Below are 70,367 nucleotides of genomic sequence, written 5' to 3' on the forward strand. Positions count from 1 at the left end.
TCACCTGTATTTAATTCTATCCTCTCTTACGTTTTACTAATCTTCTTTTATTTTTGGACTTTCATGTTTATTCTCTATCGATAAAATAGATCCCATATCATATAATCTCCGGTTTGTTCCTTCTCTTTGATTTGCAAGTGTTAGCCTGTTCATTTCTGCACATTCTAATATTTTTCTGATCACATTCTCACCCGTTGGAATTTCTTTACTTTTCCAATTTTGTGCCAGTGCCGGTGGCACCTTCTTTTGTATCCATTTCTTTTTTCTGGTCCATGTTTTCACCATCTAATATCTGAATCTTGCTAGGAGCACAGGTAGTCCTCAACATATGACCACAGTTGAGCCCAACATTTCTGTTACTAAATGAGGAATTTGTTACGTGCGTTTTGCCCCATTTTTACGTTTTTTCTTGCCACATTTCTAAAGTGAATCACTGCAGCTAGTAACCCAGTTGTTAAGCGAATCTGGTTTTCCCGCTGACTTTGCTTGTTGGGAGTTTGAAAAAGGGGATCACATGACCCCGTCATAAATGTGAGTCACTTGTCAAGCATCCAAATGTAAATCACCTAAGTGCAGTAAGTCACAGCAATGGTCGTAAGTGTGAAAAATCGTCACGATTTGTTTTTTCCCAGTCCCGTTGTAACTTTGAACAGTCGCTAAATGAACAGTTGAAAGTCGAGGACGATCTGTATAGAAAATAGATGGAACAAACTACATTTCTTCTGTTTTCACATGTGATCCTGCTTCATCAGTATCGATGTAATACATATTTTGTCTGCATAATCTCTTAACATTCCTTTGGATTGCAGTTGGAGTGATTATTATTATGGTTGGCTGCATGGTCATCCTGATGATTAGACTGGTTTGGGTTTTGGTTTTGTTTTTAATCCACCTATCACGTTCCTCCCAAGGATCTAGGATAGGCACACATTGTTGTGGAATATTAAATTTATCATCCACAGAATGTAAGCTCTTCCAAGTAAAGCTGCCTTTTGCAATTGACCGATAGCGATTTTTGTCAATGCCAATGGTGTTCAACATTGCTGAAGATTGTTATTATTATATCACACACATTGGTCAATACAAGAGAGAGGACCAATCTAATACTCCTGCTTTTTATATTCCCCATATAACCACAACCCTTTGAGGAGGGTTAGGTCGAGAGAGAGTGACTGGCCCAAAATCACCTTTCGCGCCTAAGACAGGATTAGAACTCAGAGTTTCTTGGCTTCCAGGCCAGCATCTTAACCACTACACCAAACTGCCTCTAACCCTGAGTACCTAAGAAACCCCAAATTGTATCTCTCTCGGTGTCTAAAGCCATGCAAGCTGCTATGTAAAGAGAGGTTTGAGCTGTCAGGAATTTTTACTGTGGACAATAAGATTATTTAGCTAGTTTAGTAGATGGTGTCATATATTCTGTGAAAGCATAATACCTATTGTTTCATTTGCTTTTCTTGTTCAGTATGTATGAACCCAGTCCCTTGTTTGCAAATCAAAGTGTACGGCAAAATATATCGATTTAACCCATTAAAATAAACCTTGGTTTTGCGTGATTGTGATCCCCTTATATAGAGCTCTGGTGAGACCCCATTTGGAATACTGTGTTCAGTTCTGGAGACCTCACCTACAAAAAGATATTGACAAAATTGAACGGGTCCAAAGACGGGCTACAAGAATGGTGGAAGGTCTTAAGCATAAAACGTATCAGGAAAGACTTCATGAACTCAATCTGTATAGTCTGGAGGACAGAAGGAAAAGGGGGGACATGATCGAAACATTTAAATATGTTAAAGGGTTAAATAAGGTCCAGGAGGGAAGTGTTTTTAATAGGAAAGTGAACACAAGAACAAGGGGACACAATCTGAAGTTAGTTGGGGGAAAGATCAAAAGCAACATGAGAAAATATTATTTTACTGAAAGAGTAGTAGATCCTTGGAACAAACTTCCAGCAGACGTGGTTGGTAAATCCACAGTACTGTAACTGAATTTAAACATGCCTGGGATTGAACATATATCCATTGTAAGATAAAATACAGGAAATAGTATAAGGGCAGACTAGATGGACCATGAGGTCTTTTCTATCTGTAAATGCTGCTGGGCTTGGCACAAGGGCAATGTTTAATCTCAGCAACTTCAAGATGGGGGGGACTTCAACCCACCCAGCATAGCTGGAATAAGGCAGCCTTCTATGGGTGACCCATCTAGCCAAAGATGACTCCCATTTAGTACAGTGGTGTCAAACTCAATGTCAGGCTGAAGTCATCATGTGGATTCAGAGACTTTGGCCTGCCACAGAAGTTTAGCATTAGGGGCATTGGGAAGGGCAGTGAGTGAGAGGGAAAGTTACTGGACACAACAAATTCCTTTCTTCGAGCCAAGGTCATCTTTTGTTCTGCGTCAACGAAAATAAAAGAGGAAGTTGGTGTGTAATCCCTGCCACGGATTGGTTCGATTTATTAACAGAGCTATGCTGGCCATGCCATCTTCATTCCTGGCTCCAATCCTCCCCCGCAGGGAGGCGGAACCGATTAGGAGGTTCCGCCCCAGACGCCTGATGGACCCTGAGGGCTTTCAGAAGGCGCTTGGGGTTTTACCAGACTCGCTCGTCTACAGCTCGGCAGAGTCTCTTGCTGAGGCCTGGAACAAGGCTGCAGCGGAGGCTCTTGACCGAATTGCGCCACTGCGACCTCTCTGGCACTAGACCCCGTAGAGCTCCATGGTTCAACGAGGAGCTCCGGGAGTTGAAACGCCAGAAGAGACGTCTAGAGAAGCGATGGAGGAAGAGTAAGTCCCAATCCGACCGAACACTTGTAAGAGCTTTTATTAAGACTTACAAAGTGGCGCTCAAGGCGGCAAGATGCGCGTACCATGCCGCCTTTATTGCATCAGCGGAATCCCGCCCGGCTGCCCTGTTTAGGGTGACCCGCTCCCTTCTAAATCAGGGGGGAGTTGGGGAACCCTTGCAGGGCAGTGCTGAGGAATTTAACTTGTTTTTTGCTGATAAAGTCGCTCGGATCCGAGCGGAACTCGACTCCAATTGCATAGCAGTATCGGCTGACAATGAGTCAGTTGAGGTGACTGGGGCTAAACGTCTTTGTCCATCTGTCTGGGAGGAGTTTGACTTGGTGACACCTGATGAAGTGGACAAGGTCATTGGAGCTGTGAGTTCTGCCACCTGCTTACTGGATCCGTGTCCCTCTTGGTTGGTTTCGGCCAGTCGAGAGGTGACACGGAGCTGGGTCCAGGAGATTGTCACCGCCTCCTTGGGGAGGGGGTCCTTCCCGGCTCCTTATAAGGAGGCACTTGTGCGCCCCCTCCTCAAGAAGCCCTCCCTGGACCCAGCCGTGCTTAATAACTACCGTCCAGTCTCCAACCTTCCCTTTATGGGGAAGGTTGTTGAGAAGGTGGTGGCGCTCCAACTCCAGTGGTCCTTGGAAGAAGCCGATTATCTAGGGCCTCAACAGTCGGGTTTCAGGCCCGGTTACAGCACGGAAACTGCTTTGGTCGCGTTGATGGATGATCTCTGGCGGGCCCGGGACAGGGGCTTGTCCTCTGTCCTGGTGCTTGTGGGGTGCCTCGGGTCGGTCCTCTCCCCCCTGCTATTTAATATCTACATGAAACCACTGGGTGAGATCATCCAAGGGCATGGGGTGAGGTATCATCAATATGCGGATGATACCCAGTTGTACATCTCCACCCCATGTCCAGTCAGCGAAGCAGTGGAAGTGATGTGCCGGTGCCTGGAGGCTGTTGGGGACTGGATGGGTGTCAACAAACTCAAACTCAATCCAGACAAGACGGAGTGGCTGTGGGTGTTGCCTCCCAAGGACAATTCCATCTGTCCATCCATTACCCTGGGGGGGGGGAACTACTGACCCCCTCAGAGAGGGTGCGCAACTTGGGCGTCCTCCTCGACCCACAGCTGACATTGGAACATCATCTTTCGGCTGTGGCGAGGAGGGCGTTTGCCCAGGTTCGCCTGGTGCACCAGTTGCGGCCCTATTTGGACAGGGAGTCATTACTCACAGTCACTCATGCCCTTATCACCTCGAGGTTCGATTACTGCAACGCTCTCTACATGGGGCTACCTTTGAAAAGTGTTCGGAAACTTCAGATCGTGCAGAACGCAGCCGCGAGAGCCATCGTGGGGCTTCCCAGATTCGCCCACGTTTCTACAACACTCCGTGGCCTGCATTGGCTGCCGATCAGTTTCCGGTCACAATTCAAAGTGTTGGTCATGACCTTTAAAGCCCTACATGGCATTGGACCAGAATACCTCCGGAACCGCCTACTACCGCACGAATCCCAGCGGCCAATAAGGTCCCACAGAGTCGGCCTTCTCCAGGTCCCGTTGACTAAACAATGTCATCTGGCGGGCCCCAGGGGAAGAGCCTTCTCTGTGGTGGCCCCGGCCCTCTGGAATCAACTCCCCCCGGAGATTAGAACTGCTCCCACCCTCCTTGTCTTCCGTAAACTACTTAAGACCCATCTATATCGCCAGGCATGGGGGATTTGAGACACCTTTCCCCCAGGCTTATTATAATTTATGTTTGGTATGTATGTGTTGTTTGGTTTTTTAAATTGATAGGGTTTTTAGTTTTTTCTTAATATTAGATTTGTGCCTGTACAATATTGTTTTATCGCTTGTTGTGAGCCGCCCCGAGTCTTCGGAGAGGGGCGGCATACAAATCTAATAAATTATTATTATTATTATTATTATTATTATTATTATTATTATTATTCCGATACGAATGTTTTCCCAGCAGCCACCCAAGTTAACATTCACCCTACACCCCCACACCCACAAGTCCATTATGAGACCAAATCCGTGGCAGGGATTACAGCAACTTCCACTGGAGGTTTTTAAGAAGAGATCGGATGACCATTTGAAATGGTATCGCATTTCCTGCTTTTTACTTCCTTTTTTTAATAAGTTTTTTTAAAAAACAACAACATATACACAGACAATATATACAGACATTTTATCAAAAGCCACAGGTAATTTGGGACAGATCTATTAGCCTTTCAAAGCTAGGTTCCATCCTTCTCTGGCTTATAAATTACAGATATATCTCAGTTAGAATATACACTGCTCAAAAAAAAAAAAAGAAGGAAACACTTAAACAACACAATATAACTCCAAATAAATCAAACTTCTGTGAAATCAAACTGCCCACTTAGGAAGCAACACTGATTGACAATCGACTTCACGTGCTGTTGTGCAAATGGAATAGTTATGCAAATGAAATATTCAATGAGAATATTTCATTCATTCAGATCTAGGATGTGTTAGTTGAGTGTTCCCTTTATTTTTTTGAGCAGTATATATCTTTTATGGAGAAAGTGTTGTCCAGATCCTTTCTCTTATATCATTTTTATACATAATCAGCAATACATCTCATTTCCAATTTCAGGCACATACTTTTTCCACAATATTTTATCTTTATTAATTTTTATCCTTATTAATTTTTTTCTTAAACATGCCCATTTAAGAAAATGGGCATTTTCTTAAATGCCCATTTATCACTATATTCCCTATGGTGGTATATCACTATACAGTGTATGCCTATTTATTTATTTTATTTATTACTTAGATTTGTATGCCGCCCCTCTCCGAAGACTTTCTTCTTCTTCAGTAAACACCTTTTAAGTTTCCCTTCTAGTTCTTTAACCCTCCCCATTTACATCTTAAATTATAAAGCCCTTCATGGCACCGGGCCACAATGTCTTTGAGACCGCCTTCTGCCGCACAAATCCCAGCGACCAGTTAGGGCCCACAGAGTTGGCTTGCCGAACCCAGGGGAAGAGCCTTCTCTGTGGCGGCCCCGACCCTCTGGAACCAGCTCCCCCCGGAGAGTAGGATTGCCCCCACCCTCCTTGCCTTTCGTAAACTCCTTAAAACCGACCTCTGCCGTCAGGCATGGGGGAACTGAGATATCTCCCCTTGCCTATGTAGTTTTATGTATGGTATGTTTGTGTGTATGCTTTTTAAATAATGGGTTTTTAGACTTTTAATATTAGATTTGTTACTGTATATTGTTTTATTGCTGCTGTGAGCCACCCCGAGTCTGCGGAGAGGGGCAGCATACAAATCTAAATAATAATAATAATAATAATAATAATAATAATAATAATAATAATAAATTAATTTTAGAATCAAACATCAATATTAATTTCAGTTCCAGTTTCATCTACTGAAGTTTTCCATAATCTACAGCCATGATGGTGTGCCACATATGCCATGCGGAGCCATATATGAGGGCACGAGAGGCGTGCTTTATGTCAGCTCCAGGGCACATGTGTATTCCGGCCACCTGATTTTTGACATTCCAGAAGGTGGGGGGGAGGCCATTTTCGCTGTCCCCAGGCTTCAGGAAAGCCTCTGGAGCCTTTGGATGGCAAAATATTGGCCCAATGGGCCTACCGGAAGTTCAGAAACAAACTTCCGGTAGGCCCGTTGGGATGTTTATCATTCTTCCTAGGCTTCATGAAGGCCTTCTGAAGCCTGGGGAGGGTATAAAATGGTCCAAAGGGCCTACAGGAAGTTCCTGTTGGGCCTGTTTTTCGCCATCCACAGGCCCCGGAGGCTTTCCTGAAGCCTCGGGAGGGCAATAAAAAGCCCAACGGGCCTACCAGAAGTCCGGAGGCATCAGTGAAGTCTGCGCGCATGCACAGCACAGGGAGCAGTGTGGGGGTTGCTGTGCACACATCTGCAGGGGGTGGGCATTGTATCATGAGTGTGGGCACACTATGGCAGTGTTTCCCAACCTTGGCAACTTGAAGATACTTGGACTTCAATTCCCAGAATTCCCCAGCCAGCGAATACAATCTCTCCTCTCTGTCAGCACTTATGGCGAATGCTGGCTGGGGAATTCTGGGAGTTGAAGTCCAGATATCTTCAAGTTGCCAAGGTTGGGAAACACTGCACTATGGCACACGTGTATGCCCTTTTGGCATCTGAGCAAAAAAAGGTTCGCCATCACTAATCTATGTTGTGGTTAGCTCTGGCCCTGCTCCTGCCCCAAGGACTGTGGATGTGGGGGAGACATCCACATGCCGCAGGCCTGTTTTGCCCCTGGCGGAATCTGCTGATGAAGGCTCCTCTGACCAAGAAGACATGAGTGACAGGGAGGAGGAGAGTGTGGCAGACAGCTCAGAAGGAGATCAATTATCTAGCTCCTCCTTGGATTCAGAACAAGAGTTAATGATACATCCACGCATGCGGATAGCGATGCATAGGCAGCAACAACTGAGAGATTATTATCAAAGAAAATGAGGCCACCTGTGGTTGGGTGGGGCTGTGGTAATTAGTGAGGCTGCTATAAATAGCAGCCTGTGGGTTTGGCCATTGTGGAGGATTATCTGATCGTTGTGTTTCGTGACTGCTTTACTAACTTTGACTTTTTGTGTGCTGATTTTTCCCTACTTTGAAACTAAACCAGAGCAAAGTGTGTGTCACTTTGTGAAAGAAGAAGGACTGTGAATTGCCTCACAGCTGCAAGCTAAGTATCACAGAACTGATAAGGGACTTGTACAAATTACCAGTTTGTTTGGAGATGAGTGCTCTTTGCTATACCAAAAGAGGGCTTAGGTTAAGTGAATTTTCATTATAAAGAACATTGTTTTGAATTTTCAAACGTGTGTGTGTCTGAAATTGTATCTGTGCATTTCTGGGAGGATTCTACCAGAGAGCCCGACAGAACAATCTATAGCATAATTCATCTTATTCCAATTTTGCGTATACAGTGTTCCCTCGATTTTTGCGGGTTCGAACTTCGCGAAAAGTCTATACCACGGTTTTTCAAAAATATTAATTAAAAAATACTTCGCGTTTTTTCCCCTATACCACGGTTTTTCCCGCCCGATGATGTCATATGTCATTGCCAAACTTTCGTCCGCCTTTAATAAATATTTTTTTTAATAAACTTTAATAAAGAAAGATGGTGAGTAATAATCTAAATGGTTGCTAAGGGAATGGGAAATTGTAATTTAGGGGTTTAAAGTGTTAAGGGAAGGCTTGTGATACTGTCCATAGCCAAAAATAATGTATTTACTTCCGCATCTCTACTTCGCGGAAATTCGACTTTCGCGGGCGGTTTCGGAACACATCCCCCGCGAAAATTGAGGGAACACTGTATTTAAAAAAAGCATTTTTCTACCGTTTTTAGTACTCGCACAATTCTTTTTCTTCTCAAATATATTCAAAACATTTCCTGCTTGAGCAGAGGGCTGGATTAGAAGATCCCTTCCAACTCTGCTATTCTGTTCGTGACTCATTCTGGGTAGGATTATGTCTTGGCTTTGATTCCTTCCTTCCTCATTCTTTAACACGCTGCAGCTGAAACTGACTTCTCGCTTAATTCAGCAGCTTTTCAACCCCACAGTATTTTCACACGGCTTCTCGGATTCCGATACTGATCAGTATTTGAACGCCCATCCCCGTGTTTGATACAGTGGGGAAATGAAGTGAGTTGATCCAAGGCTGGGTGTGAGCACAATTCAACACCGAGAACGCTCATCTGTTTGGAACCCGTATCGCATCTCAGACATTAACACCCTTGAAAATGTCCAAAGACACTTCACCAGAAGAGCCCTTCACTCCTCCATTCAAAATAGAATACCCTACGAGACTAGACTTTCAATCCTGGGCCTAGAAAGCTTAGAACTAAGACGCCTTAAACAAGATCTAAGTATTGCCCACAAGATCATATACTGCAACGTCTTGCCTGTCAGCGACTACTTTAGCTTCAACCACAACAACAGAAGAGCACACAACAGATTTAAACTTAATATTAACCGCTCCAAACTTGACTGTAAAAAATATGACTTCAGTAACCGAGTTGTCGAAGCGTGGAGCTCATTACCGGACTCCATAGTGTCATCTCCAAACCCCCAACACTTTACCCTTAGATTATCTACGATTGACCTATCCAGATTCCTAAGAGATCAGTAAGGGGCGAGTACAAGTGCACTAGAGTGCCTTCCGTCCCCTGTCCTATTGCTCTCCTATATCTCCTATACCTTTCTTCTATTCCTATATCTCTTCTTCTATTCTTTCATTGATATGTTCTATTCCTATATCTTCTCTTCTATTCTTTCTTAGATATACAGTGGTCCCTCAATTTTCGTGGGTTCGAACTTCGCCAAACAGCTATACCACGGTTTTTCAAAAATATTAATTAAAAAATACTTTGCAGTTTTTTTCCCTATTCAGTGTTCCCTCGATTTTTGCGGGGGTTACATTCCAAGACCTCCCGCGAAAGTCGATTTTCCGCGAAGTAGCGGTGCGGAAGTAAAAACACCATTTTTGGCTATGGACAGCCAAAAACTACCCCCACGCACCCTTTTTCAAGGCAGCGCAAGGAGCCGGGCTTGAAATTAGGGCAGGGAGCGACGAAAGTGTGGAGGCCGGCAAAGATTGCTTTGAATGTCGGCTGCCCCCGCCCCCCCCCAGCGCCTCCGGCCCCCTCACCGCTACCACCCGCCCGCCCAATCCACCCCTCTCACCGGCTTTCTTCGGACACGGGTCCTCCTGCAGCAGCGCTGGCGGCTACGGCTTCTCATCCTCCTCATTCGGCCGGTAGCCGCTCTGAGCACTTTCAGAATGCCTGCCTCGCCCCTCTCACAGTCCCGTAGCTGAGAGCACTTTCGTCCCAGCTATCAGCGAGGGGGCTGCAGGAGAGGTGGGGGCAGGCGTTCTCACAGAGAGGGAGAGGGAGAAAGAGAGAGAGAGCAAGAGGGGGGAGAGTGGAAGGTAGAGAGAGAGAGAAAAATTGCAGTTTAGGGGTTTAAAGTGTTAAGGGATGACTTGTGATACTGTTCATAGCCAAAAATAGTGTATTTACTTCTGCATCTCTACTTCGTGGAAATTCGACTTTCGCGGGCGGTCTCAGAACACATCCCCCACGGAAATTGAGGGAACACTGTATTTTACTATGAGTATATCCTCTATAACCTTCATCATGTATTTTACTATGTGTATACCCACTAAAACCCTCATTGTGTATTGGACAAAATCAATCAATCAATCAATCAATAAACGCCAGTTACAAGAGGTCGAGGATTTCACAGCAGCCCTGAAAGACACAACGTGACAGATGTGGGTTTGCGAAAGAATGACAGAGAACAAAAGGAACATCTGCTGGGCCCCTTTCCTATGGCTCAAGGCTGTTTCCCCGCCTGGATGACGTAAAGCTCACACATCCTGCCTGAAAAGGGATGAAAACCCATCAGGCTAAGTGCAGAGTTGGCTGCTTGCCATTAGCTATTTAGCCACCATGAAAAAAAAATTCTAGTCTTTGAGGGAAACAGGGAAAAAAAACCCAGATTAAAAAGCAATGTGCTTCCGTTTAATCATTATTGAAAATAAACTTTCTAAATTCCCGCCCGTCTAGGATCGTCAGAATTCCGGTGAGTTCCCATTAGTTCCTTATGCTGTTTTCTGGCATTTGGCCCAGTTTGGGTCTAAACTACATTTTCCATAAGCCACGGCGCCTCTGAAGTTGCACCTGCGTAGAACTCACTCCAGGCTATTTCAAGGAATGCGAAATCAGCTCCTATTATACGATTGGCATCAGCAGATATTTTATGAAGAGCTAGAGAGAGAAAGAGTGAGCAAGAACAGGCAGCTTTCCTTCGATAGCTCAGCTGGTAGAGCGGAGGACTGTAGAAGGCTGCTTGAGTCATCCTTAGGTCGCTGGTTCGATTCCGGCTCGAAGGAAATTGTTTTTGCAGCCATTTTGATCTAGTGCAGCAATGACGTACCTAGGACAGGTGGCACATGGAGCCATATCAGATGAGCAGCCGAAAAGGTCGTTTCGCCCGCCGGAGACTTTAGGAAAACTTCCCTGAAGCCCGGAAGTTTGGAAAAACAGACTTCCGGTTTGCCCTTTGTGCTGTTTTTTGGACTCCGAACCTTCAGGAAACTTCCCTGAAGCCTCCAGAATGTGAAAAACAACACGATGGGCAAACCGGAAGTCCATTTTTAGAACTTCCGGTTTGCCCATTTTGCTGTTTTTCACCATCCCAGGCTTCAATGAGGCCTGTGCGCATGTGTGTGTGTGGTTATGCGCATGCACAGGGGCAGCACGAGAGTTGGGGAGCAGTATCGGGTTGCTACCAAATACGTGCCACACTGCGCACCAGTAGCATAGCTCTGTGTCATAGAAACATAGAAGACTGACGGCAGAAAAAGACCTCATGGTCCATCTAGTCTGCCCTAATACTATTTCCTGTATTTCATCTTACGATGGATATATGTTTATCCCAGGCATGTTTAAATTCAGTTACTGTGGATTTACCAACCACGTCTGCTGGAAGTTTGTTCCAAGGATCTACTACTCTTTCAGTAAAATAATATTTTCTCATGTTGCTTTTGATCTTTCCCCCAACTAACTTCAGATTGTGTCCCCTTGTTCTTGTGTTCACTTTCCTATTAAAAACACTTCCCTCCTGAACCTTATTTAACCCTTTAACATATTTAAATGTTTCAATCACAGTAAGCGCCCGCGTACATCACAGTAAAATTTTGTTTCTGCGCCTGCACAGAAGCAAAAAATATCACCAAAATTTCATAGGCACATCCTCATGCAACATTTTTATTTCTGCACATGCCCATGCGCAAAATCTCTGGGATGTGCGCTCCTGCATGTTGCATGCGCATCGCATTGGTAGTGGCAGTGAGTAGCAACCCCCGCTTGGTGAGGAGGAAGAGGGAATGAGTGAGGGCACGCACGCACGCGAACCAAAGAAGGTTCGTCATCACTGCCCTAGAGCCATCGTGGGGCTTCCAAGATCTGCCCACGTTTCGTCAACACTCCGCGGCCTGCACTGGCTGCCAATCAGTTTCCGTTCACAATTCAAAGTGTTGGTTATGACCTATAAAGCCCTACATGGCATCAGACCAGAATATCTCCGGGACCGCCTTCTGCCGCACGAATCCCAGCGGCCGGTTAGGTCCCACAGAGTGGTCCTTCTCCAGGTCCCGTCGACAAAACAATGTCACCTGGCGGGACCCAGGGGAAGAGCCTTCTCTGTGGCGGCCCCAGCCCTCTGGAATCAACTCCCTTCAGGGATTCAAACAGCCCCCACCCTCCTTGCCTTCCGTAAAATGCTGAAGACCCACCTTTGTCGCCAGGCGTGAGGATAATTATCACCTTCTCCCCCCTGGCCATACTGTATGATGGATTAGGTTGAATGTGTATGATTGTATAGTTAGGGATTTTACTATGTTATTAATGTTTTTTAAATTGATTTAATTTTTCTACTATTGGATTTGTAATGTATTGTATTACTGTTATGTTGTGAGCCGCCCCGAGTGCCTTCCGTCCCCTGTCCTATTGCTCTCCTATATCTCCTATACCTTTCTTCTATTCCTATATCTCTTCTTCTATTCTTTCATTGATATGTTTTATTCCTATATCTTCTATTCTTTCTTAGATATATTTTACTATGAGTATATCCTCTATAACCTTCATTGTGTATTTTACTATGTGTATACCCACTAAAACCTTCATTGTATATTGGACAAAATCAATCAATCAATCAATCAATTAAAAAGCACGTAGAAAGTATGATAGCTCCCCACAGCGTGATCCACACCGGAGCCTGGCTGCTACCATGTATGGAAAGGCAGAACCCAAACCCACACCCTGCCCCCTTCCTTCTCCGGTAGCCTTTTTCCCATCTGCAACATGGAGCAGCGGCCCGCTTACCACTTCCTCCCATCTGGTTTTTTGCAGCCTTTGTTTACAAGAGGGAGAAGAAAGTGCACCCCAGAAGGAAATACACTGCTCAAAAAAAAATAAAGGGAACACTCAAACAACAGAATATAACTCCAAGTAAATCAAACTTCTGTGAAATCAAACTGTCCACTTAGGAAAAAACACTGATTGACCATCAATTTCACATGCTGTTGTGCACATTCAACTTTCCGGTCATAATTCAAAAGGTTGGTTATGACCTATAAAGCCCTACATGGCATCGGACCAGAATACCTCCGGGATCACCTTCTGCCGCACGAATCCCAGTGCCCGATTAGGTCCCACAGAGTTGGCCTTCTCCGGGTCCCGTCGACTAAACAATATCATCTGGCGGGGCCCAGGGGAAGAGCCTTCTCTGTGGTGGCCCCGGCCCTCTGGAATCAATTCCCCCCAGAGATTCGAACAGCCCCCACCCTCCTCGCCTTCCCTAAAATGCTGAAGACTCACCTTTGTCGCCAGGGTTGGGGATAATTACCTCCCCCCCTTCGTTGTGTTTTCCGACCTCTGTTGTATGATGGACTGGGTTGAATGTGTACGATTGCGTAGTTGGCGATTTTATAATACTGGTTATGTTTATTAATGTTTTTAAATTGATTTTTAAATTTTATTATTAGATTTGTAATGTATTGTGTTATTGTTGTGTTGTGAGCTGCCCCGAGTCTTCGGAGAAGGGCGGCATACAAATGTAATAAATTATTATTATTATTAAATTATTATTATTATTATTATTATTATTATTATTATTATTATTAAATAGAACAAAGCATTCAATCAGAGTATTTCGTTCATTCAGGTCTAGGATGTGGTATTTGAGTGTTCCCTTTATTTATTTATTTTTGAGCAGTATATATAGAGCATTCCCCCAAAACACACACACACACACACACACACATACAGTGCAATCTTGTCGCACTTCATTGACACCTTAACTGATGACCTCCATATGTGCTAGGTTCTCATTTTCATGGTTTGGGTATAAATAGAATTGCAACCCGAGAGACATTTGGAGGGCACTACAAGAGAGAAAATTGTGTTGACCAATTTGGTGTAGTCGTTAGAAACCAGGAGGCTATGAGTTCAAGTCCTCCCTTAGGCATGAAAGAAAGCCCATTGGGTGATTTTGGGCAAGTTACTCTCCACCATTGGGTTGGGGTTTTTTGGGGGAAAATATGAGAAATGTGTGTTAGGTATGTTTGCTGCTTTTGAGTTACTTATGGGATAAAAATGAATAAACCTTGGCTGATCCTCCCCTCAATTTAAGCAGATTCTGTTCTCTTTAGGACATAGGTCCCCAAACGTGACAACTTTATGACTTGTGGACTTCAACTCCCAGAATTCTCCAGCCTGGCTGGACAATTCTGGGAGTTGAAGTCCACAAGTCATTAAAAGTTGCCAAGTTTGAGGACCCCTGCTTTAGAATATGGCAATAGTGGGGAAACAACAGTAAATCTTGAGGTGGTACACCAGACTGGGAATTTGAACTCCTTGCAGGAGTCAACCTATTCTCCAAAGCACCTGAGGGTAGAACAAGAAGTAATGGGCGGAAACTAAACAAGGAGAGAAGTAACTTGAAACTGAAGAGAAAATTCCTGATAGTTAGAACAATTAATCTTGGCTCCAAAAGTTGTGAATGCTCCAACATTGGAAATTTTTAAGATGTTGGACAGCCATCTGTCTGAAGTAGTGTAGTTTCCTCCCTAAGCAGGAGGTTGGACTAGAAGACCTCTGAGGTCCCTTCCAACTCTGTTGTAGTTGTTGTTGTTATATTGCTATTATTATATTATTGTTGTTGATTATTATTCAATTCAATTCAATTCAATTTATTAGATTTGTATGCCGCCCCTCTCCGAAGACTCGGGGCAGCTCACAACAATGATAAAAACAATATTATAATGGCACAAATCTAATATTAAAAATAACTAAAACCCCCATCATAATTAAAAACTAAACAGCACATACATACCAAACATAAATTATAATGAGCCTGGGGGAAAGATGTCTCAAATCCCCCTTGCCTGGTGGTATAGGTGGGTCTTAAGTAGTTTACGGAAGACAAGGAGGGTGGGAGCAGTTCTAATCTCCGGGGGGAGTTGATTCCAGAGGGCCGGTGCCACCCCAGAGAAGGCTCTTCCCCTGGGGCCCGCCAGACGGCATTGTTTAGTCGACGGGACCCAGAGAAGGCCAACTCTGTGGGACCTTATTGGCTGCTGGGATTCGTGCGGTAGCACGCGGTTCCGGAGGTACTCTGGTCCAATGCCATGTAGGGCTTTAAAGGTCATAACCAACACTTTGAATTGTGACCGGAAATTGATCGGCAGTCAATGCAGGCCACGGAGTGTTGTATATACGTGGGCGAATCTGGGAAGCCCCACGATGGCTCTCATGGCCGCGTTCTGCACGATCTAGAGTTTCCGAACACTTTTCAAAGGTAGCCCCATGTAGAGAGGGTTGCAGTAATCGAACCTCGAGGTGATATTATTATATAATAATTATATTATTATTATTATTATTATTATTATTATTATTATTATTATTATTATTATTATATCTTTAACATGCCCATTTAAGTTATCTGGAGGAAACTTCACTTGAAGCAAACTTGTCTTTGGACAGCAGATGTTTTTGACATCTGAGGTTTGATATAACTGAGCCATAGTTCAGCCTTTTCTGGATAGGAGGCCAGGATCGGCGCCCACCTACTTACCCAGTGCTTTAAAAAAAAAAAAATTCTCTCTCTCTCTCCCAAAATCTAGATTTCTGCCAGCAGAGGCAGCAGAAAGTGACTCAATAAGAATGTGTGAATATGATCTAAAAATACCAATGAAGTTATTAATATTAATTAAAATGCCAGTGGAGTTTATCAGGATAGAGGCCCATTAAGCCAACCAGCTTCTGATAAATGCAAAAGTCTCACCACTCTTGATGGGTCACCTGGCCAACCAACAAACTTGATCTAACAAGGCAAGGAATAAGGAACAAGGCTCCTGAGTTAAATGAGATTTAAGTTGTGGTGTATTGTTCAATGCATCAATATGGTCTCCCCAGTGGTGGGTGACAAAAAACTGTTGATCTGATGGTACACCATTGGGATCTGGCCATTAATGACATATATGGTTTTTAACTGCTTCGTTTTTTAATTCTTGGTGTTTTAAACCGTGTTAGATTGTTTTAAGGGGTTTTAATGTTATATTGTATGTTTTATTCTTTGGTTATGAGCCACCCAGAGTCCCTTGTGAGTTGGGTGCCATACAAATCTGAATAATAAAAAAATCTGACAGCAGTGATCTTTTCTGTAAAAAAAAATCTTCTTTTCCAGCATTTTTCCCCCATGCAATAATTTACACCTCTGTAACTGGTAACAGGGAAGTGGTGGCTAAGATGGCTGAGCTTGTCAATGAGGTGGCCAGGTCAGCGGTTCAAATCCCCAGTGCCTCATAACGGAGTGAGCTCCTGCTACTTGTCCCAGCCTAGCAGTTCAGAAGCACATAAAAAATGTAAAAAAATACTTTGGTGGGAAGGCAACAGCACTCCATGCGCCTTTGATGTTTAGTCATGTCGGCCACATGATCTTTGGACAGCACTGGGCTGTTCGGCTTAGAAACGGAGATGAGCACCTCTCCTAGAGGTGGCAACTACTAGCACACATATGCGTGGGAACCTTTACCTGATAACATGTTTTCCAATCAATCTTAGCTGATCAAGGACCTCGCAGAGCAGATATTGAGGAAAAGGAAAAATTAATTGCACTGGTTTAGCTGCAAGCCCAAGAAGCTAAAGTCTTGAAAGAAGTAATAACTCTCCCGAGTCGAAAGGATGGTCGTATTTTCCCAGCCTCTCCAAATCTTTTCCAGAGATATGAGATTATTGATTAAACAATATCCTATTATTGCTTTGTTGTTGTTGTTGTTGTTTTTAAATAAAAATTAGTCTCATTTCATGTATATAACCAGTTAAGTGCTCTCGAGTGGTCACCCGTTTATTTTAATTCTGCAAGAAATGCCCTGCCTTGAAGTTATTGTTTAGGTTGAACTTTAAGATTATAACTTCTTTGGAGATACAGCAATTGAGAAAACCTGTACCATTTGAAAGACAGTTATTAAAGATATAGATATCTGATTGTGGTCAGTGTTCCCTCTAATTTTTTGGGGGGTGGGCGGAAAAGTATAGTGTCTGAGCGGCAGTCCCTTTGGGACTGGGCGGCACAGAAATAATTTTTTTTTTTAAAAAACCCACCGTTTTGCATCAGAGAATTTCAAAATAAAATACTGTACTGTGTCTATAACAGTGAGCTCATAATAGGGCAACTCTTATCAATATCAAAATGCCACTTAAATAGTTGAGCTAGTTTCAAACTAGATTTTGATTTTCTTTCTCTCTTCCTTACTCCCATTCTTTTTCTTCCTCTTTTTTCTATCTGTTTCTCTCTCTTCCTCTCTCTCCCCTTCCCTCTCGGCTTCTGGGCAGGTTTGGAAAATGAGTTGATGATTTTTAAGTGAGCGATTGCTCACTGCTCAGCTTAGAAGGAACTATGATTGTAGTTCTGTATTATTCTACCTGTGTGCGGTTTGTAATCTCTTGTTAATATTGTTGTATATTTTTAAATATTGTTAATACTAAGTCTGAGTCTTTAACTGGCTAGCCCACATTATCTACACCACTGCAACAACTCTGCTGAGTGTATGTCGAAGGTACATACTAACATGTTCATTCTTCCTAAACTGGCTAGCCAGCCTTCCCATTGCTTTCTCTAGAGTTCAGTCAAATTTTACCCAACGTGACAGACGGATGACTCTTACCAGTTAGGAAATTCCACTTTTTTAAAAAGAAATGGAGGATTGAGGCTCTTCTCACACAAGGTGAATGATCCGATTCACTCCAGGCAAAGAAAGCATTTAAAAAAACAACTTTTATTTGTTCACAGGACTTTTCAAATACAAACAGGGATTTTTTTTTCTAAAGAAGAAAAAGCCAAGAAGGCAAATGAGGAAAAAAGTTGGATCAACAAGCAAGAGAAAGGCAGGACAGAGCTCACGCATCTTGGAAGTTGCTGAGTTGAGAAATACTGATATACAAGGCAGTCTTCTAGGGATGACCCATCTAGCCAAAAATATTCCATCTAGGGGGGGGAAAAGTGAATGTGTCTTATGCCATTCCACTAACAAAATGCCTTCCCTATATTTGATGCTTGCTACCACTTAAACACAATAGCAGTCTACCTCTGCAAACAAGATGGCAAGTCATGTATTAAGTAAACCTGGAGCAAATAACTGAATGGATAAAGATCCATTCCATCGTGCATTGCCCATTTGCACATCCGGGAACATTTGAGCTTCCTTCGTATTTCCTTTGCAGCAGACATACCCTTACAACCCACCTCTCTACGCCTCTCCCTAAAACAATTCTAAATAATTAGAACTTACATGCCACCTTTCCTTCCTTCAGATTGAATAGAATTCCTTCTTTGAGCAGCAAATTAAGAGGTGTACCTTTATAAGCACCAAATCTGAATGAGGTTGAAATGAGCTTCCTTTTTAGCACATCTTATGCTCTGTATTAAAATTCGTTCTTAAAACAAAACAAAACATGGATATGCCTTTATGGTCCAAAACTAACCACCGTCCCTTAGAAAAGTCTTTAGCTTTTCTGCTTTCATTGCTAAGACAAGTCTCAAATGTTATTTAGGACATTTGCAAAGGAGACACTTCTTTGGACCATGGGTGGAATTGTAATCAAAAGAACAGAGTTTAGCAATGTTCAATTGATGATTCAGCTAAGATTAGGAATGAAGTTTAAAGCTGAAGTCTCAATAAATGCTCATGTTAGGGAGCAAAATACTTTTGAGGTTTGTTTGTTTTTTTAGTTTTGTCCAGACATGAATCTGTGATATACTCTATTTTTGGAGTATTTTTTGGAGTATAAGACGCACCTCCGCCCCCCAAAAGGTTAAAAATTTGGGTCTGAATGTAGCTTTTTGTTTCAGCCCTAACAAGGTACTAATGATCTTTCCAGGCTTGTTTTCATTGGTACTCCCTCCTAAAATGATTTTTTTCCCAGCCCTAAGCTGATCAGACTATAAGGACGCTACCAAATGAATACCCGGTAGGTAAATTTCCCCCCCTATTTTCCTCTGCACAAAACTAAGGTGCCTCTTTGAAAGACACCATCCTTGAGTGGCATAAACCGGGTGGGGTGTGGATATATGACACAAAACCGATGAAAGAAAAAAAAAAAAGCCAAATCCAGCCCATGCAAGGATTTCTCCATTGCAGATAGAGAGGACAAATGCCTTTAAGGCAAAAGCCAGGAAGTTGAAAGGAGCTTTTGGCAAAACAAGGAAGTGTTTCCGTCTTAAAAGAAATCTAAACAAGTCTGCTCCAAACTGTCTACTTCCTTGTCTTAGCTGGAGGCCCTTGAAGCTGCAGTGTTGCACTAAAGTTGGCGACAGGGATATTGAAAGTTGGGGAATAATAAATACAGCAAGAATTACAGGCAAGGAAGGATCTGCAACCTTTTTCCCAGTGTCTCCACACGGCTTCCCCTGAAACTGATTTTACTGGGTACCTGCCACGACTAAAAAAAAAAGTACTATATGTAACAAAAGCCCAAGATAAGTTTAAACCATCGCTGGAGGCTGCCTGGTGAGGAAAAGTCTGAAAAAAAGAGAGCAGACAGGTTAGGTTTTGAGAAGAAAAGAGAAGGAAACAGAAGGTGGAGATGCAAAAAACAAAATTTTATTTTTTTTATTTTGTGAGGACTTGTTGATCAGGAGTCGAAAGGGCGCGAGGTTTAGCCTCAGGCTTCTTCCTCTGCCTCTTCTCCAAAATCCTCCTCTTCCTCGGCCGTGGCGTCCTGGTACTGCTGATATTCGGAGACGAGGTCGTTCATATTGCTCTCCGCTTCAGTGAACTCCATCTCGTCCATGCCCTCGCCCGTGTACCAGTGCAGGAAAGCCTTGCGGCGGAACATGGCTGTGAACTGCTCGGAGATGCGCTTGAAGAGCTCCTGGATGGCCGTGCTGTTGCCGATGAAGGTGACCGCCATTTTCAAGCCGCGGGGTGGGATGTCGCACACGGCCGTCTTGACGTTGTTGGGGATCCACTCGACGAAGTAGCTGCTGTTCTTGTTCTGCACGTTCAGCATCTGCTCGTCCACCTCCTTCATGGACATGCGGCCTCGGAAGACGGCGGCCACCGTTAGATAGCGTCCGTGGCGGGGGTCGCAGGCTGCCATCATGTTCTTGGCGTCGAAAACTTGCTGCGTTAACTCGGGGACTGTGAGGGCCCGGTATTGTTGGCTGCCGCGGCTGGTCAAAGGAGCGAAGCCGGGCATGAAAAAGTGGAGCCGAGGGAAGGGGACCATGTTTACTGCAAGCTTGCGGAGATCGGCATTCAGCTGTCCGGGAAAGCGGAGACAGGTGGTTACCCCGCTCATGGTGGCGGAGACCAGGTGGTTCAGATCCCCGTAGGTTGGGGTGGTCAGCTTGAGGGTGCGGAAACAGATGTCGTAAAGGGCTTCATTGTCGATACAGTAGGTCTCGTCTGTGTTCTCCACCAGCTGGTGGACTGAGAGGGTAGCGTTATAAGGCTCCACCACTGTATCGGAGACCTTGGGAGAGGGCACCACACTGAAGGTATTCATGATACGGTCAGGGTATTCTTCGCGGATCTTGCTGATCAGTAGGGTGCCCATTCCGGAACCGGTCCCACCCCCTAGAGAGTGGGTCAGCTGGAATCCCTGTAGGCAGTCACAACTCTCGGCTTCCTTCCTCACAACATCTAGGACTGAATCCACCAGCTCGGCACCTTCGGTATAATGACCTTTAGCCCAGTTGTTACCAGCACCACTCTGGCCTGAAAGGTGCAAAAGAAGACGGGGAATAAATCATTAAATTAGGTTAGGTCAGGGGTAGGCAAAGTTGGCTCTTCTATAACATGTGGACTTCGATTCCCAGAATCCCTGAGCTAGCATGTTTGGCTCAGGAATTCTGGGAGTTGAAGTCCACATGTCATAGAAGAGCCAACTTTGCCTATCCTTGGGTTAGGTAGCCATCTTTCCCTTTGACTACTTAGCTACCTAGCTACTTCTACTTTCTTGGCCTTTTCCCATATAGATTATCTATTTGAACGTGCAACACCTATTCTTCAAACCCACCATAGAAGGGGACCTTAAAACTCTTCACAGTCATGCATCTTGTATGAATCCCAAGTTCTGAGATCCTGGTGATATATCCAATTTAAAATAGGGGGAAATCCACCCACCCATCCATATCTAATCAATCTTCTGTCCATCTTTCCTTTAAGAAGGGGTCTGGCTGGTGACAATACACCATCTGTTTGGTTTATCACACCACTTATTCACTGCAGACCGTAAGCCATGGTTTGATGGCTTAGCTTGATGTGCAGTTGGTTGAGTCAATTAGGGTTAAGCAACTATGGCTTAGTGTGATCTATGAATCTTATGGATTGATTGGATTTATATGCCCCATTTTGCTTTCAGAAAGAGTCTATCATCACTCTTCCAATCCTTGCTTCAAGCAAAGACATTTTTGCTAGGCCAGCTTTCAAGATGGATTTAGAACCTGGGAAAGTATTGACATAGATCTAAATCTTTTAAAGACACCCCCGGTAACTCAAGCCAGTTGCTCCAAGGCTGAGAGATCTCCAGCTGCAGCACTGAACTAACCCATCAGGTCCAACACAATATATGACGGCCTTAGTTATGTAATGTCAGGTCCACCCTTCTGGTCAGGCAGGGGCTCCTCTTCTCTGGCCCTCATGGTGACCAGGGTGAGCGGGCGCATGCATCAGAAGACAAATCTAGTGCTGAGGACATGTACATGAGCAAATTCTGTGCACGCACGGAAGCAACAAAAAAAAGAAGAAGCAAAAACCGCCGAAAATCTCCCTCGTGCATGTGTCCTCACATAGGTTTTATCTACTGGGACATTATGTTAGATCATACCGGCTGCAACTGCTACCGATTGTGCTTCACGGTGTCCTTCCATTATGCATGGGGGGAGAAGGGGAGTGACATGCTTGGGATTTTTTCACTTGTACCTTTTGCCTGGGAATTAGGGAAGGGGGCCCATCTTCTGAGATGGACCTCTTCCCTGCCAGTCTTTGCCAGGTCCCAAGGCCTTTGTGTCTGGCGTGTCAACTGTTTATCTGCCTAGCATCCCAGTGTTCTCAAAACATCTTCTCAGCATCTCATTGGGGGTTGGGTCAGGGCAACTGACGGAATTGCTTTAGGTTTTGTATGGGAACCTCAGATTCCGCCTGACTTTACTGCATCCAGTTTTCTCTCAGTAAAAAAATCCCTTTGATTCAACTCAATGGATTCTAGAGAGTTGCTATTTGGAAAGGCCACTGGCAGAACCTGACGACTAACTTCTATGGTGAATTAAAAACATGTCCTCCATACTCCTCCAAATCCAATATTCAGACCTCTCTAATCTCCAGAGGCTTTGAAGCAGAAGCGAAATAATCTGTTTTGCTAGCCTTCTCTTATACAAGGGACGAGGGAATACAGAAGAAACAAATAAAAGAGGAGCTGTTTCTACTCCTCATCTAAAAATGCATTTAGCAGATTATTGGTCTTTCAGGAAATCTTAATTGCATTGTTGATTGCCTCTATCTGTCCACGGAACAAAAACATTTATAATTCTTTTTCTATTGGGAATATGACTCAACTCTGCATCTTCCATTAGTTCACAACAATGGAGGCATGTCAGGGTGGACAGATAGAGGCTCATTTTGATTGAGCCTTGACCCTTATCTTTCTCTCTAAGGGACTCAATTATATAATGGGAAAATAAAAATCACTTATTTTTATTTATGTCCTCCCCTTTATTCACCTTTAAAGCCCTAAATGGCTCAGGGCCAGATTATTTATGGGACCGCCTCCTTCCTCATACCTCGCTGTGGCCTGTAAAGGCCTAGAGTCGGCCTTCTCCAAATAATGTCAGTTGGCGGTGCCTTCTCTGTGGTGGCTCCAACCCTGTGGAATCAACTTCCCCCAGAGATCCACACCATCTCCATACTACCTAGCTTTTTCCCGTCAGTCCTGGAATTAGGATTGACAATCCTGTATGGCTTTTTTAAAATGATATTATTTTATTTACTGCATTGTTGATTTTTATGTTGTATTTTTATTGTTTTTTATTTCTGTTGTATTTATGATTGTTGTTAACGGCTCTGAATCCATTTTGGAGTGAGCAATATATAAATACAATCAATCAATCAATCTTATTTTTATAAATAACTTCAGGCAGCAAACATGTCTAATATTTCTCCCTTCTATTTTCCCCATAACAATAACCCCTGACATTAGGTGAACCACCCAGTTTTTCATGCCTAAGGCAGGACTAGAACTCATAATCCCTTGGTTTCTAGTCCAGTACCTTAAACCAGTAGAACAATCTGGTTCTCTATTCCAATGTTTTTTAACCAGTGTGCCGTGAGACATGGTCAGGTGTGCCGTGAAGCTCAGAGAGAAAGAAAGAGAGAGAGAGAAAGAAAGAAAGAGGGAGAAAGAAAGAGAGAAAGAGATAGAACAAGAGAGAGAGAAAGCAAGCAAGCGAGAGAGAGAAAACAAGAGAAAGAGAGAAAGAGAGAGCAAGAGAGAGAGAGAAAGCAAGAGAGAGAGAGAAAGAGAGGGAGGGAAGGAGAGGGAGAGAAAGACATAGAGGGAGGGAGGAAGAGAGAAAGAGAGCAAAAAAGACAGGAAGGAAGGAAGAGAAAGAAAGAGGGATAGAGAGAGAAAGAGGAAGGAAGGGAGAGAAAGAGGGAGGGAGAAAGAAATAGTGAAGGAGAGGAAGAGAGAGAGATTTTTTTGTCCAAACTTTTTTAGCCCCCCCCCCCCCGCTCAATGTGCCCCAGGGTTTCGTAAATGTAAAAAATGTGCCGCGGCTCAAAAAAGGTTGAAAATCACTGCTCTATTCAATAAAATCCTTTTTTGAGTGTCCTCCAAATGTCTGGGGTTACAATTCTATTTACAGCCAGCCTAGCACATCTGGAGTGCATCAGTTTAGGTTTTAATGAACTGTGACAATCCCTTGAAAATTGGGTGGGCTTCAATTCCCGGAATCCTTTTTTTGCCAGCTCAGGAATTCTGGGAGTTGAAGTTCACACAGCAGAGAGAGATCTAAAACCTGGAAGGCAAACACCAAACATTCCAGAAGAAATAGCTATTCCAGCTTCTTCTAAAATCGCTTATGTTTGCCTACCCCTCCTATTGTGTCAAAGTTCTGCAAAGATTTTCTCTTCCTCTTTAAATAGCAAAGTAAATTATCAAGACGCATTCACAATTTGACGAAGACACTGGTTACTCAAACCTACTCTAATCCTATATTTCCCCCCCATCATGTAGCTAGAGGTACCAAAGGATGCAGGCAAAGAGATAGGTCCTTACCAAATACAAAGTTATCTGGTCTAAATATTTGTCCAAAAGGCCCAGAACGCACTGAGTCCATGGTTCCTGGCTCCAAATCGACCAAGATGGCACGTGGAACATATTTGCCACCTGGAGAAACAAAAAAAACAAACAGGTGTAAACAGAAAGTCCATTGCAGTAGCAAAGTTAAGTTTCCTCTGATGTAAAACCAAATTACAGTAATTGAGTTCTAGCTATCAAATAGCTTTGATTTTTGCCTAGTTGTTAAGATTTCAGAGGAGAGGCTGAGCATTGGTAAGGCAGTCAACAAATTAAAGGATGTCAGATATTCCTTATCAATAGCAGGGACCTCCAAACTTGGCAGCCTTGTGGACTTCAACTCCCAGAATTCTCCAGCTGGAACAAAAGGGCTGGCTAAGGAATTCTGGGAGTTGAAGTCCACAAAGTTGCCAAGTTTGGAGAGCCTCAATATATAGGATGGGTGGAAACGAACACAGAAGTGAGTATCAGAGGTACAAAAAAGGGGGTGGGGGAGAGAGATGGGGAAAAGAAGCATTTCAATATGATATTAAAATATTACAAATATTAATGCCTCCAATATCTCTGACAATAATGGGGTAATAAATAACCCAATGTTGCGTGTCTGTCTTTGTCTTTTTGTGTTATAATCAATAAAAAATAAAATACTTTCCAATACTTGTTGGGATACATCTTTCTCAATCCAATTTATTAGGCTATATTTGTAGAGTAAGATGAAGTTTAATCCTGAGCCAGACTTTTAAATTTAATACAGGTAGTTCATAATGGAGCCTGCCCATTATGATCACAGGTTGTATAACTTGTTTTATGTTATATGACATATCCGATTTTACAATTTTTTTGTAGCAGTTAAGTGAATATGGCAGTCATAAAGCAAATTCCCTATTTATTATGCAAACCCATGGTTTGTTATGGTGGTGTGGTTTTGCCAAAAACCCCAAGTACCAATTTTCAGCAAAACTGTCATAAAATGCTTGTTGGCAATGTAAAAGTAGGTAACTTTTTTCATATGTGGTGGTTATGCCCTAAAGCATAGAAGAACTGGAAAAAGATTCATGATTGGTTGCAACAGATTACAGGAAGACAAATGTTGCAACCAACTCCGGAATTCTTTTTATTAGGGATAATAAGAATGCAACAACCAAAGGATATTAAATATGCATCACTACACATTATTACTGCAACAAGACATTGTGGAAAAGACTAAGAATCGGGATGTGGAAAGATCTGATTTATATTAAATAGATATGTGAATTGCAAAGTAAGAAATTTGGATGTAGATTTGTGCAATAAATGTTACCATGTTTAAAGATAAAAAAAAATAAAAAAATTAAAAATTCAACCACGTCACCATGAGATACTGCAAAAATCTTAAATGCACATCACCACAGGAAGGGGAGTTTTGGACCTGAGTCATATAAGTCCCCTTTTGGGGGTTGGTCATAAGTCAAGTGTTTAAAAATAACTCTTAGAAACTTACTTTTAAATTCACATAACAAATATTGAGATCCTTAGCAAGCTCAGACTCTTAGCAATCTCAGACTATAACTTCCTGCCCATACACTTATTTCTATATTCCTCTCATATTAAATTTTAATGTAGAAAGACGTAATGGAAGGAATGATTCTGGAGAAAACCAACAAGGAAATTCAACAAGGGTTCACATTTAATTTGCTGGAAAACATTTGGATCAAATCACACCAATACAGTGAGGGCGGAGGAAAAGGGGAAGGTGGCTTACCAGTAGCCTCATTGTAGTAAACACTGATGCGATCCAGTTGTAGATCACTGTCACCATGGTAGGTTCCAGTTGGGTCGATTCCGTGTTCATCGCTGATCACTTCCCAGAACTTCCAAGGATAAATAAAAAAGAGAAAGATTTGGGTTAGAATGAGGCTGGGGGAGCGGGGAGCACATTACAACTTATTTACAAAAGGAAGTATAATCCCCCCCCCCACCTTTCCAGGTTATATTCTAATTTTCCATTCTTAAACTAGGAAACATACATTAGATTAATTTATTTAGATTTTGATTTTTGAGCTGCCTATCTCCTGACAGACTCAGGGCGGTATACAACAATAAAACAACATACAAAATTAAAAACCCCAATATTAAAAAAAAAAATCATCCATCTATCATTCATATATACTGGCCGAAGCAAAGTGTCATAGCTCAATAGCCCCAGGCCTGCCGGCACAGGCATGTTTTTAAGCCTTTTCAGAAGGCCAGGAGGGTGGGGGAACAACAGACCCAACAAAATGAGGGAAAGAACCTCAAAGAGAGGTCTCCTCGGAGGATATCAGTATCGGGCTCCTACTGGTACGGATGAGGATGCCGCACCTGTAGTAAAAATGGAGCTGCGCATTGCAGTTTTGGATCTCTGGCCTGCGTGCGTCCTCATGAAATTTTGCTTCTGCGCATGCACAGAAGCAAAATCTCGCAAGGGGACGCACATGAGAGATTTCGGTGGTCTTTTTGCTTCTGCGCATGCACAGAAGCAAAATCTCGCAAGGGGACGCACGTGAGAGATTTCGGTGGTCTTTTTGCTTCTGCGCATGCACAGAAGCAAAATCTCACGAGGGGACGCACGTGACAGATTTCGGTGGTCTTTTTGCTTCTGCGCATGCACAGAAGCAAAATCTCGCAAGGGGACGCACGTGAGAGATTTCGGTGGTCTTTTTGCTTCTGCGCATGCACAGAAGCAAAATCTCACGAGGAGACGCACGTGACAGATTTCGGTGGTCTTTTTGCTTCTGCGCATGCACAGAAGCAAAATCTCACGAGGAGACGCACGTGAGATTTCGGTGGTCTTTTTGCTTCTGCGCATGCACAGAAGCAAAATCTCGCAAGGGGATGCAAGTGAGAGATTTCGGTGGTCTTTTTGCTTCTGCGCATGCACAGAAGCAAAATCTCACGAGGAGACGTGCATGAGATTTCGGTGGTCTTTTTGCTTCTGCGCATGCACAGAAGCAAAACCTCACGAGGGGACGCACGTGACAGATTTCGGTGGTCTTTTTGCTTCTGCGCATGCACAGAAGCAAAATCTCGCGAGGGGACGCACGAGATTTCAGTATTTTTTTGCTTCTGCGCATGCATAGAAATAAGAAAAATTGCCGAAATCTCACGCGCACTCGTGTTCCCTCACAAGATTTTTGCATCATGCACATGCGCCAGAGACCTGAAGCTGCATACGCAGCGCACCGAGAGCAGCATCCCCCGCCTGGAGGATACGGTGGGAGAAAATACAAGTATCTTTGGCACCGGCATGGAACAAAATCATATATTTTTTTCATAGACCTAATTGGCTACAGCACCTTTGAGCCAAAAGCCCTTTGTCCTCAAATGTCAAGCCAGGTGAATTCAAGATATGGCTATAATTCATTGGTTATATTATTATTATTAATAAATTATTATATAATAATAAAATATTAATAATATTAATAATAATGATGATGATATTTGTATGCCACCCTTCTCTGAAAACTCCAAGTTCCAAGCTAGAATCTGGGCATCTTAAATAGACTCCAGGCTTGGACATGCAATTGTGGGGGGAAACAACATGAATGCAGCGAGGTTTTATGCCTATTTTAAAAGGCCCAATGATCCTCACATTAATCACAGTCCCCTTTTGTTGAAGAAGCAACAAGACTTCCCTCTCAAAGGACAGAGGAGCTGACTAAGCAGCTGCAATGGTCACACAAGCTCTGCTTTGTTCTCCAGGCTTCATAAAGTAGCTCTTCGCTCCGGTGATATCATGTCTGTCGGCCTTTCTCTTCCCTCATGTGTCTTATAGGTGCGGACTACATCTCCCATCAGCCTGTCTTTGGAAAAAAACTTCACCTTGCTTATTCATCAGAGGGCTTCTTCCACCTGCCAGAAGATCTGATGGACCTGCCAGTATCCCTAAGCAAGACCAAACCTTCAGTCTGAAATGGTCTCTTGTCACTTAATCTCCTATGAAGTGTATGAGCTGTGGAATGTGTTCTTAAGAATGTCTTGAGGACTCATCCTCTTCTGCAGAGATTTCCCTAAAGACTTCCCTAAATTGCCTTAACACTTGTTTTCATTCTAGGTTTCTTCTGCTTTGCTTTGATTGGGGAAAAAATAGGTTTGCCTATTTGCTGATGACTCTAAAGTGTGCAATAGGGTTGATATTCCTGGAGGGGTCTATAATATGGTAAATGATTTAGCTTTACTAGATAAATGGTCAAAGCAATGGAAATTGCAGTTTAATGTTTCCAAATGTAAAATAATGCACTTGGGGAAAAGGAATCCTCAATCTGAGTATTGCATTGGCAGTTCTGTGTTAGCAAAAACTTCAGAAGAGAAGGATTTAGGGGTAGTGATTTCTGACAGTCTCAAAATGGGTGAGCAGTGTGGTCGGGCAGTAGGAAAAGCAAGTAGGATGCTTGGCTGCATAGCTAGAGGTATAACAAGCAGGAAGAGGGAGATTGTGATAGAGCGCTGGTTAGACCACATTTGGAATACTGTGTTCAGTTCTGGAGACCTCACCTACAAAAAGATATTGACAAAATTGAACGGGTCCAAAGACGGGCTACAAGAATGGTGGAAGGTCTTAAGCATCAAACGTATCAGGAAAGACTTAATGAATTCAATCTGTATAGTCTGGAGGACAGAAGGAAAAGGGGGGACATGATTGAAACATTTAAATATGTTAAAGGGTTAAATAAGGTTCAGGAGGGAAGTGTTTTTAATAGGAAAGTGAACACAAGAACAAGGGGACACAATCTGAAGTTAGTTGAGGGAAAGATCAAAAGCAACGTGAGAAAATATTATTTCACTGAAAGAGTAGTAGATCCTTGGAACAAACTTCCAGCAGACGTGGTTGGTAAATCCACAGTAACTGAATTTAAACATGCCTGGGATAAACATATATCCATTGTAAGATAAAATACAGGGAATAGTATAAGGGCAGGCAGACTAGATGGACCATGAGGTCTTTTTCTGCCGTCAGTCTTCTATGTTTCTAAAAATGCCTTCAATCATAAAGGGGCGAATTTCTCAATCATTTGCCTCTCAGCTTACAACAGACTTCAGGAGGATTTAGCTCCAAGTACCCAGAAGCCACATTGCTAAACCCTGCCTTGGAAGAGGCCTTTGGGTGATGCCAGAAAGGAAAGTTTGGGATTCGGAGGCCAGTAAAATAGTCGCCTATTGACAAAATGGCTGCGGTTTATATGGTGATCTATCACAAAACAATATAAACTGGTGGTTCTAGTGGTTCACATCATCCATTCTAAACTTAGTCTCACCCCATCCCCTTTCTTGAGGAAAAGGTCACGAGTCTTATGAGCTAGACCAGTGATGGTGAACCTCCTTTGGTTTGCGTGCCAAAAGGAAGTATGTGTGTGTTACTACAACCGCATGTGGCCACATAGATTCCCTTGTCCACTCTCTGGCTGAGTCCCTGGTGGGTATTGCCTCCCAAAGACTGTATCGACTGTCCATCCTTGGCTCGGGGTGTTTGTGGGGAGAAATTAAGAACATGAAAGCCTGCAAAGAATTAGAGCTGGAAAAAACAGTAGAGAGTAGCAACGAAAAAGCCTGCAAGCCAGTATAATGTATGCACTTTTTTCTTTTTTGTATTCTTTTTTAAAGTTTATATACTAATAAAAAAAAATTAAAGAAAAAAAGCCTGCAAAGACTTAGGGCTGGGAAAAATCTTCTTCGGAGTAGCATTGAAAAAGCCTGCAAGTGGGGAAGATTGTTAGTGCCTCGGTAGGGCTGGGGGGAAAAACTTTTTTGGAGTTAGTAGCAATAAAAACAAATCTGCAAGTTGGGAAAAATAATTAGCACCTCATTAAGGCTGGGGGAGGAAGCATCCCAAAAGCTACATTCAGAGTATAAGATGCACCCAAATTTTCAGCCTCTTTTTACTCCAAAAAATACGGTACATCCTTTCACCTCCTGGACCAGGGGTAGGCAAAGTTGGCTCTTCTTGGGGGCTTCAACTCCCAGAGTTCCTGAGCCAATGATGCTAGCTCAGGAATTCTGGGAGTTGAAGTCCACATGTCATAGAAGAGCCAAATTTGCCTACCCCTGTCCTAGACTAAAGGTGTCAACTCAAGGTCCATCCATGTCTTCTGGAGCTGACAAAGGGCAACATCTCACATGCCCTCAGATATGGCTCCACATGCCACAGATTCGTCATCATTGAACTAGGATATTAATGTTCCTGACTTATCTTCATGGAGAGCAAATAGCTTCCACCGCTTTCCCATTCGAGGAAAAGTCACTGTAGCTACTCAAAGCATCAGAGAAAACAAGTAACCCCTTATAATAATTCCTGGGGAGAGGACAGGCACATGGGAAGATTTTTTTTCACTATTTCACTCCAAGCAAGCTTTTTTAAAAATAGACCAGGACACCTAATTTAAAAATCCAGAATTAGATCCAAGCAGGCTTCTGCTGACTAAAGATTGTAGGCATTTGGGTGGAAACAGATGGGTGGGGAAATTACTCTACAGATTTAGAATTTACCATGCATCAGTATGCCTTTGCTTTGATAGAATAGGGGATAATGAAAGAACTAAAAACATCCATTTCCAATCTAATGTATCTCTGTTGGCTGGAAATTATAATTATAGTATGAAGAGAAAATGGCCTTAATGTTCCAATTTCCCCCAAAGAGCGTAGGGAGAATCTAATTTGGCAACAATTCAGCAAAGAGGCGTAGCTGATAAAAATGCTAATGCAACTTCTATTTTCCAAATGCTAGACTGAAATTGCAGGCTATTGCAACTCATTCATATTAAATTGCAACTTATCTGCATTTGTGTGCTATTTTCCGCACTGTATCCGTGGATCGACTCATGGATTAAGGGCCATATCATATTTCTCCTAAGTGTCCCGTCTTATCTATTTAAAGATGAGTCACCTCATCTAAGCTGGCTCTACTGGGGCAAAGTACAGAGCTAAGAGCAAGAGTTAGCGATGGCCTATTAGCTAAACTACCCGCCATGCTAGCTGTGGGATCCCTGGTGCTCCTTGAGCTTGGCTGATTTCTTGTAGGTGTTTTGCTACCCAACTATGATGGTAAGACGGCATTACCTAGTGTCATCTTATATGTATAAAGCCCAGATTCCCTCATTGCTAAATTTTCTTTTAGGTAACATTAAAAGCAATTGGATTCAAAAGGGAAAAGTTGCTGTCCATCATTTTAAAAGTTGCATCCGACTGTGTTTAGGGCAGTGATGGCTAACTTTTTTTGTTGTTGCATAGCAAAAGCATGTGTGCACAACAGCGTGACCACACCCATAATACACTGCGGACTGTATTGGCTGCCAATTGTTTTCTGATCATGACTCAAAGTGTTGGTTATGAGCTATAAAGCTCTACATGGCATCGGACCAGACTACTTACAGGACCGCCTTCTGCTGCATAAATCCCAGCATCCGGTTAGGTCCCACAAAGTCAGCCTTCTCCAGGTCCTGTCAACTAGACAATGTCACTTGGTGGGGCCTAGGGGAAGAGCCTTCTTTGTGGGGGGACCGATCCTCGGGAATCAGCTCCCCACGGAGAGTCCTACTGCCTCCACCCTCCTCACCTTCCGCAAGAATCTGAAAACCTATTTATGCCGCCAGGCTTGGGGTCACTAGACCCTAGCGTCTGGTCAATGAGTGTGTAGTATGTTTGTGGTTTGAATCTCAATGAATGATTTTTAATGTTTTAGCCTTTTTAGAATGGTTTTAGATTAATTTACATTAATTGGATTTCAGATGTGTTATTGTGTATTGTTTTATGATATGTTGTGAGTAGTGATGGGAGAACCGAACCCGCACAATTCGGGTCCATACCAAACCCAGCGGTCAAGCTTTCCCACTGACAAGCTCTGCATCTTTTAACTGCTACTCTGTGATAAATACTAGGGTCTCCCAGAAAGTAATGCACCACTTTTCCCCCCCTCAGCCTACAGTAATGGTACGAATGCGAAACCTTTGATATACCTTATTTGAATTGTCAGGAGTGCGTGTGTAAATTTTGCATTTGTTTAGACAGACAGCGAAGCTGCAGCAATGTTTCGAAATGGCATGTGTAAGTGATGTACGTTACAAGCAGCGTGTCATCACTGAATTTCTCGCCTGGGAGAAAGAAACTGTTGGTAACATTCACAAATGTTTGTGTACAACTTATGGAGAATCTGCAGTCGACAGAAGTACGGTTAGTCGCTGGGCACAGAGGGGGAGGCCATTAGAGGTGGCTCACACAGTGCACAAATGGCTTCAGGAGAGGTACCGACAGGGCATATACAACCTTGTGTCTCTCTGGAGGAAGGTCATAGAACTGGATGGAGATTACATGGAAAAATAGGGAGTATAGAAGAAACATTCTTTCTTGTGTGTAAGTTTCATTGTGTTCAATAAATAATTGTTGGAAGAAAAAAATGTGGTGCATTATTTTCTGAGCGATTCTCATAGGTAGGAAGCAAGGCAGAGGTGAGTTCCTACTTATATCTCTGCCAGTTAGCTTCCTCCCATGCCTTGTGGGTGCGCATGCAGTGCCCAAAAATCATACAAAAAAAAAAGCAGCCAAAAACAAGATGGTGCCCACATGCACAGTGCGAAAAACTCACGCTTCTGTGCATGCTCAGAAGAAGAAAAAATTAAATTCAAAAAAGAAGGAAGGAAGGGAGGGAGGGAGGAGGAACCCCACCCCTGAAGCAAGGGGCCTTCTCTAAGTCCTCAGTAGGATCCATGCAAAAAACAGCATATTTTTCACTCTCTAGCCCGTGACTATCAGTGGTGAAGAAAAGAAACATTCCAAGCATTTTTGTAAAACTAGTAATGGTTGATTTAAAAGGACAATGGGCCTCATGAATGGCTTCCATTCATCCCTGCTCTTATGTCCCTCGAAGGCACATTTTACAAAGACTTGGAAGAGGAAAGACACAATTTCTGGAGGGAATTGTTTTTGCATCTTGCAGCTGAAAGGGCAAAGAATTTTGCAGCGTCTGAAAGGCAAAACTTCCACAGTCCAGTGGAATGTGCTGCCTTTAGAGACTTCAAAACATTCTTACAGGCTTTGTGCAAACTTTAACTGAACCTTGCAAAACAACATGGCTAACATGTTTTAGTCTTTAAAACATGTGTAAAATCTAGCTCCTTAATGAAGTCCCTTGCCCAGACAATCTTTTCCAAAAAGATACTAATTTCAGACAGTGTTATGGGGACTTCCCCAGATCTGGGGTCTTCTAAGTGTACAGAAAAATCCATTGGTCCAGGAAACCAGCCTAATTCCATAGTAGTTCCTAGCATGTCTTCTGACTCCAACCTATTTCCTCCGCTCTTAATACACGTAAAGTTCCTCCTTATAAGAGCAAACCTCTCAGGGTAAGAGTGTCAAACTCGCAGCCTGCATCAAATGTTGGTCACCCCCACCCTCATTTTAGCAAAAGGGGGTGAGCCAAGTTTGATACCCCAGCCTTAGGCAGGGGATTCCAACCTTAGCAACTTTAAGATTTGTGGACTTCAACATGGCTGACTAAGGAATTCTGGGAGTTGAAGTCCACAAGCTTTAAAGTTGCCATGGTTGGACTCCTGTTTTAAGGTCTGTGGACCAGTGATTTTCAACCTTTTTTGAGCCGCAGCACATTTTTTACATTTACAAAATCCTGGGGCAACCAAAATGACACTCTAACACAGTACATAATATATCGCCCTCTGCAGGGGCCTCTTATAAAAAGAAAAAGGTCAAATATCTATATACACCATCAGGATAGACATAATCAGCTGAGGCTTCATCTAGTGGTGGCAACATTTACCTCCAGTCCTGACCAGGATTAGAAATTGGGACCATGGGGAGGAATAGCAGCTTCAACTACTCGCCGTGGCCACACAATGACAAGTGTGCGGCCACCCGAGCAGGGACCTTCCTGGGTGTGGATGAGAGGCGGCCTACTATTGGTTCATCGCTAGTGGTCGGGATGAATCCTAGAAGGTGATTGGTCAGTGAGCGTTCCCTGTGCCTCCACTCTTCCTGTCGCTGATAGCTGGAAGGATTGTGAGGGGAATGTTTATGTTCGAATGGAGGTGGCTGGTGGCGGGCTGGATAAATGGCCTCCCTGGGCTGTATCCCGCACGTAGTTTGGGACCCATTTTAATTTCCCCACAGCACACCTGACCATGTCTCAAGGCACACTAGTGTCCCACGGCACACTGGTTGAAAAACACTGCTGTAGACAACTTGGAATGTTCAGACCAGTTTCATCAATACTTTCTCAAAATGCCTGCCATGTTGAGTCTATTCACAAAATGGCTGCCACAGCAAGCATCTTTGTCTCAAAATACTCATTTATCAGAAGGCAAACAGGTGGATTTGTTCCCCAGAACCCATTGGAGATAATCTTCACTTTTTTTTTCATTTCTGGGCAGACAAGACACATTCCTACACATGTTTTCTCTGTACTGTTGCCATCCAACATTTTTATTTTCTATAAATGTCCTTGGGACAGTATGATACGCCAAAACCTTCTTGAAAATAAAACTGCAAGAAATGCTTGGCTGACAACTAATTAATTTTCATTAAAAGAATCCAGAGCAAAAAAATGCAGAACCTGGGGGGGGGGGGGGAGGAAGAGGAAGCACATAGCCATCAGCAGAAAAATTTATAGGCACACTATAACACTCTCAAATATGATTTGTTCTCTGGGCAGAAATTCCTGTTCCTCAAATAAATTGCTCAGCCCCCCTTCTGAAATCACTTGAAGAGTAAAAGAAGGAAGTATTTGAGCAAACCCAGAAACCTTTGAACTACAGATTGGACAGGAAGGGCTCAGTAAGCAAATTGGTGCACAGGCAAAATCTGAAAAACCCTAAAGGCCACAGCAAACCCAAAGTGTTGCCTCCCTACCCACAAATTTTATGGAAGTCTCATAATCAAAAAAACCCAAGAGGCAGGCAAAGTTGGCTCTTCTATGACTTGTGGACTTCAACTCCCAGAATTCCTGAGCCAATCTTGCTAGCTCTGGAATTCTGGGAGTTGAAGTCCACATATCACAGAAGAGCCAACTTTGCCTACCCTCCCTCAACCCAATGTTTTAGACTTTCAATTTTCCAATTCAGAGAATTTATTAATCCCCAAACGACAGACTGGTATAAAAGCTGCACTGATCTATCCAATTCAGGAAAGTGTAAGAAGAGATTCATACGAATGAAGCTCTAACCCAGTTTCAGCCTCCTCTTAAGGGAATGACACCCGCCTTCTTTCTTTCTAAATGTGAGGATTAATAAAACCAAGGTACCCCATAAAGTTTTTAAAGAATAAAAGGTACTCTCCTACAATATAAGTTGACTCTTGGCCATTGGTGGCGCAGTGGTTAGAGTGCAGTACTGCAAGCTGCTTCTGCTGATTGTAGTTCATCAATTCAAATCTCACCAGGCTCAAGGTTGACTCAGCCTTCCATCCTTCACAGGTGGGTAAAATGGGGACCCAGATTGTTGGGGGTGATATGCTGACTCTACAAACTGGTTATAGCAGGCTGTAAAGCACTGTGAAGCAGTATCTAAGTCTGAATGCTATTGCTATTCTGCGCATGCGCAGAGGGTCATTTGCACAACATGATGGGGCGCTCATGCAAGCGAAACGAGAAAGCACAAAATGTTCTTTGTTCAAGTGCATTGTGTGAACTCAACAGCCATTATTTAGTCTCTAAGTAATGGTTTTTAACAAACTATAATTTAATGTTTCATGAATGTTGTTGTTAGTTGTGAAGTCGTGTCCGACCCATTGTGACCCCATGGATAACATTCCTCCAGGTCTTTCTGTCCCCTACTATCCTCTGGAGTCCATTTAAGCTCATACCGACTGTTTCAGTGACTCCATCCAGCCACCTCATTCTCTGTTGTCCCCCTCTTCTTTTGCCCTCAATCGTTCCCAGCACTAGGCTCTTCTCCAGTGAGTCCTTCCTTCTCATTAGGTGGCCAAAGTATTTGAGTTTCATCTTCAGGATCTGGCCTTTTAAAGAGCAACGAGGGTTGATCTCCTCTGGGACTGACCGGTTGGATTGCCTTGAAGTCCAAGGGACTCACAGGAGTCTTCTCCAGCACCATAGTTTCAAAGGCCTCAATTCTTTGGCACTCATAAGCCTTTCTTATGGTCCAACTTTCACAGCCATACATTGCAATTGGGAAAACCATAGCTTTGAATGTATGCATAGTTGTTGGCAGAGTCATGTCTCTCAATCATTGACTTATGATCATTTAGATCAGGAGTAGGGAACGTTGGCTCTTCTTTGACTTGTGGACTTCAACTCCCAGAATTCTCTGAACTAGAATGATTGGCTCAGGAATCCTGGGAGTTAAAGTCCACAAGTCATAGAAGAGCCAACGTTCCCTACCCCTGATTTAGATCATCAAAGCTGTTAGAAGTTATGACAGGACTGAAAAAAGGTGACTTAAAACAAGCCAAGACAGTGGAGGAAGCAGGATTTGATTAACAACGTTTTGATTTTTTTAAAAAAATGACCATGCCACAATTTTATAAAATTAGGTGTCATTTACTTCAAGAGACATGGTGGTGCAGTGGTTAGAATGCAGTATTGCAGGCTAACTCTGTCCAGTGCCAGCAGTTCCAAGTCTGACTAGCTCAAAGCTAACTCAGACTTCCTTCCTTCCCAGGTCAGTAAAATGAGGGCTCTTGATTGTTATACTGATTATATTGTTATACTGATTGTTAAACCACTTAAAGAGGGCTATTAACAGGGCAGGAACTTGATGGTTTTATTTATTTATTATCTTTGAATTTATTGATCTTTATTATCTATGAATTCCCAAAGTCTAGCCCTGATAATAAATATTTCAACCCCAGGCAAGGTTAGATCCTTGAGATTATATAGGCAAGGGAGCAATCCAACCAACTTTTATTTTCTTTGCATGGGTCTTCCAAATTCCTGAAATGCACATTATATCATCAGCACACTCTAGAGTGATGTCATATTGGTTAATAGTTAACATAAATTACCAGTGCGTGTGGACAATTATTCCCATGAGAATTCAATTATCTTGTGTGAGTTGTAAGTTAATTTTCATACATTCCTTGGACCCAGAAAACTTCATTTTAGAAGTCCTTTGAGGCAAAAAGGCGGAGAGAGACAAGGGGGAAAGACAACAATCAGAAAATAGTCTTTTTACCCCTACGTTAAAATTTAGGAATCTGAAATATAAGTGTTTTAGATTGGTAGTTTTCAAGAGGAATGAGAGAAGAATACAGGTAGGCCTCAACTTAAAGTCATAATTGAGCCCAAAACTTCCATTGATATGCAAGACACTTGTTAAATGGGTTTTGCCCCAACCATCTTACATTTTCTTGCCACGGTTGTTAAGTGAATCACACACTTGTAACACGGTTGTCAACTATGGTTGCTATGTCGAGGACTACAGTGTTGGAGAAATCAACTAGAAATATACTGCTCAAAAAAATAAAGGGAACACTCAAAGAACACATCCTAGATCTGAAGGAATGAAATATTCTCGTTGAATACTTTGGTCCGGAAAAAGTTGAATGTGCACAACAGCAGGTGAAATTGATTGTCAATCAATGTTTGTTTGTTTGTTTGTTTATTCATTCATTCATTCATTCATTCATTCATTCATTAGATTTGTATGCCACCCTTCTCCGGAGACTCGGAGCTTCCTAAGGGGACAGTTTGATTTCACAGAAGTTTGATTTACTTGGAGTTATATTGTGTTGTTTAAGTGTTTCCTTTATTTTTTTGAGCAGTGTATTTGGGGAGCTTCCAGTTGCCCAACTCTGGCTAAGATTGTGGAATTTACTTTGTTGTTTCCACATGTTCCTCAACTTATGACTGGTTATTTACAGGTAGTCCTCGACTTACAACCACAAGCATGACTGGAAATTCATGAGAATCAGAACAATCTAAGTTGAGGCACTCATGACTGGACTCCAATATTACAACCCCTTTTTATAAGTTATTAAGTTAATCAGGTAGTTGTAAGTCTGTTGGAACCCATTCTCCTGGATTGGTGTTTTTGTGATGGTTTCTGTAAAAAACACCCATTCAGAAGAATGGGTTCCAACAGACTTATAACAACATCACAATTATGGAAACGGGATGCTGCAACCATTTGTGAATCAGTTGCCAAATGCCCAAAATGTAGCCATGTGACTGCCAGAGATGTGCAACATTTCCGGAAGTCTGGAAGTGCATCATAAGCACATTTTCTGAAGAATTCCTAACTGTGAAAAGTCATAACGGTATATACTTTTCAAGCATATTTTAATATCTCAAAAACGGAGCTTGGGACAATGCAAAATGCTCCGTTTTGCAAAACCTAGCATTTAACACATAGTCTTGGGAGCCACACTTTGGTAATAAATTCGGGAAAATATGTGTGCTGCATCCATTAATGATTCTTTTAAAACTTTCTCACACTTTTCCTGGGACTATGTGACAGCCTCTGTGACCGATTCTGGGAAATGATGCAGCTGCTTTAAAAAGCTGTACAAAGGAGCTGGACTCCTAGGCTACTCCCCTTATTCCAAAACATCATTTTGGAATCCAATCTAAGGCTTTGTGCAGCCTGGCACAAAAACTTCTTTTCATGGAGCAGACAATCAGAGACAGTTACAATGTGGTGAATAAGGCTAGCGACGTGGTTGAATGTGGCTACTACACGGAAAGTAATTCAAGACAGTATTCAGTATAGATGGGCAAAATTCATGGACCCAAGTAAAGAATGTACCAGAGAAGCTAGAAATAGTTTTTTTACTTTCAAAACTGTCCATTTGCAGGTGAATTTTAATGATTTTCAGAAATAAATGTTCCCAACCAAGAATCATTTACTGTCAGAAATTCCCAAAATGGAAGAGTTCAGGAGTAAGTCTGGAAAAAACCACAGGCCCAGAACATTCCTATCTTTAGAATAGAATAGAATAATAAAGTTGGAAGGGACCTTGGAGGTCTTCTAGTCCAACCCCCTGCTTAGGTTCTTGGATCAATGAATTCTGCATATCCTTAACATTTAGGGGTTTAGGTTAGACTTATTGTTAACATCCTCTGCCAAAGTTTTCTTTTACTGTAAATCCTACATCTTCCCACTCATGTTTACTTTAATGTATAGACTAAAAAAGAACATTTTCAGATTTGCCATCATGTACCAGCTGAAGCATTAGGAAGATACCCACCATTGCAAAAATTTTGAAAGGGGTAAAAAATTCTTCATTGTGACCATTATCATCATAATTGTCATCACAGCAACTAATGTTTGTCAACATTGAGACCTTTAAAACGTTTGGACTTGAATTCCCAGGCTGGGTAATTCTGGGAGTTGAAGTCCATGTCTAAAGGTTGAAAAACACTGACTACTACTATTACTACTACCTGGCTAAATAAATTTCCTGCAGAACAGGGAATCAGCCTTTTGATTGATAATTATAGATTGAAATCCACCAACTTGGATTAGGATGTAGATTTTTTTAAAAAATCTTGAAAAACTAGAGTGTCTAGTTAGCGTCACACAACTTTCATTATCAATGACAATTTCATTGTATTGGCAATGACAATAATGTATGTATGTTTATATTTATAGAATGCCAAGAGGGAATGGCTGGACCAGCTGCCATACTTAATGAGTGTCTGCAACCTGGATCTCCCCATTTCCAGCCCAGCTTACCAATTTATTATTATTTATTATTATTTATTAGATTTGTATGCCGCCCCTCTCCGTAGACTCGGAGAGCCTATTAATTGTTCTTGTTCTTTAAGTTGAATTTAACTTAAATTACTTGGCTCTCATAACCTCTATTTTTTAAAAAAGTTCATTTAAGACCAAAGATCTTCAAACTTAGCAACGTTAAAATTTGTGGACTTCAACTCCCAGAAATTTCCAGCCAGCTATGCTGGAGAGCCTACGAATAACATCTCCCCCATTTTCTTAAAGCTTCCTGTTCTCCCCGAGGGGGGGGGATTAAATTCCAGTCTAAATTCAGTTTCTAGTAACCCTGAAAAAAGGGAGCACTTAGATGGATACTTCTTCGGGTTCAAAATCCGACTTAGAGCTTGACAAGTCAGACAAGTTAACAGAATAACAGAGTTGGAAGGGATCTTGGAGGTCTTCTAATCCAACCAAGCAGTAGACCACATACCAGTGATGGTGAACCTTTCTTTCCTCAGGGGCCAAAAGAGCATGTGCTATCATGCATGCACAAGTGCCCACACCCATAATTCAATGCCTGGGGAGATTTAAAAAAAACTGCTCCCCCCCAGCCCCCTGGAGGCCAGAAACGGCCTGTTTTCCAACTTCTGGTGGGCCCAGTAGGCTCGTGTTTCACCCTCCCCAGGCTCCAAAGGCTTCCCTGGGTAAAAACACTCTCCCCCATCCCCCAGGAGGCTCTCTGGAAGCTAAAAACGCTCTCCTGGAGCCTCTGTGCAAGCTAAAAATCAACTGGCCAGCACATACATGCATGTTGGAGCTGAGCTAGGGCAACAGCTCATATGCCAGCAGATATGGCTTCATGTGCCACCTGTCAGTACAAGGTACATGGTTGTTAGGGTTTGCCATTGTAAACTACCTATTGTAGTCTCTTGTACTATCACTTTAAATATTTTAGGATGGTTCGCCATAAGAGGGCGCCAATACTCCTTCCCTCAATGATGCTTTTTTGCTCATTTGCTTTTGCTTTGCCTTGAGGGGGGAGTGTATTTGCTTAGTGCTTGTTATGGATTGTTTCTATTTTGTATTTATGTAAATAGTACTTATTAAGCATTACTAAGTCTGTGTCTTTTTCTTTGGCTTTACCACACATCCACACTCTGTTAAAATTCTCTGCTCAGTGTATGTCAAAGGCCTCATAGCCTAGCTATACCGAGACATACCAACACCACCTATGGCACCCATGCCATAGGTTCGCCATCACTGCCATATACGATTCCAAATTAAGTGGTAGTACAATCTGTTTTTAAAAGCCTCCAGTGATGGCGCACCCACAACTTCTGGAAGCAAGCCATTCATAGAAACATAGAAGACTGACGGCAGAAAAAGACCTCATGGTCCATCTAGTCTGCCCTTATACTATTTTCTGTATTTTATCTTAGGATGGATATATGTTTATCCCAGGCATGTTTAAATTCAGTTACTGTGGATTTTTCTACCACGTCTGCTGGAAGGTTGTTCCAAGGATCTACTACTCTTTCAGTAAAATAATATTTTCTCATGTTGCTTTTGATCTTTCCCCCAACTAACCTCAGATTGTGTCCCCTTGTTCTTGTGTTCACTTTCCTATTAAAAATACTTCCCTCCTGGACCTTATTTAACCCTTTAATATATTTAAATGTTTCAATCATGTCCCCCCTTTTCCTTCTGTCCTCCAGACTATACAGATTGAGTTCATGAAGTCTTTCCTGATACGTTTTATGCTTAAGACCTTCCACCATTCTTGTAGCCCGTCTTTGGACCCGTTCAATTTTGTCAATATCTTTTTGTAGGTGAGGTCTCCAGAACTGAACACAGTATTCCAAATGTGGTCTCACCAGCATTCTATATAGCGGGATCATAATCTCCCTCTTCCTGCTTGTTATACCTCTAGTTATGCAGCCAAGCATCCTACTTGCTTTCCCTACTGCCTGACTGCACTGTTCACCCATTTTGAGACTGTCAGAAATCACTACCCCTAAATCCTTTTCTTCTGAAGTATTTGCTAACACAGAACCGCCAATACAATACTCAGATTGAGGATTCCTTTTCCCCAAGTGCATTATTTTACATTCCACTGGTTAATTGTTCTCACTATTAGAAAATTTCTTCTCTGTTCTAGGTTGCTTCCTTCCTTGGTTCGTTTCCAACTATTGCATCTTTTCTCGCCTTCTGTTGCAATAATCTAATCTCACCCTGTTGCCCTCAGAACTTGGGAAAATGTAATGCATAATAAAGTTGGGGGCAGCCAAAGGTATCATGACTCTTACCCAAGTTCTTCCAAGATTTTCTTTGGTCTAGTAACTTCCAGAGCAGTGGAGAAATAAATAAATAAGAGTGAAAAATGAATGGTGTGCTCCAAGGCATCGAAAAGGAATTTACTCTTTTCATAGAGATGTGGGCAAGAACAGAGCAGGCATTTCTAAGAAGCAGACTTGGCTTCAAATGTCTTCCTTGTGGGTAGAAGAATCAATAGGCCATTTTTAGTTATCCAGCTTCTAGCATAGTAAAGTCACTGACATAAGCAACAAATGAGGGGGTGTGGCCCACTGGCTGCATTTAAATATATATATATTTAAATATATGTATTAAATATGTATCTGTATGTGTGTGTGTGTGTGATATGTTTTTGCTGAATTTTTAAAATTAAGGGAGACTAGGATAGCGCTATTTTGGCCTATCTTCGGCTATCAATAAAATTAACTGCCTTGAAAATGGCCCTGGGTTGGGCCGAGAGGCAAATAAGGAGCTGTGATGTTCCTTCAATACACCAGGGTGATTCGACACAAAATATGTAACCCTTCCCTGGTGCAGAGCTGAAGGGATTGGATACTGTAGCCTAGAGGATAATTCTCTGCCTTACAAGGCAAAGGTTGCAGGTTCACGTCCCAGTGTATATGGCTAGCCGATGAAGCCAAAATAAGGCCGAAATAGATCTATCCTAGTCTCCCTTAATTTTCAAATTCAGCAAAAAAGCATGTGACATATACATACATACATACATACATACATACATACATACATACATATATATATATATATATATTAGCAACAGCAATAGCATTTAGACTTATATAGTGCTTTACAGCCCTTCTAAGCAGTTTACAGAGTCTCCGCATATTGCCCCCAACAATCTGGGTCCTCATTTTACCGACCTTGGAAGGATGGAAGGGTGAGTCAACCTTGAGTCTACTGAGATTCTATCTGCCAAACTGCTGGCAGCCAGTGATCAGCAGAAGTAGCTTGCAGTATTGCACTCTAACCACTAGGGCCACCAAGGCTCTTTATATATTAAGGATTGTAATGAAATATAGCTTTCATTCATTGTGATATTTATGGTGATTTTTTACTCATTTATATTCATTCGACTTCTATGCTGCCCAATCCCGAAGGATTCATTATTATTATTATAATTATTATTATTATTAATTAGATTTGTATCCTGCCCCTCTCCGAAGAATATACGTGAATATATATATGTGAATATACTCTCTTTAGGCATTTCTTTCTTTTGTAGTTTCCTATTAGGTCCCCATCACCTACAAAAAGTTTCTATTTGTTGTAATGCCGATTTTAAAAATCCCCATTCACTCATAAGAAGGAAGTTAGGAAGGAGTATTGCGGTGTTGTAGATTTAGAAGCCCAATCTTGCTTTTCATAGGGATACATCCCCCCCCCCAGGCAGATAATAATGGCATCCTTTTTATAAGAAATGCATGAAATAAAACCCTCAGATAGTAAGGTTCCTTCAAAGTTTGCAGGCAAAGACAGCTGACAAATCACAGAACAAAATTGTTCCACTCTGCGCCCTAATAGTTAATTGCTTCCAATGGGGCTTGTTCACTTTGACTTCAATTTTGTTTGTTTTTATAGGCACTATTTGAAGGAAGGGGAAAAATTAAAAAAAAAAACCTTTGGCTCCCAGCCTCTCCTATTTGCTGGCCAAACCCACCCAAGGCACTGCGGATACATAAATTTTTAAACACACTAGTGGGGAGGAAGGTGGGGAAATGGGTCTAGCCCCACCCTGACTGCAGAGATATTGTGTGAGTGGGGAAACGGCATTCAGACCAAAAAGCCAATGTACCCATTGGAATGTGCCTGGATTCCAAAGGAATGTTTTAAGAGTTCCCAGTGGGAAGATAATCTTCTAAAGAATTCCTGAGTGGAGATTTTCTTTCTTTTCTTGGGGAAAAAAAATGATGATGCTCTTTTATCTAATAGAGAAAACCTGCAGCTCTCACATTAGCCGAGCCTGGTTTTAATTCACCAGATGCCAGCAAAAAGCTGCAGACACGCCCTCTCAACGCATGCATGCTGAAGTAGATGCGTATACCGCAACGTAGGTCATGCAGAGGTGATCAGGGTGGGGCAGCTGCGAAGGAGCAGACACTGGATTAGCCGCCACCAATGGATCCTCCCAGAATAGGTTTGAAAAGGCTACAAAACAGCCTTCTAGGACCAATGCAGCATTTTTGGAAAATAAATAATGACCCTTGGTATTGATTTTTTTTTTTAAAAAAATGCTTTCTTTCTCTCTCTCTCTCACACACACAAATATCAAATGCACCATGGAAGTGTTTTACCAGAAAAAGAACAAAGCATACGGGTCCAGGAGCCAATTATATAAACTGTAGGATTCTGCTTTCTCATTGTACAGTATTGCTGTCATTTATCATACACGCAAACAGTGCAGGTACTAAATTATTTTTACTGCTCCTAAATCCATTGGGAATCCCCTATTCCATAATGTCTAAAACTGCTTGTCATTTATCTCTCTCAGTGCAGGCATTGGAATTATTTTTACTGCTCCTAAATCCATTGGCAAGCCCCTATTCCATAATGTCTAAAAATGTAGAGGTCAGGGGGGAAAAGGGGAGGATGGAAAAAAAATAATAAAAGGATGAGTTATGCCTATAGGAGGACAGATCCTTGTGAGAACGATCTCCAAGATTAGGAAAGCCAATTTTAGCTCCTCTACCTAAGGATACAGGTGAATATTCCTCTCCAGTCTTTGGATGGAAGTAGCACAATGAAGAAAAAAATAGGACTACTATCACAATGGACAGACCCCATTGTCTGCTTGGTACAATGTCCTAATTTTATGGGCGAGGATTTAACATGTGGCGGAAACCCAGCTTCGCTAAGGATGTGGGGTAGAGCATAACACCGAGAAGATTCTTTAACACAGAATTGTTCAAAGTTTGGACTTCCTAAAAGTTTTTTTCTTCTCTCCGAAGGCCTGTCTGGGCATCCTTCCTGCCCTTTCAACGTTTAGTATTAGCATTTAGATTATATACCATTTCATGGTGCTTTAAAGCCCTGTCTAAGTGGTTTTACAGAGTGTAAGCATATTGCTCCCAACAATCTGGGTCCTCATTTTACAGACCTTGGAAGGATGGAAGGATGAGTCAACCTTGAATCTACTGAGATTTGATCTGCCAAACTGGGCAGCCAGTGATCAGCAGAAGTAGCTTGCTCTACTGCAATCTAACCACTGCACCACCAAGTTGGATGTAGAGCAGTTGGAAGGGAGCTTGGAGGTCTTGTAGTCCAACCCCCTGCTCAGGGAGGCAATCAGAATTTCTCACACATCCAAAGAGATTTAAGATAGCAAGGGGTTGTGGTTTTGTTTTTTTTAAAAAAATATATGTTCTTTTTTAAAGTTTTGATGCCCAAATGTGTGAGTGTTCCAAGCACAGAAAGATGGAGGCCGCACTTAACTTTTTAATTATGGGGATTTTTAGATTATAATTTTACTTAGATTTCTAACATGTACCTCCTGATTCTTGGCAAATGTGTCTTTTTCTTTTATGTACACTGAGAGTATATGCACCAAAGACAAATTCCTTGTGCATCCAATCACACTATTTTATTCTATGTTTATATTACCTTTGTTGTGAGTCTCAGGAGAAGGGCAGCATAGAAATCAAATAAATAAATAAATGTCTGTCTGTCTGTCTGTCTATCTATGCTGTGAGGGCACTGACAACCTGCCATTTAGCCATCTAGCATGTCTCATCTCCCAGTCTTTTTAAACCTGCTAAGCTGAAATGCTGCTTAAAAGGTTTTGACTTTTTAAGAGGACCTGTTTTACTCCTTTCTACAGGCTACTAACAAGGGAGACCAAGTGGAAAGCTTTGAGGGAGCCCCCCCCTATAATTGGTATTTACTACAGGCTGGGGGTGTGTGGTTAAGTCAGCCCCCACTAAAAGATCAATGTGTTGAATAAAAAACCCACCTGGCAGGTAAAATTACAGTCCCCCCCTGGCTCAGCCAATGTCATTGTACACACAACTACTCTGACAATTAAGGTTTGAATAGAATTATTCACTTCAACCACCTTGCTGCTAGGAAAACTCCCCCTCTTCCTTTCTCCTTTTAGGAGTCCCACCCAGCCATTAAATGAGGGTATGTGGATGATTGTTTTATTAATATAGAGGGTTTTTAGAATATAACTTGTTAGATTTTTATGTCTTTTTAATACTGAGGGATTTTTTTAGAGTATTTCCTATTAGATTTCTTCATGCTTTTGTGATTTGTTTACTGTGAGCCACCCGGAGTCCCAGGAGGGCGGCGTAAAAATAAATAAATTACGGCGGCCATTACACGCGCCCACCAAACCCGTGTCTGCAGCTGCAGCCGGGCAGAGAAGCGCCACCATCGTGCTGGTGGAAGGAGAGCTGGCCCAGACAGACAGACAGGAAGGGGAGGGTGGTGAAAAGGGGAAGGAAGGAGGGAAAAGGCAGGCAGGCAGGCAGAGAGATGCGAGCGCGCCCGGCGGCCATGTGCTTTCCCCGACTGCAGACAAAGACGGCTGGAAATGGTGGGCGTGTTTAAAAAAAAAGAAAAAGCGAGGGACGCAAGATTTGGCGCCAGTCATGGCACCCGTTCTGCAGCAGAGGAAGTCGAATTTTATTTTATTTTTAAAAACCACCCAACCACCATTGTACAGACCGAGCTTTCCCCCCCTCAACTGGGTACCCCGGCCAATGCTCTCGGACTCCAGCTCCCATTATCCACACACACACTGTGAGGACATTATCCCACCCACCCACCGTGAGAACACTATTTATTTATTTGAATTCATATGCCGCCCCTCTCCGAGGACTCGGGGTGGCTCACAGCATATAAAAAGACACAATAATACAATTAATCCAATTAATAAACATAAAAAATATTTTAAAATTCTAACTTTATCCACACCTTATCCACACACACACACTCTCTCTAGCAAGCTTGTATATAAAGCGATGAGAAGAACCAAGATGTCTGAAAACTTGTTACAATGGGCGTTTGGTGGAGTGTTTTTTTTTTAACCCTAGGGAGATTTTCCCTTTCCCAAGTAACCTTTTTTCCCCTTTGTAACATTTCAGGCCTCGGGGTTGCAACAAAATGACTGGAGGCCACATTCCTTCCTCCCCCCCCTCCCCCTTATTTATCTTTCACATCCGAGGTGGCAATATTAAGAGGCGCAGCTCCCGCGGTTTGGTGTGTGGTGGCGTTTTAAACGGTTTAATTTCAAGCCGGGTTAGGGACGTAGAAGCCACGGAGCCACTCGAGTTCCTTTCCTAAATAAATCCCCCCCCCGAACTTGAATTTATTTATTCGATTTTTATGCCTCCGAACTCCCTAGGGACTCCCGATGTAATGCCCCTTTATTAATCCTAACCAAAAATGGTGGGAAAAATTTCAAATATTCAAATTCTGGACCTTGTTTTTTTTTTGTTGGTGCAGATTTTGGAAGGCAAGTTTTATTTATGCAGGCAAATGAGCGCTTTTTAAACGCCTTTCAAGGCTTCAAAATGTAACCGGAGGGGGGATTTGAAAACGGGGAGGGTGCTTCGTGGATTTACTCCCCAGTAAAGCACAGCCGGAGCTTGGCTGCACGCCTGCAACAACCAACCGTGCTTAATATGGAAAGGGATTCAATTTATAAGCCTCCTAAGGAGCCGCGCCTCTGGCCGACCGAGAGCCCCCTTCGGATCCTCCCACTCTCTCTCTTTCTGCCTCTATCCCATTTCTAACGGGTCAGGGAATCGGGGTGGGGCTCCGATTAAAAAAAAGGGAGGGGGAATCGACCGCGTGGACACTGACGATCCCAGATAACGTAATCGGCTCTCAGAAGAAACCGGATTCGATCGCCGCAAAAAAGGGGGGGATGGGGACCCCACCGATACGGTTTAGTTGGATTTAAGCGGAAAATCCTTAAATCCTCCCATCTGTTTTTTTTATTCCGACTCAGTTCAATTTCAAGACTGCTTGACCTAGTTCACTATATATATATATATATATATATATATATATATATATATATATATATATATATATATATATATATTAGATAGATAGATAGATAGATAGATATACAGTAGTTAGATACAGATATAGATAGATCGATAAACAAAAAGAGCGAAATGACTTGAAATTAATATTTATAATATATAATATTCATCCTTATCCCTTCATTTTCATTATCAGCAAAAATGTTACGAGATGATATAGATATATATACACACACACACACATATATATACACATACACACCCCTAGATATGTGTCGATTACACACACACACACGCCCTTCCCATCCCACCAGTAAAAAAAACCCACCCAAAACCAACAGCACGGTTTTTGTTCTCCTTTTGTCACTCGATTCGGATCTTTTACGAACCCCTTTGGAGTTCACACTTTACAGGCTACACCGGATTACAGATGGCGGGCATTTGACCACCACCCCTCCTCCCGCAAGAGTGGCGCGTCCACGGCAGGCTTCCGCCATTAAGGATCTTCTAATCCCATTCATTTTCAAATCGCAGGATTAAAAGGGAAGGACGAACAAAGAGAAGGGGCCCCTCCCTTCAGAAGGAAAATTAAGTTAAGATTATTTTAGCAGGCGGCGGGGCGGGGGGAGAGAAGGGGGAGCCTCTTTGCCCCAGTCGTTTCCCCTCCGATAATGGCTTTAATCTAGAGGCGATCCCTTTATATTCGGTATATATATTTATATAAATATTTATTTTATATATTTTTTTTTCCTGTCGATATGGGTTTTTTTCTGGCTAGCTGATGAGAGCAAAATAGCTTGAAATAGATCTATACTAGTCTCCCTTTTCGTTATTAGCAAAAGTGTTACATATTTTAGGAAATATACATAAATATACAAATGTAATGTACATTTTCTATATACATGTTTTTTTTCTGGCTAGCTGATGTAAATAGATCTATACTTGTCTCCCTTTTCATTATCAGCAAAAATGTTACATATTTTAGGAAACTATAAACATACTGTACAAATATAATATATATTTCCTATATACATACATATATATCACATACACGCAGATATATGTATATAGGAAATACATATATATGCATTTATACACACACATATATATGTATGTATATAGGAAATATACATTATATTTGTATATTTCCTAAAATATGTAACATTTATATGAAAGCAGCGCTGTTACCCGGGTTGATAGCGATCACACCGGGTGGTTTTTGCAACGGTTAGCGAACAAAAGGTCCCCCCGCCCGCCCGCAGCCCTTAAAATTTCAAATTTTTAACGCAACCACGTGCTTCTCGCCGCGGGAAGACTTCCGTTTTGCCACCGTGGCAATGAACGAGAGGAGCGGCGTGGCAAAGCGCCTTTTGAGCCCTTCCACCTCCAGTAATTTTTTTCCATCTCGACTATATTATTATTATAAGTTTAACGCTGGGCCCCGCCTAAACCGGGGGGGGGGTAGGCGGGAAGAGAGAGAGAGAGAGAGGAAAAAAATTGCCAGCCTCACCTTTGCTCCGATCTGGTTACCGCATTGCCCGGCTTGAATGTGTACGATTTCCCTCATTTTTTGTTCTTTCGCGCCTTGAATGCGTCGCCCGCGCTTTTTGCTTTTAAGGGAGAGATTGCGCTCCTTTAATTAAGGGATTTAAGATAGAATGTTGCGGAGCTCAAGGTTCTCTCCTCCGAACGCGGCGGACGTTCCAAAGAAAGCAGCCGGATGAGCCTTGCGGAGAACCAGACAAAGCTTTTATAAACTGGCGGGCGGCTCGCGCTCTGATTGGTCGGAGCGGATCAGGAGCGCGCGCTGATAGGCCTGAGGGGCGCAGGAAGGGCCACGTGGTTAAAAAAAAGAGGGAGGGGGGAGAAAAGGCAGAGTTGGGGTGTGGTCCCTGACAGTGGAGAGAAAAAAATGCAATTTTTCTTTCTTTCTTTTTGTGTGTGGCGGCAATCAAATGGGAAGGGGCGTTGGAAGGCCGGTCTTAAATGGGGCGAGAGGAAAGGATAAGACAGCACTGGTGCGTCCTCCGCAATACAGTAATGCGCCATTGAGATCTCGTCCACCTTTTGTGTTAACGTTCAATGGATTATTCTTTCTTGCTGTGAAGAGTTATTTATTTATTGTTTATTTTGTTTGTCATGCAAATATAGTATTGTATTGTAGTATGTTTAACATAATATAAGTATAAAGTAGAGATAGAAAAGATAAAAAACACATTAGGACAGGAACGGTAGGCACAAAGGTGCACTTATGCAGTTTTGGGCACATGTGGGTGCAAAACGCATTTGCTATCATGACTTCATTTAAAAAAAAGGCTTTGCGGTTGTCAAAATGCCTAGCCAACGAATTTCCCTTCTTTGTGGCATGTTGCTTATACCTATCAGGAATAGGGAGGGGTCTTTCAGCTTTTGAAAAAAGGGAGGGGGCGGAATATTTTTTGATAGGTGTGTGTGTCCCCTCTTCAATCAAGGTATTTATTTATCTTGGGGAAAAACGCATTATTCCTTGATGCTGAGGGTTACCATGGAAGATAACCTACCTTTTATCTTTTCATGTTATTTATCCTGTATTTTCAATGACTGCTGTAAAATTGGGGTTAAATGCAGTAGTGTAGAATGCTGGAGTGGTCTCATTTTCTACAGTGTGATCTTAGGACCCACCCATCCCTTTCCACCAAAGATGCTCTCAAGGATTCTCAAAAAGTGTTTGCCAGTCAGCGTTGGAAAAAAAATATTAAAATCCCGTCAAACGATCCTAGAGATGCAGTTGTGAAGGTGAATGTGTCAGTGTTAATTTTATGCAATGACTATTTATAAATATCACCCTTACAGATCAAAGCTCTTATCCATCATCTTTTAAAATGAACAGGTTCCATCTAACAAGTATTGTGACTGTAATTGGATAAGAAATGCAATGATGTACCAATGCAGAATTACTAAAAGTATTATTGTATTATTGTTTTTAAAGAAAATAATTGAAAACCAATAAAGTTTATTTAAAAAATAAAATAAAAACAGGAGCCCTGAGAGGGAGAGGGGGAAAAGTTTTAAGAAATTGGTTAGGTGCCACTGACAATGAACAATAAGGCATTTTTATAGTCTTAATGTTCATTGTGCAATATGTACTGCTAATTGCATTAATTATTTTGGAAATGTCCTAGCTTTGTGCATTGATGCATTGTAATTTTAATATGGACCCTTGAGAGCATACCCTGCTGGGGAGAGACAATGTGTAAAAGAGATAACAATGTTGCTGACAATGAACCAGTAATCATATTATGGGGGAAAGATTGGGTGGGATTTAATTCATGCAGATTGAAGGTTATTTATGATTCCTCCATCCCAAAATAAGATCAAAACGCAGTTGGAGAAAACTGCGGGAGGACAGCTGCCAATAGTCTAGGTTAGCCAAAAAAAATCAAGGAGTGACATTTTAGACTCACCAATATTATTCAAAGATGTTAGAGTGAACTGTAACTCCTTGAAACACTGTATATTTTAATAAAATCTTCTAGTGGGAGGGAGGGGCCAGCAAGAAGAAGCACAATTTCAGAAGTAACCAAAATCAAAATGTTACACTTCTCCTTGTTACACACTAATACAAATCTAATAAATAAATAAATAATTTTTAACTATAGAAAATTAGCCATTCACGCTTTGTGCAGTGTTTTGTCTAGTGAGCAATCTTGTTTATTTCTGGGTTTACATTTTTTAAACTCTTTTTTTTGTCTTAACCTTTTTTAGTTTCTCTTAAACTTTTAGGTTAGAAACAAATCTGATATTCTGCTATGTCACCATAGATGAGTTTTGTACATGACTTTTTGGTCTGTTATTTTTCACAGTGTATACCTGATGTACAATAGAACTACGCCAAGTAGAACAGAAGGGTCCCCAAACAGTTCAGATGCAGAATCCCTTTCCCTAAACAGTCAGACCTTTAAAGAAGAAATAGCTTACGGTTACAGACACTAATTCTTGATTTGTGAGGCTGCCTACCTTAGGAGACCAATTCCCTCAGCTATCAAAATAATTTCTCTGTTGATTTCTCTTGAGGAGTTTATTTCCTCTCTGCTCGAATTTCTCTTTTGTTTCCTCAGCCCATAAATTTTCATGGCATGCTCTTTTTTCCAAGCTGCTAAATTGCTTTTTCTCTTTTAAAGTCCCTAAGTTATTACCTGCAGTGGGTGTGTGGTGGTGGTGGGGGTTTGCAGCAGTTTCCTTCTGCACATATTAAGCTCATCTTTCCTGACTCATCACTTCTTTGAGCTTTCCCTATTTTTATACATATGCCTGTCCTTGTTCCATTCCCCATAGTTTTTATTTATTTTTTTTGAGGGAAAGATGCCTAACCCTGCTGAATATTTGGAATACTGTGTTCAATTCTGGAGACCTCACCTACAAAAAGATATTGATAAAATGGAACGGGTCCAAAGACGGGCTACAAGAATGGTGGAAGGTCTTAAGCATAAAACGTATCAGGAAAGACTTGATGAACTCAATCTGTATAGTCTGGAGGACAGAAGGAAAAGGGGGGGACATGATCGAAACATGTAACTATGTTAAAGGGTTAAATAAGGTCCAGGAGGGAAGTGTTTTTAATAGGAAAGTGAACACAAGAACAAGGGGACACAATCTGAAGTTAGCTGGGGGAAAGATCAAAAGCAACATGAGAAAATATTATTTTACTGAAAGAGTAGTAGATCCTTGGAACAAATTTCCAGCAGACGTGGTAGATAAATCCACAGTAACTGAATTTAAACATGCCTGGGATAAACACATATCCATCCTAAGATAAAATACAGAAAATAGTATAAGGGCAGACTAGATGGACCATGAGGTCTTTTTCTGCCGTCAGACTTCTATGTTTCTATGAATAATAGCAATAGTAATAACACTTAGACGTCTATACCATTTCACAGTGCTTTACAGCGCTCTCTAAGTGGTTTACAGAGTCAACTCAACAATCTGGGTCCTCATTTTACTCACCTTCGAAGTATGGAAGGCCGAGTCAACCTTGAGCCTGGTGAGATTTGAACTGGTGAACTACAGCCAGCAGTCAGCGGAAGCAGCTTGCAGTATTGCACTCTAAGCACTGCACCACCAAGGCTCATAATAGAAGCCCATGTCAGTCAATATACAGGTAGTATTCAATTTAGCGACCACAATTTAGTATTTATATATTTATTCATTGGATTTGTATGCCGCCCCTCTCCGAGGACTCGGGGCGGCTCACCACATGTAAAAGAAAACAATATAGAATCATAGAATTGTAGAGTTGGAAGTGACCTCTAGGGTTATTGGGTCCAACTCCCTGCTCAATGCAGGATTCATTAAACCATCCCAAAAAGATGACTGTCCAGTCTCTGTTTGAAGACCTCCAGTGGTAAACTGTTCCACTGATTTATCACCCTTACCATTAGAACTTTTTTTCTGATATCTAATGTAAATCTACTCACTTGCAGTTTTATTCCATTGTTTCTAATTCTTCCATGTGCTAATGAGAACAATGCTGATCCCTCTGCTCTGTGAGAGCCCTTCAGCTATTTGTAGACAGCACAGATATTTGTATACAGTATACATATCTAAAAAAATCTAATTAATATTATTAAAAGACTTTAAAACACTAATAAGATTAAAATCATTCATTACCATTCACACATCAAAAAGTACTACATTTCTCAGGGCTAGAATCTAATGGCCCCAAGCCTGCTGGCATAAATAGCTTTTATTGAAAGTGAAGAGGGTGGGGGCAAAGCGACTCTCCGGGGGAAGCTGATTCCAGAGGGCAGGGGCCACCACAGAGAAGGCTCTTCCCTCGGTCCTGCCAAACAACATTGTCTAGTTCAGTGTTTCCCAACCTTTTTTGAGCCGCGGCACATTATTCATATTTCAAAATCCTGGGGAACATTGAACAGGGGTGGGGGCGGCTAAAGAAAAGTTTGGACAAAAAAAATACCTCCCTCCCTTTCGCTCTATTTCTCCCTCCCTCATTCTCTTCCTTCCCTTCTTTCTCTCTCTCCATCCCTCTTTCTTTCTTTCTTCCTCTCTTTTTTGCTCTCTCTCTCCCTCCTTCCCTCCCTCTATGTCTTTCTCTCTCCCTTGCTCTCTCTCTCTCTCTGTCTCTCTTGCTATCTCTCTCTTGCTTTTTTCTCTCTCTCTCACTCTCTTCCTTCCTCACTCATCTTTCTTTCTCTTTCTTTCTCTCTTGCTTTCTTCCTCTCTCTCTCACTCTCTTCCTTCCTCTCTCATCTCTCTTTCTTTCTTTCTCTCTCTTTCTCTCTCCCCCTCTTTCTCTATCTCTCCCACTCTTGCTCCTCTCTCTTTTTCTCACTTTCCCTCTCTTGTTTTCTTTCTCTCTTGCTTTCTCTCTCTTTCTCTCTTGTTTTCTGTCTCTCGTTCTCTCTCTTGCTATCTCTTTCTCTTCCTCCTTTCTCTCTCTCACTTTCTCTTGTTTTCTCTCTCACACTTTCTCTCTCATTCTCTCTCTCTTGCTATCTCTTTCTCTACCCCCTCTTTGTCTCTCTATCTCTTTCTCACTTTCTATCTTGCTCTGTCACTCTCACTCTCTCGTTCTCAGGAGGCTAACAAAAGTGATTTTTCCAAGGGTGCACCCGAAGCCGCGGCCGCCCCCCACGCACCTCTAGCCCCCTCGCGCCCCTGGCTACTCGCCGCTGCCTTCACCAAAAACACTTTTGTCCCGGGCTCTCAGCGAGGGGGCTGCAGGAGAGGCGCTGAAGGCGATCTCTCTCGTTCTTTGGAGGCTGGCGAAAGTGATTTTCAATGTTGGGCGCGGGCCGCCGCGCTCTCTCTCCCCATCCCCCTGCCGGCTTACTTTGAATGTGGCAGGGGGAGGGGGAGAGCGCACGCCGGCCCGCGCCCCCGACATTGAAAATCACTTTCGCCAGCCTCCGGAGAACGAGAGAGATCGCCTTCGCCGCCTCTCCTGCAGCCCCCTCGCTGAGAGCCCGGGACAAAATCGCTTTCGGCGAAGGCAGCGGCGAGTAGCCAGGGGCGCGAGGGAGGGGCACGAGGGAGGGCAGCCACGGCTTTGGGTGCGCCCTTGGAAAAGGGTGCGCGGGGGGGGGCATTTTGGGGGGCGCTGGCGCAGGCGTGCGCGGCCCAGCACCCTCCTACTCCCACCGCCAGTGCCCTCCCTCCGGGCCCCAAAGGACATTGGTTGCCGCCCCCACCAGGGAAGCTCCAGCTGGGTGGGGCGCTGCTGGTTCCTCCGCCCTGGAGCTCTTGCCACCGCCACCCCCCGGCTACTACCTGGTGCCGCTGCTGATGGCGCCCTCCTCCTCTTGCTGCCGGTGCGAAGAATAAAGCTCTCCTTTTTTCCCGCCTTCCTTCTTTGGGGCCCAGCAGGAGAGCGCCAGCAACAGCGGCATCGGGCAGTAGCCGCACGGGCAGCGCCCCACCCAGCTGGAACTGCCCTAGGAGTTTCGTGGCACACCTGACCATGTCTCGCGGCACACTAGTGTGCCGCGGCACACTGGTTGGAAAACGCTGGTCTAGTTGACAGGATCTGGAAAAGGCTGACTCTGCAACCTCACTGGTTGCTGGGACTCATGTGGCAGAAGGCGGTCCCAGAGGTAATCTGGCCCGATGCCATATAGGGCTTTATTGGTCATAACCAACACTTTGAATTGTGTCTGGAAATTAATCGGCAGCCAATGCAGTCCACGGAGTGATGGAGAGTCCAGAATTGATGTTGCTAAGTGAAAAATACATTAAGCCCATTTTGGAACTTTTCCTTACCACCGTTGTTAAGTGAATCATTGCAGTTGTTAAATTAATAACACAATCGTTAAGTGAATCTGGCTTCCCCAATGACTTGGCTTGTCACTGGCTTCCCCCATGATCTTTTGACAAGGGGATCACAGGATTCCGGGACATTGCAACTATCATACATATGAACCGGTTGTCAAGCATCACAGAACCACGGGGATGCTGCAATGGACTCGTAAGGGTGAAAAAATGGTCATAAGTCACTTTTTTTCAGTGCCTTTGTAACTTCAGTCATTAAATCAACAGTTGTAAGTCAAGGACTCTCCTATATTTTTAACAACAACACCCTTGTTCCTTTACAACTGATATTTGATATTTGGAGATATGCTATCCCAAATTCAGCAAGTTTGAACACTGGGCCCTATCTAACAACATGAAATTCAGTGGTGAGATAAGTTAGGTTTTATATTTAGGCAAGAAAAACCAAATGCACAGGGATGAAATAGGTGGTATCACCTGCTGATCACAAGAAGGTCACAAATGCTGACCTCATGATATGTATGTATGTATTTATTTGTTTGTTTGTTTGTTTATTTATTGGATTTATGTGCCGTCCCTCTCCGAAGACACAGGGCGGCTTACAATATATAAAAGAAAACAATACAAATATGCTAAATCCAATTAATTTAGATTAACATTACATTAAAAGTCAATCATTCCCATTCAAATAATAAACGTACGTAACATTCATTGGCCAGGGGGGGTATTTGCGCATGCGTCGATCCAGATAGACGCACCGAAGGAAAGCTCCCTCATGTGAAGGAAGAGAAGTGAAAGTTAACCCCCGACAACCCTCTCTAGCTCGGTGAATAGCGGATTGAGAGGAAGCGAGTTGAACAGAACTGTTGAAAACTTTATAAGAAAGAGTGTAAAGAAGAAGCAATTAACAGTTTTAAACGTGAGTAGGAGGGAAAAGTGAGAACAAAGGAAAAGATGGCGTCTACTTTGGAGCTGGAAGGAAAGATGGATTCATTGCTAACGGCATTTGCCAGTATGGGACAGCTGCTCCAAGATATGAAAAAGCAGATAGCGGCTGTTGGAGCTGGGGTGTCGGAATTGAAAGAACAGTCCAAAACACAAGATCAAAGAATTGGGAAACTGGAGGAGGGAAAGTCTCGCCAGGAACTACGCATAATTAACTTGGAGGACAGACAAAGGAGGCCCAATCTCCGACTGAGGGGATTTCCTAAAGATTTCGCGGAGAGTAAACATCTTATTCAAGCAATTTACCAGTGGTTCAGTGAAAACAATGTTAAATGTGACCCAGAAGAATTTGAAAGAGCGCACTGGGCTTTTGGATCTTGGAACCGAGGTGATCAAAAAGATACTATCGTAAGGTTTACCTCGGAAAGGAGAGCGGCAGAAATATTCAGAGAGTTGAAGCAGATTCCAAACTTACGTTACAAGGCTATTCCAATACGCGTTTTAAAAGATTTGTCTGCTGAAACCCTCAAGATGAGAAATCAGATGAGAGAAGTGACCTCCCAACTTTACGAAAATGGAATCAGGTTCTCGTGGCGTTATCCAGCTACAGTATTATTTGTTTTTAAAGACTCCAAAGTTTTCCAGGCGAGATCTTTGAAGGAGGGAAGAAATTTGCTTCATCAGCTGGGGATAAATCCGGAGGGAACGTCCCAGGCACCGATATCGAAAAGCCAGCCAGAAGCAGGAGAGGATGGGTTGTTTATGCTCCAACCGATCCGTGCAGCAGAACAAAGCAAGGAAGAAAAAATTGCAGCTCTCCAGAAGGAACTGGAATTTCTCCAGGAGAAAGAGAAAGAGAAAAGAGACGAGCCAAGAGTTACGCGCCAGAAGAAGAAATAATGAACTGAACTGAGCTGATTTGCTAATATGGTACCATGGTTTTCAACTAATTAATCTCTTTTTTGTGTATTTTTTTGCTTTTTTCCGCTAACTAATAAGGGGAAAAGATGGAAGGAGGGGGGAATCTTTTGATATGCTATTAAATGGGGAGAGATGGGGGAGCTTTCTGGTGGAACGCAAATCCAGGGGTGCCTCTCGATAACGAAAGGTTTTTTCGTTGCCTCCCCCTGGGGGGGGTGTCAGGGAAGAGGCACTAGGGTGGGGATTCATGGTAATTAAAAAGCATTTTTCCGGTAGGCTCTGTTTTGCAGGAGGGGGAAATGTATTTAAAATTATGTAAATGGGTGATATAAGGTTATTGTTGTTGAATGTAAATGGTCTTTCATCACAGAAAAAACGTTATAGAATCATGAAGCTGGCTAGGGATAGTAAAGCTGATGTTTTATTCTTATCAGAAACTCATAAAGGAAGGGAAAAAACAGATAAATTAGTTACAAATAGCGAGTGGCAGCAAGTTTATGAGTTGAGAGGGACGGCCAAATCCAGAGGAGTCGCCATCTTGTTTAACCGAAGACTGTACTTTCAATTAATTAATATTAAAAGGGACAAAGACGGTAGAATGTTATTTATTAAGGGGAAAATAAAAAATAAGTTAGTAACCTTAGCGGTAATCTATGCCCCCAATGTAAATGCAAAACAATTTATAATGAATGTAAAACGGAAACTAGATAATTTTGCGGAAGGTACAGTGATTTTAGCAGGCGATTTCAACTTGGAATTAACAGCAGGGAGGAGGGAAAAGAAAAAATTACATTTAAATAAAATCAATATGACGGATTTACATGAAAACACAGCAAATAGGGACACCTTTTATTCTGCAAGACATAATAAATTTAGTTGTATTGATTATATGTTAATTAATAAGACAGCTGAGGCAAAGCTCAAGAAAGTGGAAGTGAAAAGTATTTGGTTATCAGACCACGCGCCTTTACTAGCAGTGATCGAGTTAGAGGCTGGCAGGAAACAAAGGATTTGGAGATATAACCCTGTGGTTTCAGCTAATGAGGAAAATAGAATTAAATTACAAAAGGAACTGAATGGATTCTTTTGTACTAATGCAACAGGTGAAATTAAGCAAACAATAGTTTGGGATACACATAAGGCTGTTATGAGGGGTAATTGTATCAGTACTGAAGCTTTTATTAGGAAATCCTGGGAAGCTGAAAGGAAAAATTTATTAAGAGAAATAGATTTAATCCAAGAAACCTTAAAAATTACAAGAAATAGAGATTGGAATTCACTATTATTACTTAAGAAAAAGAAATTACAATTACTTGATGAAGAAAGATGGAATAAAATGAAGATGATTATAAAACATAGAATTAGGGGATGGGGGAACAAATCAATGAAGCAAATGGTACACTATTTGAAAAAAAGAAAAGAGAAATCCCATATCCCTGCTTTAAAGGACAAGGAAGGTGTAATTAAACGTAGTAATGTAGAAATGGAAAAAATAATGAGTGACTTTTATGGGAATTTATACAAAAAAGAACATATTACTTTGCAAACCATAGAGGTCAAAGAGAAATTAACGGAAGAAGATAGACAAATGCTAAATGCAAAAATCACAAATGATGAGATATCTAGAGTTATTAAAGGGTTGAAACCTGCTAAAGCCCCAGGTCCAGATGGTTTTACTGCTGAATATTATAAGACGTATATGAATGAATTATTACCGCATATGGAAAAATTGTTTAATAATGTAATTAAGACTTCTGAAACTCCACAGACGTGGAAAATATCAGAAATTATAACTATCCCAAAACCAGATCGTGATTTAACTTATCACCCTATCAGCTTATTAAATCAGGATTATAAAATATTTATGAAAATATTGGCAAACAGGGTGGAGAATATTTTACCAAAAGTAATTGGAGAAGACCAATATGGATTTGTTAAAGGAAGAAAGATTCACGAACCAATAAGGAATGTGGTCAATGTTATACACCATGCTACCAATACCAAAAGAAAACTAAGTATTCTAAAGTTAGATGTCTACAAAGCCTTTGACAAAGTTAATCATGATTACCTATTTCAACTATGTAAAGATTTAAATATGGGAGATTCATTCTGTAGAATTATAGAAACAATATATAAGGATAATATAGCTCAAATCAGAGTAAATGGTAACAGAACAGAAACGATTAAAATTCAGAATGGAACTAAGCAGGGTTGCCCACTATCCCCAATGTTATTTGTATTAGCAATTGAGACTTTAGCAAACAAAATTAGAAACCATAAGGAATGGAGAGGTTATCAAATAGGGAAATTTGAATTGAAATTAAATTTATTTGCAGATGACGCTATAGTGATGTCTGAAACCCCAATCGAAATGATGAAAAGAATAATGATATTGCTCCAGGAATTTAAAGATCAATCGGGACTTATGGTTAATATAGAGAAATCAGAGATAATATGTTTAAATACTGGCCCTAAAGAGCAAATTGAGATACAAAAAATATCAGGATTAAAGTTAGGTTGTAAAAAAATGAAATACCTGGGAATTTGGTTGTTCAAGAATCCAATAAAAATAGTAACGGCCAACTATAATTTAATATGGAAAAAAATTCAGAAGCAGATAAAAAACTGGAAGGGTAAAAAGTTAGGAAGAATTGCTAAGATTAGGGCCCTTAAAATGATGATAATACCAAAAATGATGTATCTGTTTCAGGTTCTACCGGGCATCTTCCCTGAGGCAAAACTAAGAGAATGGGACACCAAATTAAATTTTTGGATTGAAGGAAACAAAAAGCTTAGAATAAGAAAACATTGGCAGTTTGCACAAGAGAAAGAGGGGGGTTGGGGCAGCCCGTGCTTAGTACTATATAGAGAAACATTTCAAATAGAAAGGTTAATGGAATTACAGTTATGGGGCGGGAAAGAAATGGGTAGAGTTAGAAAAGGAAATTAACAATATAAATAATAAAGAGTTATTATTTAAAAATTGGAGTAGAACAGAAATTAGCAATTTAAGTGACCCTCTCAAAGCATGTTTAGAAATATGGTCTAAATGGCAGAGGAAAAGCGGAATTAGGATCTCCAGGCTATCAACGTTATATGTATTGAATATAGGGGATGATGTTAACTTAAGCAGAATTATCAAAGTATTAAATAGTAAAGGGATAACGAGAATTGAACAATTATATGAAAAAGATGGAAGAGTCAGTAGAACTCGATTGGAATGGTGGATTGGTAAACAGAAATGGTTGCAGATTAATGCAATAAGCACATATTTAAATAAAAGTGAGAATAAAGAAGCTCTCTTACGAGAAGAAAATTGCTTAGAAAAAATAATAAGAGAAAAGATAAATGAGAGTAAAGCACAAGCCGGTAATACAGTGAACCCTCGATCATCGCGAGGGTTCCGTTCCAGGACCCCACGCGATGATCGATTTTTAGCGAAGTAGCGGTGCGGAAGTAAAAACACCATCTGCGCGTGCGCAGATGGTGTTTTTGCTTCTACTGCCGCCCGCCCTTCGCCCGCCCACCCCGTTGCTCGCGCAACGGCTTCCCTGGGTGCCCGCTCGCTTGGGAACATCCCAGCTCCGCTCCCCAGCTGGGAAGCGGATCTAGGGAGTCCCCACCGCGCGCGCGTTGCTGGGGAAAGCGCGCGCGCTTGGGAACATCCCAGCTCCGCTCCCCAGCTGGGAAGCGGATCTAGGGAGTCCCCACCGCGCGTGCTTTCCCCAGCAACGCGCGCGCGGTGGGGACTCCCTAGATCCGCTTCCCAGCTGGGGAGCGAAGCTGGGATGTTCCCAAGCGCGCGCGCTTTCCCCAGCAACGCGCGCGCGGTGGGGACTCCCTAGATCCGCTTCCCAGCTGGGGAGCGGAGCTAGGCTGCCCCAAGCTCGCGCGCGCCGCCCGCCCGCCCGCCCACGCTGTTGCCGGCTCCGCTTCCCAGCTGGGAAGCGGAGCTAGGGTGCCCCAAGCTCGCGCTCCAGCCTACCGCCGCTGGGGTCTTACCGGGGCAAGAGGGGGAAGACCCAGGGAAGCCTCTGCCCGGCGGGGAAACTCCACCATCTACGCATGCGTGGAAGGGCACGCATGCGCAGATGGTGGAGTTTACTTCCGGGTTGCAAACTAGCGAAATAGCCCTTTCGCGATCCTTGAGGACGCGAAACTCGAGGGTTCACTGTATATATAGAATGCTATTGCAGATGGAAGAGGAAGTAACAAAAAGTTTGACAAGATGCTGGCAAAATGACTTGCAAATAGATGAAAGTGAAATGAAAGAAATAATAGAAAATATATATAAGATTAAAAATACGAGAGTTAGAGAGATGAGAAGGAAAATTTTACATAAATGGTACTATACACCAGTACAAATTGCACACTTCCAGGGGAAAGAGAAGGGTAATTGTTGGCATGGGTGCCAAGAAAAGGGAATCTTTATGCATATGCTCTGGGAGTGTGCAGAAATTCAGAAATTCTGGAATGAAGTACAGAATGAAATTAATAAAATGCTAAACATTAACTGGATAATTACAAAAGAAATAGCAATTTTAATTAAATATAGGGAACTAGGAGAATTCAAGGAAATTAAAGCCGCAGCATTGGAAAGTGCTCAAGCAGTGATGGTATTAGGGTGGAAAGACTCTACAAAATGGACACTACAAAATTGGTACTTGTACATGGTGGACCACATACACTTCGAAATTATGGAAATAAGATTAAATAATTTTGACGAGAACAAATTGGAGAAGCTGATGGTACGATGGAATAAGGTAAAAGATTATATGTTGAGTAGAATCTGTGATGTAAATATGAAAAATAAACTGCAATCACTCTTTTAGTAATATTCGATGCAAGATAGAGCCAAGGAACAATAGATAAACAAATTAAATTCTTTGAATCCTCTTGTATGGGTGGTGGGGGTGATGGGGGGTGTCTTGTTGTTAGGTGATGGGCACATGCACCGTGCACTGTTGTATGTTTGTTATATGTAACAATTTTATAAAATCAATAAAAAATTTATCAAAAAAAAAAAACATTCATTGGCCAGGGGGATAGAGTTTAATCGCCCCAAACCTGGTGGCATAGATGAGTCTTCAGACTCTTGCGGAAGGCGAGGAGGGTAAGGGCACTACAAATCTTCGTGGGAAGCTGATTCCAGAGGGCTGGGGCCTCCACAGAGAAGGCTCTTCCCCTAGGTCCCGCCAAGCAACGTTGTCTAGTTCAGTGTTTCCCAACCTTTTTGGAGCCGCGGCACATTTTTCATATTTTCAAAATCCTGGGGAACATGGGGGGGGGGCGCTAAAAAAAGTTTGGACAAAAAAAATATCTCTTCCTCCCTTTCGCTCTATTTCTCTCTCCCTCCCTCTTTCTCTCTCTTCCTTCCTTTCTCTCTCCATCCCTCTTTCTTTCTCTCTTCCTTCCTTCCTCTCTTTCTGTCTCCTCCTTCCTCTCTTTCTGTCTCCTCCTTCCTCTCTCATCTCTTTCCTTCCTCTCCCTCCCTTTCTCTCTTTCCTTTCTCTCCCTTTCTGTCTATCCTTTCTATCTCTCACCCCTTCTCCCTCTTTCATTCTCTTTCTCTCCCTCCCTTTCTCTCTCATTCCTTTCTCTCCCTCTTTCCTTCCTATCTCTTTCTTTTTCTCCCTCCTTCATATCTTCTTTCTCTCCCCCTTCCTCCCTCTTTCCCTTTTCCCCCTCCCTTTCTCTTCCTTTTTCTCTATCCTTTCTACTTCTTACTCTTTCTTTCTCTCCCTCCTTCATTCAATTTTCTCTCCCTCCCTTCCTCCCTCTTTCCTTTCTCTCCCTCCCTTTCTCTTCCTTTTTCTCTATCCTTTCTACTTCTTACTCTTTCTTTCTCTCCCTCCTTCATTCAATTTTCTCTCCCTCCTTCCTCCCTCTTTCCTTTCTCTCCCTCCCTTTCTCTTCCTTTTTCTCTATCCTTTCTACTTCTTACTCTTTCTTTCTCTCCCTCCTTCATTCAATTTTCTCTCCCTCCCTTCCTCCCTCTTTCCTTTCTCTCCCTCCCTTTCTCTTCCTTTTTCTCTATCCTTTCTACTTCTTACTCTTTCTTTCTCTCCCTCCTTCATTCAATTTTCTCTCCCCCCCTTCCTCCCTCTTTCCTTTCTCTCCCTCCCTTTCTCTTCCTTTTTCTCTATCCTTTCTACTTCTTACTCTTTCTTTCTCTCCCTCCTTCATTCAATTTTCTCTCCCACCTTCCTCCCTCTTTCCTTTCTCCCCCTCTTTCTCTTTCTTTATCTCTATCCTTTCTACTTCTTACTCTTTCTTTCTCTCCCTCTTTCATTCAATTTTCTCTCCCTCCCTTACTCTCTCTTTCCTTTCTCTCCCTCCCTTGTTCTCCCCTGGGGCTGCCTGTGCCTGCCCTGCACCACCCAACACGGACGGACAGCCCCCGGTCGTCGGTTCGTCGCCCCCCACCCCCCCACGGAGGGAGATCGGGCTGGCGGGGGCGGCGAATCCACCTCCCCAACCGCGTGGAGGGAAATCCGGTAGGCGGGCAGGTGGCCGCGGCTCCCTGCGCGCCCCTGGAAAAGCCTACAGGGCCACCTACAGGGAACGGTGCCCGGGGCCGCTTTAGCGCCCCCTCCCCCGCCATCTCCCCGCGACTGCCTGCGCCGCTGCAGGCGCCCCCCCCCCCGCTCGCACCGCCAGTGCCCTCCCGCCGGGCCCCAAAGGACACTTGCCGATGACGACAGGGAAGCTTCAGCTGGGCGGGCGCTGCCGTGCCGGTGCCTCCGACCTCCCGGTTCCTGCTCGATGCCGCGGCCCAGCTGAAGCTTCCCTGTCGCCTGGGCGGGGCGCTGCGGTGCCTCTGAACTCTCCGCTCCTGCCCGATGCCGCCGTTTCTGGCGCTCTCCTGCGCGCCCCTGGAAAAGCCTACAGGGAACGGTGCCCGGGGCCGCTTTAGCCGCCCCCCCCGCCATCTCCCCGCGACTGCCTGCGCGAAGAATGGAGCTCTCCTTCCTGCCTTCCTTCTTTGGGGCCCAGCAGGAGAGCGCCAGAAACCGCGGCATCGGGCAGGAGCGGAGAGTTCAGAGGCACCGCAGCGCCCCGCCCAGGCGGCACACCTGGCGATGTCTCGCGGCACACCAGTGTGCCGCGGCACACCGGTTGGGAAACGCTGGTCTAGTTGATGGGACCTGTAGAAGGCCGACTCTGTGGGACCTAACCAGTTGATGGGATATGATAGGATAAGATAGAATGAAATATAATCAGAACTGCAGAAAAAACAATTGCTGCCAACCTGCCTTCCATCGAGAACCTGTATACTGCGTGAGTCAAAAAGAGGGCAGTGAAAATATTTACTGACCCCTCGCGTCCTGGACACCAACTGTTTCAACTCCTACCTTCAAAACGTCGTTACAGAGCACTGCACTAGATACAAAATAACTAGATACAAAAACAGTTTTTCCCCAAACACCATCACTCTGCTAAACAAATAATTCCCTCAACACTGTCAAACAATTTACTAGGTCTGCACTTCTATTTCTACTAGTTTTTTTCTCATCTTTCCTATCATCCTTTTCCTCCCACTTAGGACTGTATGACTGTGACTTGTTGCTTGTATCCTTAAGATTTTTGTTAATATTGATTGTTTCTTCATTGCTTATTTGACCCCTATGACAATCATTAAGTGTTGTACCTCATGATTCTTGACAAATGTATCTTTTTCTTTTATGTACACTGAGAGCATATGCACCAAGACAAATTCCTTCTGTGTCCAATCACACTTGGCCAATAAAATTCTATTCTATTCTATTCCAAAATAGAATTCTTTATTGGCCAAGCACACGAGGAATTTGTCTTGGTGCTTATGTTCTCGGTGTGCATAAAATAAAAGATACGTTCTTCAAGAATCATAAGGTACAACACTTAATGATTGTCATAGGGTACAAGTAAGCAATGGGGAAACAATATCTATAAATAGTAAGGATACAAGCAACAAAGTTACAGTCATCCATCATAAGTGATGATGGGAATAATGAGGAGACTAATAGTCCTATTAGACATCACCAAGGACAAATTCAACAAAGGAACCTTATACAGTACTTATTATTACACATGTTTAACAGCAGCGACATTAGCATTCACTCAAGAAATGGAAAGATAAAGAGATACCTTCAGAAGAAGTAATAATTAAGATATTATCTTGTGCTGAAATGGATAGGTTAGGTCAGAGCTCAAGGAGAACGAACTAGATTATGATGAAATCTGGAATGAATTGTACAAATGGTTGGAATTGAGAGGGAATGCTGGGATAAGGGATAAGTTGAAACGTTAGGAATATATGTGCTAGTATTTTGTAAAAGACAGGGATGGAATATGTATAGTTACAAAGTATAAAATTGAAAGAATGGGTGTTTTTGAAAGTTGATAGATTGTATATAATGTTCACACAATGTTGTAATAGAAAAAAAAGATTTCTTGTAAGGTCATACTGAATGGAATTGTTTAAACCAGGGAAGTTTCACCACGTCCAATATTTTTAATTGTACTATTAATTTTTTTTAATGTAAATTAACCCCCACCCACCCCCGAAATTTCATTGCATACAAGTCTCAAACATGATTAACCGCTCCAAACTTGACTTTAAAAAATATGACTTCAGTAACCAAGTTGTCGAAGGGTGGAACTCATTACCTGTCATCCCCAAACCCCCAACACTTTACCCTTGGATTATCCACGGTTGACCTATCCAGATTCCTAAGAGGTCAGTAAGGGGCGAGTACAAGTGCACTAGAGTGCCTTCCGTCCCCTATCCTATTGCTCTCCTATATCTTCTATACCTTTCTTCTATTTCTATATCTCTTCTTCTATTCTTTCATTGATATGTTCTATTCCTATATCTTCTTTTCTATTCTTTCTTAGATATACAGTATTTTACTATGAGTATCTCCTCTATAACCTTCATCATGTATTTTACTATGTGTATACCCACTAAAACCCTCATTGTGTGTTGGACAAAATCAATCAATCAATAAAAAATAAATGTTAAGCCAACAGTAAGCAACCTATGTCAAGTCTAAACATTGTGTGAAAATTCTGTCTCACAAACATGCTTTCTTTTCTAACAGTACAATTTAGAAATGAACACTTCAGGGGTGAAATCCAGCAGGTTCTAACAGGTTCTGGAGAACCAGTAGCAGAAATTTTGAGTTGTCCAGAGCAGTGTTTCCCAACCTTTTTTGAGCCGCGGCACATTATTCATATTTTCAAAATCCTGGGGAAGATTGAAAGGGGGGGGGGGCGGGCTAAAGAAAAGTTTGGACAAAAAAACCCTCTCTCTTCCTCCCTTTTGCTCTATTTCTCCCTCTTTCTCTCTTTTCCTTCCTTCCCTTCTTTCTCTCTCTCCATCCGTCTTTCTTTCTTCCTCTCTTTTTTGCTCTCTTTCTCTCTCCCTCCTTCCCTTCCTCTGTCTTTCTCTCTCCCTTGCTCTCTCTCTCTGTCTCTCTTGCTATCTCTTTCTTGCTTTTTTCTCTCTCTCTTTCACTGTCTTGCTATATGTCTCTTTCTTTCTCTTTGCCTCTCTTGCTATCTCTCTTTCCTTCTCTTTCTCTCTCTCTCTGCCTCTCTTGCTGTCTCTCTTTTTCTCTTGCTATGTCTCTCTTTTTCTCTCTCTCTGCCTCTCTTGCTATGTCTCTTTCTCTCTCTTTCTCTGCCTCTCTTTCTGTCTCTCTTTCTTGCTCTGTCTCTCTTTCTCTGCCTCTCTTGCTATGTCTCTCTTTCTCTCTCTCTCTGCCTCTCTTATATGTCTCTCTTTCTTTCTCTTTCTCTCTCTCTCTGCCTCTCTTGCTAAGTCTCTCTTTTTCTCTTGCTATGTCTCTCTTTCTTTTTCTCTCTCTCTGCCTCTCTTGCTATGTCTCTCTTTCTCTGCCTCTCTTGCTGTCTCTCTTTCTCTGCCTCTCTTGCTATGTCCCTCTTTCTCTCTCTCTCTCTTGCTATGTCTCTCTTTCTCTCTCTCTCTCTTTCTCTTTCTCTCTCTGCCTCTCTTGCTAAGTCTCTCTTTTTCTCTTGCTATGTCTCTCTTTCTTTTTCTCTCTCTCTGCCTCTCTTGCTATGTCTCTCTTTTTCTCTCTCTCTGCCTCTCTTGCTATGTCTCTCTTTCTCTGCCTCTCTTGCTGTCTCTCTTTCTTGCTATGTCTCTCTTTCTCTCTCTCTCTGCCTCTCTTATATGTCTCTCTTTCTTTCTTTCTCTCTCTCTCTCAATTGACCGCCACGTCAGGGCTCCCGCTTGCAGTCAGCTGAGAGAGAGAGAGAGAGCGCTCCCTCTCGCCGCCGCCTGGAGCTCCCTCTCGCCGCCGCCATCTCCCTGTGACTGCCTGCGGCCGCTGCAGCCCCCCCTCCCACCGGGCCACAAAGGACATTTGCCGCCGACGCCAGTGAAGCTTCAGCTGGGCGGGGCGCTGCCGGTACTTCCCTCCCGCTCGCAGCTGTCCCCCGGCTTCTGCTCGATGCCGCGGTTTTCGGCGCTGTCCTGCTGTGCCCCAAAGAAGGAAGGCGGGAAAAAGGCGAGAAGAATGGAGCTCTCCTCCTTCCTGCCTTCCGTCTTTGGGGCCCAGCAGGACAGCGCCGAAAACCGTGGCATCGAGCAGGAGCCAGGGGACAGCTGCGAGCGGGAGCTCAGTGCAAGGAGCCGCTGACTGCGGGCCCCAATTTGCCCGGGGCCCGGTAGCGTGCTCCCTGTACTACCCGTCTATCGGCGGCCCTGGCTTTGCGCCATGAAGAGAAAACGGCAGCAGGGAAAAGTCGGCCGTTTTCTCTTCATGGCGCAAAGCCACACAGTCCCGGACTCTCGGATTCCTCGCCCCAAGGCAGGAGGCGGTGGCGGAGAAGAGTGGGCGGATCGGGCGGGCAATGGGGCAATGGGGCAGGACGGAGAAGCCAGGGGCGCGTTTGGCCGGAGGCACCGTGGGGAGCAGGGGCAGGGTGGTGCGGCAGTAGGAGTAAAGGGAGCCGCGGCTGCCCCTGCCTCCCCACGGTGCCTCCGGCCAAACGCGCCCCTGGCTTCTCCGCCCTGCCCCATTGCCCGCCCGATCCGCCCACTCTCCCCCGCCGCCTCTCGCCGCGGCACACCGGTTGGGAAACGCTGGTCCAGAGAACCAGCAAATATCACCTCTGGCTGGTCCCAGAATGGGGTGGGAATGGATATATTTGCAACATCCTTCCCCTGCCACACCCACCAAACCATGCCACATCCATCAAGCCATGGCCACAGAACTGGTAGTAAAAAAAAAATTGGTTTTCCCCACTGAAACACTTCCCTTTTTTGCTACTCAAAGCTTTGAAATAGGGAAACATCCATGGAAAACGTGTCTTCTTCTGGGCGTCTGGGTGTTTGGACTCTCCAATCATGTAATATCTTTGATACTGATACATTCTGGACCATGGGTAGGCAAAGTTGGCTCTTCTATAACTTGTGGACTTCAACTCCCAGAATTCATGATGCTAGCTCAGGAATTCTGGGAGATGAAGTCCACGTGTCATAGAAGAGTCAACTTTGCCTACCCCTGCTCTAGACTCCTTGATATCATGTTAGCATCACTGGTCCCCACCACTGCTCCAAAGGACAAGACACACTTAGAGGCTGCTTGCATAACATCTATGTATACTTCAGAGGTGAAATGCTTCCAGTTCACTTGTGCCGGTTAGTCGTTAGATGGCCAGTTATGAAGGTAGTGCAACGCTCTGCCTACCCACCCAGATGCCACAATTTGGGTTCCTTTACCCACTGCACATGTGCAAAGCGTTTGTGCAAGCACGAAGGGTAAAAGAACGCAAATGGCAGCATCTGGATCATCGACATAGCAATCCCAGGGGACAGCAGGATTGAGGAAAAGCAACTAGAGAAATTAGTGAAATACGAAGATCTAAAATTCGAGCTGCAACGACTCTGGCATAAGCCTGTGAAGGTGGTCCCAGTGGTGCTTGGCACGCTGGGCGCAGTGCCAAAGGATCTCAGCGGACATTTGAAAACCATTGGAATTGACAAAATCTCCATCTGTCAATTGCAAAAGGCCGCTTTACTGGAATCGGCAAACATAATTCGCCGCTACATCACGCAGTCCTAGGTGCTTGGGAAGCGCCCGACTGGTGATGAAATACGAAATCCAGCATAGTGATCTTGTTTGCTGTGTTGTATTGACATAATAATAATAATAATAATAATAATAATAATAATTCATGGTGATGATGATGATGATGATAATAATAATAATAATAATAATAATAATGATTCATGATGATGATGATGATAATAATAATAATAATAATAATAATAATAATAATAATAATAATAATAATATATTAGACTTGCATGCCGCCCCTCTCTGAAGACTCGGGGCAGCTAAACCTTCATACTGTATATCTGATAGTTTTGCAGAGTGTGCTTTAGTCTGGCAAGATTCCTGCCTAGGAGTGAACAGCAATAAAAAAAAATTCTCAGCAATTTGTGGCGTGGTTCTAGATTCCTTGCACCCAACACGTTGCTTCTTTGGCAAACAGCAACACTATTCTCTCTCTCTCTCTCTCTCATACACACACACACACACGCACACACACACACACCATCTTCTTAGTTA

General features: G+C 42.8%; 2 protein-coding genes and 1 non-coding gene across 7 annotated transcripts in view; 2 read left to right on the forward strand and 1 right to left on the reverse strand.

Annotated features, from left to right (window-relative positions):
- FLOT1 (flotillin 1) overlaps positions 1-1,540 on the forward strand; it is a 37,942-nt gene extending 36,402 nt beyond the window's left edge. For all 5 annotated transcript variants that reach the window (XM_070737834.1, XM_070737831.1, XM_070737833.1 and 2 more), the window contains exon 13: positions 1-1,540. This exon is cut by the window's left edge. The gene's annotated coding sequence lies outside the window, so the exon portion shown is untranslated.
- A 9,095-nt stretch (positions 1,541-10,635) lies between these two features.
- On the forward strand, positions 10,636-10,723 carry TRNAY-GUA (transfer RNA tyrosine (anticodon GUA)). Its single transcript is given in 2 exon segments — positions 10,636-10,672; positions 10,688-10,723. It is a non-coding gene; the product is annotated as a tRNA-Tyr (tRNA).
- Positions 10,724-17,650: 6,927 nt separating this feature from the next.
- On the reverse strand, positions 17,651-49,902 carry TUBB (tubulin beta class I). Its single transcript, XM_070737732.1, has 4 exons — positions 49,658-49,902; positions 25,936-26,044; positions 24,174-24,284; positions 17,651-20,614 (listed from the first exon to the last, which is right to left on the reverse strand). Exons 1-4 carry the CDS (start codon positions 49,712-49,714, stop codon positions 19,557-19,559), a joined length of 1,335 nt encoding a protein of 444 aa, XP_070593833.1. The 5' UTR covers positions 49,715-49,902; the 3' UTR covers positions 17,651-19,556.
- Positions 49,903-70,367: the final 20,465 nt, after the last annotated feature.

The sequence above is a fragment of the Erythrolamprus reginae genome, chromosome 2 (assembly GCF_031021105.1).
Source record: "Erythrolamprus reginae isolate rEryReg1 chromosome 2, rEryReg1.hap1, whole genome shotgun sequence".
In the NCBI taxonomy this organism is placed as follows: domain Eukaryota; kingdom Metazoa; phylum Chordata; class Lepidosauria; order Squamata; family Dipsadidae; genus Erythrolamprus; species Erythrolamprus reginae.

Coding starts and splice junctions, on each gene's coding strand:
- TUBB (XM_070737732.1), bottom strand. CDS start 49,714: ATGAGGGAAATCGTACACATTCAAGCCGGGCAATGCGGTAACCAGATC. Junction 24,285..25,935: donor TTACTACAATGAGGCTACTG/GTAAGCCACCTT, acceptor TTGTTTCTCCAG/GTGGCAAATATGTTCCACGT. Junction 20,615..24,173: donor ACCAGATAACTTTGTATTTG/GTAAGGACCTAT, acceptor TGCACCTTTCAG/GCCAGAGTGGTGCTGGTAAC.